Raw genomic sequence first — 61728 nt, forward strand, 5'->3', positions numbered from 1 at the left:
GGAGGGATGAAGATTTAAACAAGACAGGAGAAGATAGAATGAACGAAAAGGTGAAATAAAAGTCTAAAGTTAACAATTAAAGAACAAATGGAAAAAAATAACCACAACGCAAATAAGGAGGGGACAGAGGTAGGACAGGAGGAAGGAGAAATGGAGGAAGGGAAAGAGGGAAGGACACAATGGAGGAAGAAAGAAAGAGAATAAAAAAAATGAAGAAAAGAAGGACAGTGGTGGAAAGAAGGAAGGAAAGAAAGGAGTGATGAAGGAAGGAAGGAAGGAAGAAGGTCATAAGGATTTAAGAGGAAAACTTTGAGGCATTAAGGACATAAAGAGGCATCAAGAAAGGAAGGAAGAAAAAGAGACAAAGAAAGAACAAGAATGAGGAAAAAATGACAGAAATATCTTTCCATGCTTTTAAAACACAGAAATATTTGCATATTAATCAGATAAAAACTTGATTGAGTTCAGAAAGAATGGCAACTATAAAGCTTTCATCTTTACAACCAGCAGCAGCTAAAAGTTAAATTAAAATATTAAACACATTAAACAAAGCCGACGTCTTTCTAATCTTTCGTGAAAATATTAGAAATCGTCTCAATCGATCGTATTTCAGCCTCTGCGTGTTCGTCTCTCAGCGTCTATTTTTAGCTTTACTACAAAGAACCGGTGCAGCAGTGCTTCAAGATGCCAGCAGATAAAACCTGTCTGCAGTGGAGCACATGCAGCATACAGCATCAGAAAGCACACGCAGCATACAGCATGCAGCACACGCAGCATACAGCATGCAGCACACGCAGCATACAGCATGCAGCACACGCAGCATACAGCATGCAGCACACGCAGCATACAGCATGCAGCATACAGCATGCAGCACCAGCATGCAGCACCAGTATGCAGCTGGTTTCCAGCTCGGACCGCCGGCCGCCAGCGCATCCCGCTGCAGAGCTGCACTGACCTGGGATCAGTCTGACAGGACGCAACGGAAAGCGTCAGAAAACGTCCTGAACTGACGCAGCGTTTCACAGAAACAACAGAATCAACGTCTGATTTCAGGTTTTACAGATAATCCATGGTATGTTCGTCAAAATAAACACAAATAAAAGCCAAAAAATTAAAATTTTTCTCCATTTTAAAGAGTTAAACATGCAAACAAGACGAGAATTAATTTTAGGTGTAAACAGCAGAAATAAGAGAAATAAATAAACCTGTCACAATAACGCTAAACTGTCCCAGAAATTATTGTGATTAATTAATAATAATAATTTTGTTAATTAAAAAAATTTAATAATTTAAGTAATAAAATAATTTAATTAAACCAATTTAATTATTTATTAAGTAAATAATATTCATTTAAACAGAAAACATCATTTAATCTTCCATCTTTAAGTTTAAACCACTGATGATGATGTCACTGAGGACAGCCAATAGCAGCACAGCTGTTTATTTCAATACATAACACTAATCAATCCAATTGATCTGGAGATCAAAGACCAGAATATGAGGAGAAAATCTCCAAATGGCGACACATCTGTGAGGCTCGTTGGCGCCGCAGCGTCAGTGACAATCAGTATCAATATGTGATTTGATCTAACGAGGAGGATCAATTCATCAGCTTCAGCTCAGATCGGCTGGATTCTTAGAGGAAAAGCTCTGCATGTCAGATCATGAGTCATTTCCGAGGGTAAATTTTTAATCAGTGAGTGAATTCAATAATTAAGCAGTTTGAGACGACAGTTTAACTGTCGACCCAATCAGATTTTTCTGAATGTGAGAACAGGAAGTGAATTTTTCACTATTCCTGAGATTATGACTGGCTGTGGTGAGGAACTCACAGACTTTTCTAAACTCAAAATATCAGATATGAACACCATAATCGTTTGACCTCTTTGCACCATAATGTTGTTACAGATATTTGCTTTGTGGATTAAATGCAGAAATCAATCAGATTGCATTAAAATCTGAAAGTAGGGATATTAAAACTGGCACTGACATAAAAATGACATCCGATATTAATACTGCTTTCTAGGGCTGCAACAACTATTTTAGTTATCAATTAATCAATTATTCTGGCGATTAATCAATTAATCAGATAAAAAATTTACATTCTACAGATTTTTATGAACTGCTTAGGCCTTTTTTATACAATATTAGAAATACACTGCCTGGCCAAAAAAAAAGTCGCCACCTGGATTTAACTAAGCAAATAGGTACAAGCCTCCTATTGGATAAGTACTGCATAGGCGATTATCTTTCAGCTGGCAACAAGTTATTTAACCCCAGCTGATGCAATGAGTAACTCCTCATTTCTTAAACAACCATGGCAAAAGACACATCCTGTGGTCGTGGAAAAGACGTTAGTCTGTTTAAGAAGGGTCAAATCATTGGCATGCATCAAGCAGAGAAAACAGCTAAGGAGATTGCAGAAACTACTAGAATTGGGTTAAGAACTGTCCAATGCATCATTAAAAACTGGAAGGATGGTGGGGAACCATCGTCTTCCAGGAAGAAATGTGGTCTGAAAAAAATCCTGAATGATCGTGATCGGCGATTACTTAAACGTTTGGTCAAATCAAATCGAAGAAAAACAACATCTGAACTCAGGAGTATGTTTAATTGTGAACGCAAAAGCATTTCCACATGCACAATGCGATGGGAACTCAAGGGGTTGGGATTGAACAGCTGTGTAGCCGTAAGAAAACCTCTAATCAGTAAGGCTAACCAGAAAAAAAGGCTTCAGTTTGCTAGGGAGCATAAAGATTGGACTCTGGAGGAATGGAAGAGGGTCATGTGGTCTGATGAGTCCAGATTTACCCTGTTCCAGAGTGATGGGCGCATCAGGGTAAGAAGAGAGGCAGGTGAAGTGATGCACCCATCATGCCTAGTGCCTACTGTACAAGCCTGTGGGGGCAGTGCTATGATCTGGGGTTGCTGCAGTTGGTCAGGTCTAGGTTCAGCAACATTGTGTGCCCAAAGAATGAGGTCAGCTGACTACCTGAATATACTGAATGACCAGGTTATTCCATCAATGGATTTTGTCTTCCCAAATGGAACGGGCATATTCCAAGATGACAATGCCAGAATTCATGGGGCTCACATTGTGAAAGAGTGGTTCAGGGAGCAGGAGATCTTTTTCACACATGGATTGGCCACCACAGAGTCCAGACCTTAACCCCATTGAGAATCTTTGGGATGTGCTGGAGAAGGCTTTGCGCAGTGGTCAGACTCTCCCATCATCAATACAAGATCTTGGTGAAAGATTAATGCAACACTGGATGGAAATAAATCTTGTGACACTGCAGAAGCTTATTGAAACAATGCCACAGCGAATGCGGGCTGTAATCAAAGCTAAAGGCGGTCCAACAAAATATTAGAGAGTGTGACCATTTTTTGGTGGCGACTTTTTTTTTGGCCAGGCAGTGTACATGAAAATACAAGAATAAAAAATAATTCAATACCTATTTTTAAATAGAAAAATAAGCATTTTAATACCTAAATTTTAATAACATACCGTTCTGAACTGGGTGAAGCTAAAATTATGACATTTGAAGAGTTGCATCTTACATGCAAAATATTTTTGTACAGTTTTGGTTTAATTACTGCTCAAAATATGTTGGTGCCTTTTTTGAGTCTGTATTCTCCAGTTTATGATTGACCGATTACTAAATAAGTTGACGATTATTTGAATAATCGATTAATCACGATTAATCCAGTTAGTAGTTTCAGCTCTTCTGCTTTTCTTTCCTGATATCATATATGTTATATTTTCTTACAATTTCAACTCCTTGTACAAGCTTTAACTGTTCATGCTAATTTATTGTGCATCACTGCGTAAAAACTAATTTTTTTTCATTTTTTAGTTTTTTAAATTATTATTATTATTTTTCTCCTGGTAGAACTGTTTTTAGTCAATTCCCACCAAGAACTTTTTTTCTTTTTTTGAACGTATTGTATTTTGTAAAGTTTAAAGTCCAAGTTGCTGCAGCAAAAACATAGCTAAGAGGGTTGATATGGAAACTTAGCGACCTTCAAATCTGCCTCCTTTTGCTGCGGTTCTAATAAGATAGAATATTTACCATCTTTCATCAAATGATTCTCTTTCCTCCTCTTTTTCAGGGAAAGATTGACGAACCTCACTAACCCACTCCAGCTGCCACCATCCTCCTCATCCTCTCCAGCTTCTCTCCTCCGATGAAGAAAAAAACAACAAAGCTTGGATTAAATACAAAAACAAAACTTCACGAGAAACTCGGCTTACTCTCGGATTTTTACAGAGCACAGACTCTGAGGTACGAATCAAATGTTACTTGAATCATCAGCTATGTCCTGCGTATACTTAGATGTTGTTTGGGAGGTTTCTCCTGTTGCTGTAGAGAACAAGAACTTGTTGTTGCTGTCTGTATGTCGCATATCATATCCAAACCAAATCACTGCATGCTTGGAAAGTAGAGCATGTAAACAGAAGAAACGTGGGAACAACATCGACAGCTCGCAGATACGGAGAAGTTATCCTGTCAGACAGATGACTTTAGTTTTTTAAAGTATCATACTATATATGTTTTATACTGGGAGGTTGACATGGTGAATTATTTTGTAGATTTTTAACTTTTTTTTTTTTTTTTTGCCTTGGTGAAAACAAAGCAGCTCCAGCAGGCAGCTCTGATGAACATGTCTGCACCAGTGGGAGGAAAAATGGGGGTAAAAGTGTGAAAATGCATTAAATCCAGACATCCGTTTATATCTGAATGTTTCTGTTTGGATCTCTGATCAGAATGCTGTATTCCTGATTTATCACTACCTCAGTGTCATCTCACTGAAAAAATAAGCTTTAACACCTGAAGGACTGATTATTGTCACGAACACCGCTCAAGTTATCTAAAATGTTCTCAATTTAACCTCTAAAATATACAAAGAACTAAACTATAAAGATGTTTTCACCTTGATATCAGGTAGAAAAGCACATTTAGAGAAACTTAATGAGCCTCAGATGTCCAGCCTGGGTGAGAAAAGTAGCTTTTTTGCACATTGTTTTGTTTTTGCATTTTCTATTATGTTAAAAGGCAATAAGGTCCTGCAGAGTGGCTCTGCCTGTCTTCAACATTTAACAAGGAATCAGTCCAGCACAAATTTGAATTTTAAATAGATCTGAAATTTGGGAAGACAAATAAACTGGGGAACTGTAGCACTTTTTAATATTGCTCAAATTTCTCTCAAATTATCTAAAAGATGCACATTTATTTGGAGCACGATGAGCTGCAGGTGGAAACAAACCCCCAAGATGGCAGTGTTTTTCTTTGTGGTTCATTTTTAGCTTCTTAACTTTTATTTCAAAATATTTGAGATTTAAAAATATAAAAACAAAACGACTGACACATTTATGACTGACACATTTATGTGTCAGTCATAAATGTTAACTACTTTCGGTTTCCCTCTGGAACGAAGCTGAAAATAAATAAAAACTCATTTGAGAAATATTGGATCTAAAACGCTGGGAGAATTTTAAGCCTTTGTTAATTAAATCACTGTTTCTCAGCATAATACTGAAAATCAGATTGTTACCAGGGATTGGACGTCGCTGCTAACCCATCACAGTGATGCCAACATTTTGTTTTGGGTAAAAATCCCACCCAGAAACTGCTGACACTCAAGAATCACAGAGTTACTAAATTGTGACGTTGCTGATATATATCAGTGTATCATCAGCGTAGAAAATGTTTTGGTTTTACAAAATCAACATTAAGGGTTCCTATTTTAAAGAGCTTGGGATATTGCAACACATGAGGAGTTGCTATGGTAACTTTAACACAGAATAATGTCCATACTTTGACACCAAAGATAAGCTGCACCATGGGGGGTCCTTGTAGGTTGTTGGAAATCCAGTGGGATTTATTAAGAAACACTTTCACAGTTTAAATTTTATTATCATATTGGTAACCTATTTCTGAAGATGGGCATCTGAAACAGGGCGGGCCATGATGGCCTCATGCCTCGGCTGTGACCCAATCATGGCCGTAGCTCAGCTTGGCATGTTCTGACATGTAGCTGCATCTTGACACAGTTTAGGACAGTTGTGTTAGCTTGTGGTGCCAACATGAGGATATGTGGTAAAATCAATGTGGAACAATGATGCTGATGGTTAGCCGAAGATCTTGGTAGAACATGAGTGGTTCTGATCATCGTCTTGGTGAGGTCACACTTTGGGGATGCAGTGTGAAGCATTACATCTTCGTTTGTAGATGTTTTAAGCATCTACAAACTTTTTCTGCAAGGCTGTGATGGTTTATTGTCGTGATGTCAGTGTATCCTTGAAGTCCAAGCATGGCTTGGCTATTGTCACATGAAACAGAACTGGCCACGATGGCTTCATGCTAGGCTACAACCAAAATTACAGCGATGTAACAGTGGTGAAGTGTGAATGGGAATCTGAGAAAGTTGTACAAAGTCACAGCCCAGAATGTGTAGCAATCATCAAGGTTTCCCCCAGAAAACCTGGTAAGCCCGGTTGTTGTGGCGTTGGCAGTCATAGTCAAGTTAGGCTAGGTTATGGCTGACAAGATAATGAAGACCATATTAAGATCTTCGTCCAGAGCAAAGTAGCCCTAAGGGAAGTGAGCCAGCATCTTCATTGACCAAACACGTTTAGACACTGATTAATGTCAAAGTTTGGTTGAAAAGTTGTTGGGATGAACAAATAGTTTTCCAGATTTTCTAAATTTGAGTTGAAGGAACGATAATTATACAACCATAAAAGTTGCCCAAAGACAGCAGCTTCCCTCCAGAGAATCAAAGATTGTACAGAAAAATTGTAAACTTTATTGCATCTTTTTCTGTCAAAAATATGAGCAATTGTCACGCAAAGTTTCAAAACCGTGCAGAAATGTTATCACAAAGTTTTAATGGTAAATGTTGATTTATGTTAGCATGTTGTCTTTAGTTCTGGATGTAGGAATAGCGCCACCTGCAGCTCATCAGCTCAACTTTTCAAACTGCTAAAACCAAACAAATTCAGGAGTTTCTTATATATACAGCTGTGGAAAAAATTAAGAAATCACTTAAAATGATCAGTTTGTCTGATGTTGCTATTTATAGGTATATATTTGAGTAAAATGAACATTGCTCTTTTATTCTGTAAACTACTGACAACACGTCTCCAAAATTCAAAGCAAAAATTTTATATTTTCTTGCAAAAAATGAGAAATAGTCAAAATAATGAAAAATATGCAGTGCTTTCAGACCTCAAATACTGCAAAGAAAACAAGTTCATATTCATTTAGAAACAAGAATACTAATGTTTTAACTCAGGAAGAGTTCAGAAATCAGTATTTGGTGCACTGGGCTCTTAATTCTTCCAGAGCTGGATATTTGCTGAACTTTTTGGATTCATTTGGACTGAAAGGCAGGTGGTGTGGGTTGAGACAGCGGACTGAATCCAAGCTCTCGCTCTCTTGTTGAAGGTTTGGTGTATCCACAAACCTGCGTCACTGCAGCCCACATAAACACAGAAGTTCATCCACTCTGCAGCGTTCGTCTGGCCGTCACTGCTTTTCTGATGCATAAAAACAGCCGAGGGAGATTTCAGTTGGACTGAAGCTCTGACTGATGATTAATGTGTTCTGCATACTGTAAGTGCAATAAAAATGCGACGTTCCCCCTGTGCGTGCGGCAGCGTACCGATTATGACAGACGGCCGTGGCTGCGGTCAGACTGTTCATCCTGTAAAACAGCTGCTGTTTCGTTTTTCAGCTGAAAACTTCAGGTTCATCACCGAGTCATTCTCATCCTCCAACAGGAAGCAGCAATAGATTCCTGCAATGTGGGAACTTTGAAGTGGAAGGAGTGTTTGCAAAATGCGTTACTATGATTTCTTCAGTTTTTTTTTAATTCCATTTGTTGATGTTTATTTTTGTGATCTATGTTTGATAAAAATAAATCCTTAATTCTGATAAATCTCCATGTGTTTCACATGACAACACATGAACTTTCCGTTTTGTGTGTGCATTTTCTTTTGGCGTTGATGTGTAAATGAGTACGGCTGGATTTAAAATGGTTTGAATCTCAGTTAGATTCATTCGTTCTGCGGTTAGAAGAGTTTCACATTTGGCTGGAAACAAGGCAGAGTAATAGAAAGCAATTTATTCCCTTTAAAGGGGAAACTTCTTTTCACCAACTATTAAAAACTTTAAAATATTATAATTATGGAAGAAAATGTAACTGAACCAACACAAGAGATTAAGTCATATTAATACAATAAATCAGCTCTTTTTCTTTAATTACATAGACGGACTAATTGGAGAAAATGGTCAATCGATTTAGTTTTTAAATTATCTGATCAATACTACTTAGAAGTAGTTTTGCAAATAGGAAAAAAAACTATAAAAACCAACCAGGCTCTATGTGGAAAAGAAACTGTCCTCTAAACCCATTACCATAAACTACCACCAAGAATTTGTGACTTTTACATTTCTGAAGAGGAATCCTGGTTTTAATTCAGCCACAATTCAAAAGGCAGCAGTTTATTTAAGTTTATTCTCCAGTTCCACCAAACTTTTCAACCACATTGAATTTGACATCTCAGTTTCCCAGGTTAACTTTTTTTTTAATCAATGTCCATTAAGGCAATGCTGATTTGTAAATAATTTAATTAACAATCTAGTAAACAGAAAAATCTTTATCTGAAGCAGAACTGAAATTGAAAAAGTGTTTAAAGTGCTTCAATGAGCTGAAATTGAAACTTAAAAACATTCCAAAATAAGATAAATGAATGAAATAGATACAAATTTAATTATAAGAAGTAATATTTTATGGATTAAGCATCTCAAATTTAACATTTCATTTAAGAATAAATATTTAATTTCAGCACCGGTAATGATTTTCAGACAGTTTAGGGCTTAAAATGATGAAAAAGTTTTCAATTCTTCTTTTAAATTTCTCTTCTCTTCTGTGCTACATCTACTCTGATTATCTGACTAGCATAGCCTAGCCTAGCTAGCATGGCCTAGCCTACCCTAGGCTAGCTAGCACAGCATATCATAGCCTAGCCTAGCCTGTCACATACAGTAATATCTAAACCATTCCCAGGCAGATCTCCACCATCTCTGACTGGTTTAGACCATAAAATGGATCTGGTGTGTGTTTGTTGTTCATCTCCATTTATCAGTGACTTTTTTTGGCTTTCGATCTTTTGATCGCAGCGGTGCAACCTCTGATTGTTTTAGCCACAACTTTGAGAAATTAGGTTGCAACTCCAACAAAATTGGTTGCACTCTAGAGCCTTGACAGTATATAAATTGACATTACGTCAGAACTTTGACTAGACCACTTCAGGATCTCAACTGACTGCCTGTTTAGTCTGCAGAGTATTTTAGCAAAGTGTTGAGGATCATCAACATGTTTTCTGGTAAATGTCACAAAGTTTTTTGTTTTCTATGGTGCCTCCAAAGCAAAATGGACGACTTTAAACTTCTTATTTAAACTGAGATGTTCATTAAGTGGCCATTAATGCATAAGGTAAGTTAGGTTTGTACATTTATTGTGTGGTTATGGAAAAGACGCCCCTGATAAGAAACCAGCAGTGCTCCATCTATATGCAATAACACATAATGAAAATATCATCAGTAAATTTGTCTGGTTGTTTTTAACTGTGCATAAAACCTTTATAGTGCCTTAATCAGAATCTGTTATGAATATTTTTAATTTATCTCAAGTACTATCAATAATAAAAGTGCATCATGTTAGCACTACAGTGATGCAACCAACTGGTTGAACATAGAAATAATGTATCGTCGATAAATGTTTGAATGTACAGTATTCAGTCTTCCTGTGTGACAAAGTAAAGAAAAATTAACCGCAAATACTGACAGAAAATGACAGTTTAGGATAATTTTCAGGATATCTGATTATTCTAATTATACGTAACTTTTTATGTTTAATTGACCTGAATAAAAAAATAATTAAAAACTGCCCATATTTTGGTTTTTAACAACATTGTTCTATTGCTTCAAGAAAAACAATGTTAGACCCATGCAGGCATGAGTGTAACAACTTCAGTGTAGTTTCATGTATTTAATGATGTTCTCATGCTTTGGTCCAATTAATGCAACAGAAAAAACCATACATATTAAAATGCATATACATAACATATAACCTGTCTGCAAAATCTCAAATTGCATCCTCTGTGTTTTGCTCTAATTATAAATATTTTTGTTAACCTGAGTGTCTGTGTATGTTTCTGTATGACAGCTATAATATAATAAAAAAAAAAAAACGGAGCGTTTCAAAAATGTAATAAATGCAAACGGCTTCAAACAAACTGTATTATGCACAACAGAGTCATTCTGAATCCTAGTTGTGACTATGTTCAATGTGGCCTTTACTTTCTCTTTCATGTAATGCAATGTTGTAAAGGGTTTGTATAATATGATGTTTATCAAAGTTACCAAGGCTTTATGTTTTTAAAAAATATGTTTAATAAATAAAACAACTGTGATAAACTGTAAAGCATCTAAGAGTTTATTTTCACTAAACAGTTTGCTACAGTGCCTTCAGGGTTTTTTAAAATTATGTAACTTTACAAGTTAATTGTGTTAAACGCAAAATTTTGTTTAAAAAGTACAAAGTATCATGTAGAAATGCAATTAGACATCATATGTAGCAATATCACACACATCTGTTATGATCCATTAACCTATAAGCTATTGGTCCTACTTAGCACCTTTTAGCATGTGCTACCTTACAAACTATTAGTACCACTTGTTAGCTTGTTAGTACCCATTTGCTTTATCGCTCTTTTTATCATGTGCTCTTGCTAATTATTAGTGTTAGCTTGTTAGCATTTATTGACATGTAGCACCTGCTAGCTTGTTAGCAATTAGTGACATGTAGCACCTGTTTGCCTGCACTAGTTTACAAGCTACTTACACCACTTAACACTTGTTAAGATCGTTTAGCTGATTAGCTTTTTAGAGCCATTTTCTCCATGTTAACACTCATTAGCATGTTAACTATTGGTGCTAAGTAGCACTTTTTATCATGTTCTACTTGGATAATTATTAGTGCTATCTAGTACCTGTTAACATCTGCTAGCTTGTTAGTTAACATAGCACCTGCTACCATTCATTAGCTTATTAATTATTGGTAAGTAACATTTTGTATAATGTGCTACTTTGCTAATTTTTAGTGACACCTAGCACTTGTTAGCATCTGTTAGCTTGTTAGGTAATAGTGACATTTAGCACCTGCTAGTACCATTAGTTAATTATCTCTTGGTGCTATGTAGCACTGTTTGATCATGTGGTGCCTTGTTAGTTACTAGATCCACTTAGCATCCGTTAATTTAACAATTAGTGACAGTAGCACCTATTTTCCCCCTCTAGATTATTAGCTGCTTATGCCGCTTAACACCTGCTAGCTTGTGAACTATAAATCTACTGATTCCACTGCTTTTATTCTAATATTGTGAAATAAAATCAAATACATTTGATTATTAAAAGAATATATAATCTAATCCAACCAAAATATGAGTGGGATATTGAGATTAGTTTGACCAGAAGAGGTGGACAATGTTACAGTAAATAAGTGAAATTACATTTCCACATTTTTAACATCCTACCAGACAAAATGTTTTATCTATAAACCCACCTAAATGTATCTGTTTATTAGCTGCATTTGTGGACAGCTCTGCAGTCCTGTGGCAATGAAGTCATTTTGTATTCTAACTGCTTGACTCGTGTTTTCAGAGTCAAGTAGATCAAGCTGATAACCTGCTTCCCTGCAACCGCTGTCGTCCCTGTCCTCATTCAAAAATAATGACTCCGCTGCAGGGAAACTGATCCATTACGTAACAAACGGGCGCCGAGGGACTCTGAAGATGGCAAGTGAAAGGAAAAAACTCTGCACAGCTGAGGCTGAAAAAGAACCAGGACTACTGACCAAACATGGAAGGAGGACTTAAAAGTACTGAGCAGTTTTCATAAAATATTGAGTCTTTTTTGTAAAAAATAAAAATATTTTCAGTTGGATGTTCAGATTTTATGTTACATTTAGTTTTTTTTCCATTATTCTTCCATTGAAATAGAAAAACAAACAATGAAAATAGATCTCTGATGAGTAAATTTATAAAATACAACTAGTCAGGTTTCTTGAACACAACACTGAGATTAGAGGATTTAACTGCCACCACAGTCACCAAATCCAAATCCACTAATAATGGTTCTGGATGTTGTGGAACGGGGTGAAAATCTAAAGCAACTTGTGAAAATATGATGTTAATATGGACCAAAATCTCTGAAGAATGTTTTCAACAATTTGTTTACTATATCCTAAGAAGAATGCAAAGGTGGATTTGAAATGAAAATGGCATCCAGTGAGTGAAAAGAACATGGAAATGGCTACAAGGGAGAATAATTGAGAATAATTAATTCAAAATAATGAGGGTGTTAATTCTTAGTTATTATTTAAAATATTGGTTACTAAGAGTATGTTTACGCTGCAGGTCTTGATGCTTAATTCCGACTTTTTGCTGAATTCCAATTTTTTTGACGAAGTCGTTCATACTACTAATTAAATGCGACTGAAACCAGATCCAAAAACGAACCGCATGTCACAATAACAAATTTTGCTCAATAAATTGTCATAAAAGTTGTAGCAATAAACTACATTGAAAATAACCATTTTCAAATAATATAATGGTTTCAAAGGCATAAAAATGCAAGAACACCTTCCCAAATATCAATAAACTTTAAATTCTAATCAACATTTAGCACTAAAACTGGAAGATATTTTAAATATCCAAAATAAATAACAATCCAACAGAAACAACAAATACATGGATTGTTTCTTAGTTGAGACCAAAACACCAGGCTGAATCTTCAATCATCCAGTTTTTGGGAGACAGAGAGAAAACAGAAAAACAATAAATCATGCAAATTGAAATCGTTGAGGTTGTTTTAATTGATTAATAAATTGATTAATTGCTTATTGAACAATGACAGAATATTTATCTAATGCTACTGCAGCTTATGATTCTATGTTTTTAGAGAAAATAAGCAAGTCTCATCACCAGCATCTGTGCTGAGACTTTTCTGCTTTTCGATGAGAAGCAAATTGAAACTTTTTGACTTCATGATGTTAAAAAAATCTGTGAATTTCTCTAATAGAGAAGCTGATAACCTGCTAATCTCTAATAGATAAGCTGATAATCTCTAATAGAGAAGCTGATAATCTCTAATACAGAAATTCACAGATTTCTCTATTATTTATGTTTTAATAATCTGTATTTTGCTGTTTACCAGCCTGCAGGAGGAATTCGTTTCCCTGTTCTCCTCCTGTTTAATTCATTACTTTTCTTTCCTTCAGGTGTTTCTGTGATCGGACCCGGCTGGAAAACAGAGGCTGGCCGTGTTAAACAGGGAAAAGCTTCATCCTCCTGCTGCATGACTTCATGTACCTCACATGTTTTATTCATGCAACAAACTCACAATCTGCACAGCGCGCTCACTCCTGCTGCTGCTCTGCCTCAACTTAGGCAAAGAAAAATCAGAATATCGATATCTGACACAAACATAATTAGTCCAGAAGAAGAATCCAGGTGTCTGACAATAAATAAAGAGAAATCAAACTAGAGGTCAGTTGGGATTACTGAAATAATTCTGGATTTGTTCAACATAAACAAAAATATGTTTTGTTATTACTTTTTAAAAATTATGATGTTAAATACATCAAGATTACTAACACTATCATACAGAAATGTGTGAAGATGCTGGATTAAACTGAAAAGAGTCTTTATTCACAGGAAAACAAGTCCTGTAACACTAAATATGAAACTAGTAATCAATTATTCAGACGATTAATCAATTAATTGTATAGAAAAATTGGCAGATTTGGCAGCATGTAGCCATTTAAGCATTTTCTTATACATCAGAAATACATTAAAAGATGCAAACGACGTTCCTATCGGCATCGTGAATGCTCATCTGAAGCTTATCGCTAACGCTGCGATAACCGTTATCCCCAGCCGGGGCCCGAACGCCAAAGACTTTAATTCCTGTATGTCAATAAACTCTTCTAATTGTCGTCTTTTCTCTGTCTGAGTCTCTCCAGATTGAATTGACTATTTCATTTTCTATACTGCAGTTAATGATTAATCGATGATTAAATTAGTTGACAATTATTTCAATGATTGATTAATCACGATTAATCACAATGAAACTGATTAATCTTGAGAGAATTTCATTTAAATTAACAGCTGCAGCTGCAGCATGTGTGTTATCCGGTTGCTGCTGGGTGATTCGTGGTCTGACTATCATCAGCTGTTCCAGATGTACCATTTCTCTGCCCGTCTTCCCCACGGTTGGCGTTGTTTAGCTTTTTTTTATAAGCGCTGATCAGCTGTCAAACCTGCCAGGACGCCTCTCCTTCATCTTCATCCTGCTCGGCTCCTGCAGGAGCCTCCTGCGGCGGCGTTATGTCACCCTGACATCTAAAGTGCCTGGATCGATCCGCCCGCTGACACCCAGCCCCATTCAGGTCAGCGTTATGGTGATCAAAGTGTCGTTTCACCACCGATGTGGCCATTTTATGGTTTCTTTATTTACTCAGAGCTGTGAGGGTGTTAATTTACGCCCTGCTGATGGGCTGTAAATTATTTTTAACCCAACAAGCCGTGCGGCTCTCTGGGGGACACATTGTTTGGCACATAATGGCAGGATAAATGGATTTACTGTCTGTGGGGTTCTGATAGTTTGGGATTTTTTATTTCAATTTGACATTTTGACTAATTTAATCAGTTTTAATTTAGGTGTAGAGTAGGTTAGCTAGCTATTATTAGTTAAATATTGTTAAATTAGTTAAATTCAGTTTTTTATACCTTGGTTAATTTTTAGGTGCAAAGTTCAAAAAGATCAAAGTTTTGTGATTATTTATACATTGATTGGGTGTTCAATAATCAACAGAAGACCAAATTTTATAAAAAATGTATTTAATCATTGTTGAACCAACTGACTGGTTTTTTTCTCATAATTTTTACTGTCGCCTTTTCGAGGACTAGCGTAAGAGCGACCTGACAGACACTGACGTAAACTGTGTTTAGTTTTATTTCATTTTTACATTTTCTTTGTCTAATTTAGTCAGTTTTAGTTAGTGTTTAGAGTTGATTTGCTAGTTTTATTAGGTAATATTAACTTAATATTGTACACTTTTTTAGTTATCGTAGAAGTTTTAGTTTTTTATACTTTGGTTAATTTTTAGGTGCAAAATTGAAAAATGTCAAAGTTTGTGATTATTTATACATAATAATCGGTGCTGATTAATCAACAAAATATAAATATATTATAAAAATGTATTTAATTATTGTTGAACAGCCAACTGATTCTGGTGTTTTATCCCAACTTTTGCTGTCGCCATTTTGCGGCCTAGCAGAGGTACCGCCATAATTTGCAGACAGTTGACCTAAACTCCTTGTCTGAGGAAAAAAAAAAAAATTTCATATTAGTACCAAAGGCTAATAAATACATTAATAAACACAAAAGCAAAGAATATCATCTATAATTCGAGTGCGCTTTTATAAACACATTTTATTTGAACCATAATAAATGATAGTGACCAACATTTTGATGTGTAATGACAAAACTTGGCAAAATGTAATGTCTAAATTTTTCACTACCATATGACTTTGTATTTTTATGTTTTTATTATTTAAATCACTTTGAACTGCCTTGTTGCTGAAATATGGGGAATTAACTTGATTGATTGATATAGTTCCAGCTTTAGTTTTTACCCATTAATTACCATTTTTATTTATTTCAGTTAACAAAGATGTCTTCTCAATTTCAGCTTTCATTATTTCTTCATTTTTAGAGCCTGCATTTTCCAGAATGTCAAGGCGTCTTTTAAATGTTGCGTTTATGATGAAACATAGTGACCCCTGCAGAAACAGCTGAAGTTAAACCTCAGAAACACAAACCTCCATCATTAGCAGCTCAGCTCGGTTAATGTCCCCATCCCCCCCATCTGTCACTTCGCCTGCCTCTCCCTCTTCGCTGGCTCTTCCGTGACGTGACTCTAATTATAGCTCCCTGAAGTCGGGCCCCGGCGGTCCCTCCAAGGGCCGTGTGTTGGTCTTGAAGGGCGTTGTGTGAATTGGCCTCGCTCTTTACCCGCTGCTTGCTACGGGGCCTATAAATAGTGCAGAGAGGGCAACTCTGCATAGGTGTTATATAAGCATCCAGCGTGTTTATGAAAGAAGACAGGGCTTGCTTGGTACATTCATAAGTCTTGCTGCAGCTGCTGCTTTGTTCACTCACCCATGTGTGAAGGGAATAAAACTTTGCATGAATAAGAGTTTGGCCAATAGTCAGATATTATTTAAAGGGGATGCATCACCTACGGAAGCCCTGAAAGGCAAATTAAAATGTTTTTTAAAGGCACATTTTCTGTTATCTAGAAGCAAAAAAAATCTAAAATACTTTTAATATTCTTGTTTATTCTTTTCCTCACTGAATCTTTTTTCTGAAAGGCAAATCAAAGTTTTTTCTAATTTAATGACATACAGCATAAAGGTACAAAAAAAAAATTAATAACTCTCCTAGTTATCCTAGGACTAGGATTCTAGTCCTGAATCAATTCAAAATTCTCAAAGTTTGATTTTAAGCCCTATATATGGTTCCCACAAGTCTGAACTGGAAGTGATCGGCGCCATCTTGGTAGGCAACTGAAGCACAAAGCATAAATGAAGCATCATGGCTTCCAGACCAACAAAAAGAAAACATATTGACCCTCTTGATCAATGTGCAAGAGAAATATATATAAACACAATGGCTGCTCTGAAGATCAGCCCGTATGAGACGGATAATGGAAACATGTCAGATGATGCTGCCTCTGATTTCCTACTATCCATGTTGTACTTGTGTGTACACCATGCAGGAACTTCGCAGCCTGAAATCCGTGGACGCATACAATGAATGTTTAAACGGATTAGTCAAGGATGTACGAACTCTTTGTGGGAATAACAAGGTTCTGGTAACTGGCAAAGAAAGTAGATGTAGTAACAAAGAAGTCGGCTACTTGGCTGTCTTAGCTAGCAGATAAAAGCTACATCAGCTAAGCTAATTTTGCTAGTTTGGCTGTAAGTACTATAGTAAACACCACAGATATTTATCTTAGTATTACATAGAGGTGGGTGGAGTACTAAAAAAATTGTAACCAAGTAATACATTGTTTACAAGTTAAATAGGAACGAGGTGAGAGCTAGTTCTAAGCTTGTAACTTGTTTATTGTTAACATAGCAACTCCATGGCAACTGCCATGACAGTTAGTTACAATACCTACCAAAGTGGCTGTGAGCTATACACCTCCCGGAAGTGTGACGTCACATGAGAGCTACATATTCACATGGAATTAGTTTTACCTGGGAATCACATGCTGCGCTGCGTTTGCCTACCAAGATGGCGGCTCAGTGGTGCAAATCACTTCCTGTTCAGACTTGTGGGAGATCTATATATTTGTAATAATCGCAAAGAATGTTTTCGTTGGTAATTCCATCCGAATTGGAAATGTCAGTAAATGACCCACCTACTAGATTTAATTAAAAACTTACTAAGTAAACTTACTTAATAAAAAAATTATGGGATTCAATTTTTTGCAGCTTTGAAACACACTGATCTGGTTTCTCTTCGCCTGTCCTGTGGTCATGTTTGGTCTCACTGGAGTGGATTTTTAACTCCACCTCTCTTAGCTGCTTTCCGTCTTCTGAATCAACATCTGCTCTTCAGCATCTTCATCAGATTAATATTTAACAAACCGCCATCTGATTTTTCTCCCGTCACCTTCTGCACGCCTCCCCGCTCGGCCTCCTGGGGTTTTCCTGAGCAGAGCCGCGAGCGAGGAGATGACGGTGTAAGGAGGACGAGATGATGGCAGCAGAGAGGAAGAGGAGGGTGATGAAGAGGGGAAAAAAGGGCTTAATGAGTGTGTCGCCCCTCATTCAGTGATCCAGGCACGAGGCAGGAGATGACAGGGCTGCGTGTTGCCACGGGGGATGCCTCGCCGGTTTGCATGAAGCAGAAGCAGCCCCTCTTCCTCCTCCTCTTCCTCCGCTCTGCTGCTCATCTGAAGGAGAACAGCCCAAACCATTAAAACATGACACTGGAAACACTGGAATCTAATCCAGAAACAATTATGTAATTATGCGTTAATGATTAATGCAGCAGGAGAATAAGAAGTCAGAAAGCAACATGAAGGCCTGTCACCATAACAAAGCTTACCAAACACTAAACTGTCCCTGAAGTTATTGTGATAAACAATAATATGGTTAATTTGAGACCATTTTAAGTAACATAATGCTAATAGCATAACAATGCAAAATCAATAAACTGTAAATTCTAAAAAACATTTAACACTGGAACTGGAAGACATTTTAAATACCCCAAATAAATAAACAAAACAACAAAAATAAATAAAATAAATTATAAAGGCTCTGTAAACAAGATAGTTCTTCAAAGTAAAGATCTAGTAGAGTAAATTCACCAGACTTTAGACTTTTATCATCTGGTTTTTGGTAGAAAGAGAGAAACTATAAATCATGCAAATGGAAATTATTGAGCTCCTTGTAATTTATCATTCGATTAATTGATTTATTGCGACACATAAATAAGCAGTACAAACTAAAATAAATAATAAATTGTTGCTGTACTTAATGACAAGTGACAATTTGTCAGCTGAAAATGGAACAAATGTTTACATTTTGGTTCTGGTTCTGGGGATGCAAAACCAGAATACCTGAGTGGTCTGGAAGGTTTATACAACAACAGCAAATCTTTAATGTATTTTGGTCCTAAGCCGTTCTTTTAAAGTCTATTCTCTGACATCAGGGATATTTTAGAACTGCTCTATCTTCCAGGTTTTATGTGACGATGCTTTACAACCTTAGAGTTTCTATTTGTTTTCAGGGATTTCAGGCGTCCATCTTTAGTTTCAGCAGCTGTAACCCGACACTCGGCCGGTTAAAGCAGAGTAAACCTCTCTTTTGTAGAGCAGCGAACCGACCGGATCATCTGACTGGAGATGAAGTCATGGTGTGTGTCTGTGCGACGCGTGAATATGTGTGTTCAGCACATTGTCGGGTTGCGACGCTCAGATGTTCCCTTCCACCACCTTGTCAAGTTTTCACATGTCGTCATGCTTCCCTTCACAGCTGAGTGTGAGCAGGTGCTGTCCAGCTGCTCTGATCCCCGGTGTTTAGAAACTATCGTCATCAGCTGTGACTCCCCTCCAACCAAAAGCTTCAGAACCAGGAGAGCTCAGCAAAAACACTAATTATGATAAATACAGACACTGGGAGCAAGACAAAAAATGCAAAATAGCAAAAAAATAATGAAGCAAAGACCAACTAAACATGTGCCTCGATTATAGTAGGCAGGGCAGGATTTAGACGGATGTGGGCCCCCAGGCTGGAGCCAGTTTTGGTCCCATATCCACCATAAATATATTTCACACATGCAAATTGCAATACATGAATAAGTGCACCAACACGTTAATAAACGAAGTAATGAATTGTTGGTACCAAATGTCTGGCAGATGGCTTCATGCTAAAGAATGTATTATGACTTCATAATCTTGGGTCTATGAGTTTCCTATGAGTTTGCTTGCAAAATATGCATTCGTAAAAAAATAAAAAAATCTTAGGGTCCCTTGGAGCCACTTGGGGTCCTGTAGCCCCTTTTGAAAGTCTGGCCCAGATGTTGGAGCCCAGTAGAGTCAATTTGATTGGGGACACAAATAGAAACATTTGTTTCATTTCGGTTCGGTTTCACACTCCACTGAGTCAAATGAAGCAAACTATTTGAGAAATCTATTCCCCTCCTTGCCTGTGAGGGCGCTGCACCAAGAACAACTCAAGGAAACGACACAAAAAACACTAAGAGCAACTTCCTTCTTTACAAAATGTAAACAAGAATGGAGTGGATTTTAGCCGTTGTAGGATTTCTCTTTTGTCTTTGATAAAAGATCACGGGTCATTTCTCATGTGCTAGCACAAGGCTAGCACATTTGTTTTGGTTGTATTTACCCAGAATACCCTGCGGTGCAGTCCGCTTCCTGCTGTTGGAGCAGTCTCCGGTTCGCTTGGTGTTCACATATGCATTCAAACCGCAAGAGTTATTTTTAACTGAACTGACACTGAGGTATGTAGGTGGACCAGAGTTCATTTTTTGTTTGATTAGCATTCAGATCTTCTTAAACGACGAATGGAACTTTCTAGACAAAAACTGGAGTTCTATTAAAGCGAACTAAATAGTTCTGGTGTGAACGCACCTTGTTACATGTTTGTCCTGTTACACCTGGCTTAAAACCAACACTGCATGTCAGAATTACAATATACTGACAGCCAAATACAGCAGTGGTAGCATGATGGTGTTGGGTTGCTTGCTTTAATTGACGGATCCATGAATTCTCCATCCAGCTGACATTAACCTGAACATTAATGTCACACCTCAATGTTGTGACATTAAGGTCACAACTTACGTTTGTGACATTAAGATCAAGCTCACTGAGGTATCCACAAGGAAATGATTCCAAATAATAAACAAAATGGAGGCAGCCTAGTCAAAGTCAGGACATAATTCTGATTTATATTTTTAAATAGATCATTTGACACTGAAAACCCTCCATGGTGGTTGAATTCAACAATTCTGCAAATGAATAGTGGACAAAAGATTTACTATAAATTTGAAAATTAGTCATAGATACTTCCACTTTTGTCCCACCGGAACGCTGTGAATTCAGTTTTGAGGAATGTTGTGGGTGCAGCCGCATGGCAGAAGCTCAGCCAGCTGTCGGACACTCGGAGTGACGAACGCTGGAAGACCAAATATAGAGCGGTCACCTTTCATCCCCGGACAAGGACGTGCTGAACATTCCCCTCGATCAGTCAGGCAGTTGATTCGACAGATATTTTGTTACACTCAGTGTAAACGCTTTTTAATTTTCACTTCCACAGAAATCTGACAAACATTTTATTCAAGGAAACATCCGCGCTTTGCTCAAATAACACAAAAAATCGTATGGGTGTTTGTAACCAAAATCTTTACACTATCAACAAAGGAACAGTAAAAGACGGTGGTGGCAGCATTATACTGGATAATGTGGATGGAAGAAGGGTTTTTTTTTTTTTAGCACCACAGTGACTCTGAGCATCACATCAATACAAAATATGCATAAAGTCTCAGCTTTCTGTGCCACTACATCTTTTCTCATGTTAATTTTAAACTGTTAAATGCAAGAGGTTTAATTTATTGAGACTGGGCTGAATTATTAATCCATGTTAAAGCTCCAACATGCAGAGAAGTTCATCTCTTGGTTTGCAAAAACGAGATAAGGCTGCAGCTTCCCAGAATAAGCCTCAACAGGTTTAACTTCAGCTCAGAGTATTTCCAAACTGCAGGTTTGTCATCCAAAGCTTATATCAGAATATACAAAGCAGTTTCTGGATATCTGAAAGTGTACCAAGGCAGAAACTTCATTTAAAAATTATTTCTACATGTTTACAAAATTATATACCCTTAAAAGATGTTTTAAAATCTTATGGTTTTACAAAAAAGTCACCTTTCTAAAATTAAATTACTCTATATTAATATTTTTCAAATTGACATAAATATTTATATAAAATATTACCTATATTTTGGGCGTTTTCACTCTTTAAAAGTGTAAAAAAAACAAAAAAAAATCATTTCAGTTTTTATTAAGCCCAGAAATGGGCCAATGAAGGATCAAAAATAGCTGCGATGCATTATCCGGCATCCTCATATAAAGTATTTGTCATTTTTGATGATTTATTTAATTTACAGTTTAAATGAACATGCAACATGTTGATATTAACAAAAGTTTTGAATTAAAAAAAGTAGTTGGAAGAAAAAAAATCTCAAAAATCAATTTGCTATAGCATAAGCAATTAATCATCAACTGACTGTTCATATAGATACAGTACATATGCAATGTATTTAAAAAATACACAAGACAATGTATATAAAAATTTTTGTCATGTATAAAATCCCCAAATCACTGCATATATTTGAATTATCTTTTTAGTTTTCATGCAGTTTTTCTAAATTTTTGAAGTTTTTTCTAATTCTATATATTTTAATATATAAAGGACTGAGAAATGGGCTGGACCTCCTGCATTACGGCTTCCTATCAGCGCCTCTGTTTGGAACCACAACAGCAGATTTTATACCTGACTCCACTATTTAATTGTTAAAACACAGAACCTGGGTTTCATTAATATTTTTCTATATAAATGTTGTTTTTGTGCTGGTTCTGACAGGCTCGTGGGTCAGTTCTGATTGGGCTGATTTTCCATGTCAGATCTGGACTGTTTGACACCTGCAGGAGAATTACGTTGAGCACAAAGCGTCCCTCAGTGTTTTCCTCACCGGGAAGTCTATCCCTTCGGCTCCCGGCAGGAAAACTTTCCCCGGCGGGAGTCGTGCGGCTGTTTCTGCTGACACGCAGCCGCTACTGTAGCTCTCTCTCTGTGCTGTACAGTGTGTCTGCATTGCGTCGAATCCTCCCCCCACTCCCCTCCCTGTTTTCTCTCGCTCCCTCCTTTCCTGCTTCACTCACTTCTCTTTCCTCTCCTCATGAAATCCTGCAATATGCTTCCAAATTAACGGACACATATCGGGTCTCCGCAGCAGGATCCTCTGCTTCATTTTCCCTCCTCTTCCTCACCAGGTTTTTTTTTAAGTGGTTTTCTCTTGATGCAGCAAAGTCCGGTCCTTCCCGTCAGAATGTGAGCTTCGTCCAGCTCATTATTCCTCCTCTCCCTCCTCCTCCTCCTTGTTTTCCAGTATGATTTTAAGAAATAGTCAGTCGGGATTTTTGCTGCTGCGTTCAGAGCCATCAAAAACCTCCTCCTTTTCCTCCTCCTCCTCCTCCTGCGGGCTGCACCGACTGGCGCTGAAAATCAACACCAAGAGGATACGGATGTTGACCAAGACAACATAGTCTATTAATATTTCAGAGACACTGTAAAGAGATATCTGCTGGTATTAAAGCCAGAGTTGAGGTGGGTGGCTGGAGAGGACGACCAGTTCCATCTGCTGCGCTCCAAACTCAGGTACGTCTCATCTCTGATGTCCATCACTCAGAGGAGATTTTATTGTTCTGTTTGTTGTGTGGATGCGTAAACGCTTGTTTGAGTGGGAAGCTGTTGGATGAGTGAGAACTGTGGGTGCAGAGAGAGGCAGTGCAGCAGGGCTGCAAACTTGAATACTGATGTATGCGGTAAAATCCAGCAGATGCAGCACACGCTTTTGGAGGTGCTGCATCCTTTCTGGATAGACGTTCGCGTTGAGAAATGTCTCCAGGCGAGTTTTAATGTCTTTTCTGAGGACATTGGGTGTTATTTTCCACTCTGTTCCAGGTGTGAGACGAGGGACTGCTGAGGGAACGTTCAGTTCAGAGACGATGGCGATGATGAGGATGATGATGGTGATAGGGAGGGAGGCTCTGCGCATCTCCTGGCATTTGTAGGAGCCTCTCCACTTCAACCTGCCCCCACCACCTACGCGCCGCTTCCCCTTCCTGCCCATCATCCCCCAGGAAGGATGACTGTGGTGTCCACGGAAAACATGGACGACACCTCCACCCTGCCGGGCCACCCGCAGGACCCCTACCCGCTTGACGACGACCACAATGATCACGACTGCTGTGAGCGGGTGGTCATCAACATCTCTGGGCTGCGGTTTGAGACCCAGCTTAAGACTCTCGCCCAGTTTCCTGAAACGCTGCTCGGGAACCCCAAGAAGAGGATGCGCTACTTCGACCCCTTAAGAAACGAATATTTCTTCGATCGGAATCGTCCGAGCTTCGACGCTATCTTGTATTATTACCAGTCTGGAGGTCGGTTGAGGAGGCCGGTCAATGTCCCACTGGACATGTTCTCAGAGGAGATAAAGTTTTATGAACTTGGCGCAGAAGCTATGGAGAAATTTAGGGAGGACGAGGGATTTATCCGGGAAGAGGAGCGGCCTTTGCCAGAGAAGGAGTTCCAGCGGCAGATTTGGCTCCTCTTTGAGCATCCGGAGAGTTCGGGGCCTGCCCGGGGGATCGCCATAGTCTCAGTGATGGTAATTCTTATTTCAATCGTCATATTTTGTTTGGAGACTTTACCGGAGCTAAAGGAGGATCCCAATGACCGCATTCACCAAGTGGGCAACACCACCATGTATTACAAGGCAAGCGTCCTGACAGATCCTTTCTTTGTGGTGGAGACACTCTGTATCATCTGGTTTTCATTTGAACTGATCGTTCGCTTCTTTGCTTGCCCCAGCAAAGCAGCATTCTTCAAAAACATGATGAACACTATTGATATTGTGGCTATAATCCCATACTTCATCACTCTTGGCACAGAGCTAGCTGACGACCAAGGCAACAGGGAGGGGAGGGGAGGAGGGGAACAGGCCACATCTTTAGCCATTCTCAGGGTGATCCGTCTGGTGAGGGTATTCCGGATCTTTAAACTGTCCCGACACTCTAAAGGGCTCCAGATTCTGGGGCAAACTCTCAAGGCAAGCATGAGGGAGCTGGGGTTGCTCATTTTCTTCCTCTTCATTGGTGTGATTTTATTTTCCAGTGCCGTTTATTTTGCTGAAGCTGAGGAAAAGGAGTCATTTTTCACCAGCATCCCAGATGCCTTCTGGTGGGCTGTGGTGTCCATGACGACAGTGGGCTATGGGGACATGTACCCTGTGACCATCGGAGGTAAAATTGTTGGATCTCTTTGCGCCATCGCCGGTGTGTTGACCATCGCACTACCAGTACCGGTCATCGTGTCCAATTTCAACTACTTCTACCACCGGGAGACGGAGGGTGAGGAGCAAGCACAGCTCCTCAACATCAGCAACCAGAACTTGGCATCAGAAACCAACTCAAGCCGCCGCACTTCTTCTGTGGTCAGCAAGTCAGAGTACATGGAGATAGATGAGGACTTGAACAACAGCATTGATAACTTTAGGGAAGCAAACCTTAGGACTGCCAACTGCACCGCCCCCAGCCAGAACTGTGTGAACAGGGGGAAGCTGCTCACCGATGTGTAAGGCAGCGCCTGCACACTGCTGTAAATATTGTAGAAATATCTGGATGCTTTAAACTCAATAGGTGCATTTTATTCTCTTTTTTAAACATTATTCTTTCAAACGTATAAACAAACAAACACAGTGAGGCAATCTTGAGCAGATCTTGGCAAAAAGTTATGTTAAATATTCGTATCCATTCCAAAATATTTAACGTGTTTCACTGCCAGTTTTACATATCAAATTCAATTCTTTTGGACCAGAGACAGGATGCAGGTGTGTCTTTTATCCTGGACAAACCCCCAATAATCTGGCTCCTAGAGTAAAAAAATAAACTAAAAAGACCCTGAATTTTCTACATTGTACAATCTATAGGGGTTGCTCCATCAATTTAAGATGCTTAATCTGTTAGATTCAAGAGCAAACTTTAGATACAAGAGATTTTTGTTAGGTATACCAGACAATATTCAATTAATTATACTGCTTGAGATAAAAACCAATATAATGTTTTCTAGTTGAACTTTAAAGTGTGTGGTGTAACATAAAATAAAATAGGTTACCCTGCTCATGTTAGTTCAATTATTTTGGACCAGAGGTATGTTTCAGGTCAATTTTTGTCCCCTACAAACAAACATGAACGATGTCATGACCTGATTCCTGCACTACAGTTTATTAGACCTCTAGCTTCAGGATATTTTTTCAGGTACTCAAAGTCTTATTTTGAATTCCACTCAAACCCATGATCATTTTTTTTAAAACCTGAGCTCCAAGTTTAGTATTGAACTGTCAGGTTTTTCTTTTTTTGTTATGGGGTTATTCCACTACTTTTATATATACTGAACCCATATAAGTGAGAGCAAAAATTTGTCCCCAGATAAGTACTCTGAACATTGTACTATTATTAATTTAAGGATATTTCATTGCCAACTTCAAACATTAAATGTTTTTCTTTTTGCCTCAGGACATAACAGGTGAGCTAGAGGTTCTAAATTTGTATCCCGGACAAGCCCCCAATTATTTTAAAACTAGGCCATGCAAGACAACAGTAAATTTATCATAATTCATAGATTTTTTTTCATAAAATGATTGGTGTTAGTCCAACATCTTAACAACCTCAGTCCATTTTGTCCAGAGACAAGAACTAGGTTTAAATGGGTTAAATTTGAATCCTGGACGAAACTTCAAATAATACTAATCTTAAATTCTTGGATTTAAACCACCAAATGTACTTTATACAACTAAGGAGGTTACACTGCCAATTATTGACAGCTAGCTTTAATTCTTTTTGTCTGCAGGAATGTTTGGGGTGCTAGAAATCCTACTTTTGTATCCCTCACAAGCTGCCAAAGATTTTACAACCCAGCTCCAGGAGTTTGACATTTGGTGAATTTCCTAAATGTATCCCATTCATGGTCAGAGACCTACAGAAATAAATTACAGGGGTCATAGTTGTGGATGAAATGGGTCTTGGTTTTATTAATTAAAAAAACATGTCACCTATTACTTAATATTTGATCTTTAATATGTCAAATGTCACACTGCCAATCTCAAACATCCAGCTACTACATTTTGGCGCAGAAACATGTCTAAGGTACAAAAAGTCCTGGTTTTGTATTGTGGAAATGACCCCAATAATATTAAAATCCCATCCGAAAAGCTTAGAAACTGTTTTAGAAAAATATAAAAATATATCTCAAGTTTAAGAAATGCAGAATAAAAAAAATTATGAACAAAAACTAATGATCCTGCCACCACTTTACATGCATTACTTATAATCCACACCCTGACAGCCTTTCTGCCATGGTTTAAAACATGTATCTTATGGTAAAAATGTAATATTACAAATAGATGCATGTTTTTAAAGACCAAGTTGATCTCTGGGAAATGTAGTATTCTTATTACATGCCCATTAACTAGAAAAGGGGTTTTTCAGTCTGTGTCGACTTAGTGTTCACTAATCAATTGCTTTTTATTCCTAAATGTGCAATACTAAATCGATGGAGTGCCTCATTAATAACATGCAAAGATCTGCTATAATTGGAGTATAACTTTAAACCTATTTACTACAACATTTCACTGCCATCTCCTTTTGTTTTAGTATGTATTAATTTAGAACATTTTAAATGCTCCAGCTCTTAACAGCTGAGTAACACAAATCCAACATTTGTGAAAAGAATTCTGGTTTATTCAGATTATTAAAGCACTTTATATTGACTTAAAACACATTAAAACATTTAGGAAATTCATATTAAATATTAATAATAAGTGTTTTAAACTGAATACATAAAACAAGAAAGATGAGGACTTAATTGGAGGACAAACAACAAAACTGGACAAAACATTTTTGGTGAAAAGGGACAGCTGCCTGGTTTGGTGCAACAGACTCAACTTTGTGGATGAAAGCCCATCTGAGATTCACAAGAACAACTTTCTCCACGACGGTTGGATTACAGTTACAAACGTTTGTGCTTTCTGCAGCACATCCAGGAAAAATTGAGAAAAAACATTACATGGCGAATTTTTCAGGCACTTTAAGAGAAGCAAACAGGAAGTTTGTGGAGCCTTTGTGGAGGGACGATCTGCACCGATGCTGCTGCAGGTCAGCTGAAGGTTCCCTGTTTGATGCCATGCAACGCTCCTTTATATAAATGCATGTGGAGACTCTTCTCTTTTATATCAGCATGCACACAACGTTACCTCATTTTCTTTTTGTTGTTGTCTTCTTCAGCCCTCATCCTCTCCTCCTGGATTATGTTTTGTTTTCACCAGAAGTGCTCTGGCTGTTTATCGTCAAAGTTGTTTCAGAGCATTTCCGTCTTGAATGTTTAAGGAGAACAGCAACATTTCTTTCTTCGGAGATCACGGCATGTCAAAATACTTCAGCATTATGGCCTAAACAGCTATGATATAGCTACGTATACTCAATGCATGACGTCAGTATTAAATTGCTTGCAGTTTTCGGATGAAGCGCGGGAAAACGGAGGGGAGACGACGATTCCCGTTAAGTTATTCCGTGGAAAAATGCATGACGGTGGAAACTGTTAGAAGGAACTAATGTGCTTAAAACAGAAGAAATCTTAAAAACAATTACTTTGAAGTTTTTTCCTCCTTTTTGTATTTCCTTAAAGCTTTGACAATTGAGTGCATGGGAACGTTTAATTTAATTTGTGAGCCCATTTTTCTGTTATTTTGAAGAAGAAAAAGTATAATATTGAACAAAGCTCATAGAGTATATATCTAAAAATCAGTTTCCAGTGCCTTGAAGCCCGTCTCGTTATAGAATTGACTAAAGTGCCTCCTGTTATAAGAGCTTACGACGTGCAGCTTAACCTCTCCTGCTATAAAGATGCACTGATCCCACATATCTGCCACTGAAGGGACAGTTTACTCCATATTATCGGGCCAAATAAAACCCCTTTCCTATCCTGCTCGATGACACAAAGCTGCAGCAGTTAGCTGGTAATGTTAGCAACAAAAAGACAGCCTCATTTGGTCAAATCCAGGTCAAACACGCTTATGTGAACTGTATAAACAGAAACATTTAGACTAAACTACTTGTTTCAGATCGAGGATTATCAACATTAAAGCATTAGAGTTTTTCTTAGGTTTATTTTATTTAAACTCAGATGTTTACATACACTAAGATGTCTTTAAAGTATTTGGAAAAGCCCAGATGATGATGTCAGAACTTTGTACGCTTTTGAAAGGTTTAAATTAAGCATGTGGACATATTTTAAAGTCACTCCTCAAACATGTTGGTTCCTTGCATGTCATCATAGAAAGAAGACAACCAACCAGCCAAAAAGTCAACAAGTAAATAGTGAATTTGAAAGTTCTTCATTGGTCTGTTCAAACAATTGCCAGTATAAACACCATGAGAACGTTCAGGTGTCTTGTTGTTCTGGAAGGAGACGGGTTCTGCGTCATTATCCATAGTGATTCAAGTTCTTTACTAGTATTGGCTGATAAGTCACTTAGTGAGGAAGAAGCCACTGCAGTTTGCAAATGCACTTTTTTAGAGACGTCCCTGGACTTGATGGAACTAAAATTACAGTCCATCGTCCAAAGTGGAGGAAGAAGGAAGAAGGAAAAAGCCTACAAGCTCAAAAACACCACCCAACCACTAACTGGTAGTGGATCCATTGGGTTATGCAGGTATTTTGCTTCAAGAAGGACTGCTGCACTTTGCAAGATAGATGGCATTACTTTATCTGGTCTTCCAAAATGGACAATGACACACCAACCCTGTTTAGTTGGCTTTAATCAAACTCTAGTTTGTTTGTCTAGAAAGTCCAGTTTGTTGAACTCTGATGCGGACCAAAACAGCGACCTCTGGAGTGTTGTGAATGCTACAAGAGATGGAAGCGAACTATAGTGCAAGACTTTCTGGGTAAATACAACCAAAACTACTGCGTGTGTCTAGTGCTAGTGGGAGAAATGACTTGCGGTCTTTTACCAAAGACAAAACAGAAATCTTACAATCACTAAAATCTGATGCCACTCGATTTTTGTTTACATTTCATGAAGAAGGAAGCTGAGGTTTTTTCCTTCAGTAGTTCTTTTTTTTTTTAAGGTTTGGTCTGTTTGGCACCATGCAGTGTGAAAGTGAACCATAGCAACTTAAAATGCAACAAATGTTGCAATTTTGGTCTCAAATCGAACCAAAACTGCCAGACTGTCAGGTGTGAAAATAAGGTTAGCATACCACCACATGACTACAATGTGGCTTCAGGTCAATAAAGTTAATGTTTTGGAGCTTCCAATACAAATCTGTGATCTCAGTTGCATAGAAAGTATGTGGGCATATATGGAAAGGCGAGTCCAATCTAGTTACACCAGTACTGTCAGGAGGAATGGGCCAGAACTTTAGCAAACTATTGTGGGAAGATTGTGGAAAGTTTGACCCAAGTCAGATAGCTTAAAAGATGATTTTACCAAATACTGAAAAAAGTCTGATGTAAATGTCTGAATTTAAAAAAAAATTGGTAATTCTAATTGAGCTAAAGCAGGACTAGTTTAGTCTGACTTAATCTCAGATAGTAATAAGATGGCAACGCATGTTGTCATACAGTGTATAGAAACATCTGGGTTTAACTTTATATGCAGGCGATTAGTCTGGGAATCTCTTATTTCCACGCTGTTATTCCAGGACAGCGAGTAAAAGTTTCCACACGATCAGTAAGAGTCCAGATTACTGAACACCAACAGGCATCGCTTGAATCCGCTGCTCGGGGGGTTTAGGGTGGGCTATGTAACAACAGATTTAATTAGCCAACTCATTAAGCGCCTGTTCCGACGTCTTTGTGTCGTTGTTGAGCCTGAATCAAAGTAATGCACAAATTTCCCCTCTGGATGAACTGTTGTAGACAATTTATCTGCTGATTTATTGGTTACTGAGGCAAGTGACCCATTTAGAGATAAGTCAGGAGAATCGGATCCAATTGGGGAGAAAATACCAGAATTATACTTCAGAACAAGTCGGTTATCAAAATGATATGGGGTGAACTTTAAGCCTGGTTTTATTAGGAGTCTACTAAATTATTTTCATATAAATATAAAGTGGTGAGGTTTAGTTTTTGCTTCTAAATTGAGCCAAATAATGAGAGCGCAAACATGGCCACTTTTCAGCAGGACCAAAAATAGATTCTCTCCAGACTAAAACCAGAGAGAAATGAAAGCGAGCTTGTTTTATTTTGGCTATCGTCCCTCATCAGGCCCCTTCGCTTTCTCGTTCTGATGTTTTCAGTGAAGAGGATGGAGCAGGGAGACGATTCTGCTTCGTGTGCCTTGGAGCTGTGGGACGTTTCAGTTCAGGGAGGGCTGATGGATCTGCAGAGGCACTCAGTGTTTCCTCTGCAGAGCAGCATTAGTCATTCTGCATGCCAGTAAAATGGCGCTGCTGCTGCTGCTGTTGTTTCAGGACGGGGGAACAGAACCGGGGGAGCAACGGGTTTTTCTCCAGGACAGAAACAATCAACTGATGCAACAGCTCCAAATGAGACGTTATGTTATGAAGACTCAGTTTTTAGACCCAATCTTACAAGGCAGAACCAGGAGATTTGCTAAAACGCCACCTGGTGTTTAGATGAGCAAATGCTTCAGTAAATGTCATGAAACATGCATGAACTTATGCACATTTTTCAATGTATTTTAATGGGATTTTACATGTTTTCTTATTGTTTTCACAATTAAAAATCGGCACTTTTTAGAAACATGTTCCACTAAACTTGCAGGTGTCTGAACATCTACAGACTGGAACTTTATACAACGTTTTGTAAAATAACTCACGCTTAGATCGTCTGGTGAATATTGATTTTGAAGTTTTCCCACAGATTTTAAGCTGGAATCAAATTTGGACTTTGACTAGGCCATTCTAACTCTTCAATCTTTGCTCTGACAAAGATAACTTGTGAGGAATTAACCATGTTTTCACATGGGGATGCTGTGTGGTGCACAGTGTTTGGTGTGTTGGCCAGAAGGCTTAGTTTCTGTCTCGTCTGACCACAGCACCTTGAACTTCTTGGTTGCTTCTCTGATTAACGCTCTCCTTTAGATGGATGTCCATGTCTTGGTAGGTCTGCAGTCAGTCCAGAGCTTTGGGAAATGTCCAAAGCTTGGGATATCGGATTTCTCTGTAATTCTCCTATTTAAGAACTACCCACAAGTTGTCAGTCTTGTCCATCTCAAAAGTTTTCCATCTTTGATGCCTTTATTGGCTAGCATAAAGTTCATTGCCTCTTTGAAAGATTCAGACTTCTTCCTGTATCACTGCTTGAAGAAAATGTCTTCTACAAACTGGGAGAAGGCTCTGGAGTTGATTTGGAGCCCATCTTCAATCAGAAGAGGTCCAGTCAGTTGATCTTTCATAATACCAGCTCATACTTCTTGGCCCAGCTTAGATGCCTCAGCTGATGTGTCTGGTTCAGTGGTGGTTGGGTTTCAGTCTTCCTTACCTTGGCCATGTAAACCAGCGCTGAACTTCTTGTACTACAACTAGGTTGCAGTTCTGGAAGATGACAGAACCGGAAGATAATGGCTTCCTGGTAGCTTCTCGCTTGATTGTTCTCAAATCCTTTACAGTTTATCTGCGTTTTTTAATCTTAACCCGTTTCTGGTGACACTGTTGACTATTTGCAACAAAACATCAGATGGTTCTGTGATCACGCCGCAATATCTTTGCAATTTCAATAGCATCCTTCTGAGAAACTTTTGGTAATTCTTGACTTTTCATAGTTAGTTAAATATCTTTTTTTACCAATTTTGACGAAACAAAAGAACACTACCTGCTACGATTCATCCAGCTTGGAGTTAGAAAACATGCCTAAAAATGGTAATATGATAAAAAAAAACTCCCTTGGCTCATAATAGTGCACATTCTTTCCTGTCTTTATTATACATGTTGATCTATATCACATTAAATCCCAACAAAATACACTGAAAGTTATGGTTATAACATGAATCTATTTGCACTGGGTATTGCTGTAAGTGTGAAAGTAACCGAAAACTTAAAATGTTGCAAAAATGTTGTGAAATGGCAAAACTCGGCTATTTTTCACTTAATTATAGCATAAGAATCTCTTGTTTAGTAGAAAAAACCATCAGCAGGGGAAACTATCATTTTTCAATACTTGTTTTTAGACCATTTATTTAAAAATAGAAGGTAATTACTTAAGAAGGTAATTTACATAAAGATGTATAAGAATGACATCCCAGATTGACTTTTACATAAACAATTGGGGAAAAAAACGTAATTTGTTTGTATTTCCTGTTCTAATCCAGCATAAAGCTTCATGGCTTCACTGACTTTTCCGAGTTGCATGACCGTCTGGTGATGCGGTGTTATCAGACGAACACTTGATTCGGCATGATTGGGGTTTTATTGTGGCTGTACATCAAATCGGGTCGGATCATTTTCTTCTCAAAATGCAACCAGATGATACGGAGTGCCTGGGTGGCCCTAAAGCCTCAGAGACATCTGTACACCTATTGGCCTGTTAATGGATCCAATACCTCCGATTACTGCCCTCTGGTGGCCGTTTTAGACATTTCAACACTTCAGAAAGTCACCAAAATGAAATTTATTTTTCGAAAAGAATTCAAAACCAAACTCATTTTGACACAGGCAATTTTTTTTTTGGATTGATTATGGTTTATAGATCATGGAAAACCATAATTAAGTTATTCAGAAAATTAGATTATTGCAAAAAAAATGATCAAAAAAGTTACTTTTATGACAGAAATGAATGGCTTCAGTTGTTCACCCGACAGTCATGAAAAGTCTCCACAGGGTGGGTCAGTGATGCTGCTATATCCAGGAATATTAACTTAAGGTTTAGCGGAAGGAAAAAATGTGGTGCACAAAAGCTCAACTCCGACCAAAGGTTGAGGGAATATGAGGGGTGAAATTTCTAGATATAAATCCTTTTCTTCCCTACAGTTCTGATGCAAAATTCAAATATTTTAATAAAAAGAAAACCCTTTAAATATATTTGAAAAGGTTATCCAAGCCTAACGCTGCTGCAGCTGTGTGTCATCATCAAGTTTCTTAACCGGCGCTTTGAAATCCCTTTAATTAGTCTGGAAAAAATACATAAAAGTTACGAAGGTGCTAAGCGGTAAACATGCAGAAGGATTGAGAGAAAAATTTTAATATTTTACTTGTTTTTTAAGGTTGAATCATATCAATATTAGTTTATTTAAGATGGATTAAAAGCATAGATAAGAGTATTCGGTGTTTTTTAATTGGTTTGTGTTTATATTTGGAGGCCAAAGTTGGAGTTTTCCACAGCAGACGCCACTAAAGGGACCAAATGGTGTTTTGTAGGAGTTTCATATACACATTTTTAATGTTTTTACCATCTGATCAGCAGTAAACAAGACAGAACTGTTTCATTTCCAAAATAAAATCCAGTTTTTATCTCTCCAGTAAACACGATTTAATTACAAGCTTCCAACTGCCAGAACCGGATTGATTTCCAGTAGATAACAAGCCGTAAAATTAGTTTCTGATGGAAACTTCCTGCAACTGCCGATGTTTTCCAACCTGGATTTATCGATAAGCGTAATTTGATTTGTTGCTGCCTTGAGGCATCAGAACAGCCTGAAAAGTTGCCTGGTTTCAGCAATGAACTAAAATCAGCTCCGAAGTGTCTCATCGTTACATATTCCATGCAATGTTAAATAAATCAATCATTCAATGAAAGAAAAAAATCAGGATTTGCTGCAAATTTAAGTTGCTTTATGTCATTAAACTGCTGAAACTTCTTAAGCAAAAATACAGAATATTTTCTGCTAATATTTATATTTCGAGCTTTAAAAGCGAAATTGAAAACAAAATAATTGATGAAAATGCAATTATAAAATTAATTTCAGATCAAACAAGCAGGAATTAATCTCAGATGTTTTTTTGTTTAAGGGTTTAGGCAGTTTGAGGGTTCAGGTTTTTTTACTGAATCCTTCCAAAATGACACATTTTTATCATTTCAGTTTAAATGTTTAGCCTCAGATGGATTTTTTTTCAACTCTGTGAAAAATCGTGTTTTACTATTTTTTATGTCTATTTATTTTGAATGTATTTGACATTTATTTATTTATTTTATTCCAGTTTTTTTACAGCTTGACAACGCTGAGCTACTTATAAATAAGGTTTACGGTTCAGGTGATGATGGTGAGACGTTTGCAGAGTTTCAGGTGGATGTAGAGATTATTTAAATGTCCCAACATGCAGGGATGGCTGCAGCTGGTCAGACTTTCTGTTTCCTGTCAGAAGCCAAAGTGTCGTCTAGAACGAAAGTCTCAGTATGAATGGTTTTTCATACCAACTACAACGGTGAAGAACTGTGTTCGTTTTCGTTTTCTAAAAACTGGTTGGATGTTTCTGTTTGTTTTCTTTCTGATTGGCTGCTGCTTCCGTCTGCAGAGCTTTTCATTGGCCGCTGAGGCAGAGTCTGTAACCTATGCAAGGTTAGTCAGCAGTTTCTGTCCATTCTGATCTCATCATATAACAGCATCTTCAATAAACCCTGGAAAATAAACAGTAAATTCAACGTTTGCCAGATTTTTGGGTGTGATTTCACTTTAATTTGTACCAGGTGTTGCAGATCACTCTGAGGACTTTCTTATTGTTTTCACCTCTGGAGAATCCAGGTGTGCTAACACAACCACAAGGTGGAAAGACCTCAGCAATAGCCTGCTTCCTGTCAATCTAGCAAGGGTTAAAGGTCATTTTCTAATCAGTTTTTTAAAAATTTTATTTAAATGTTTCATCCAACATTTTTTTTAAGGGTCGAAAAATATTTTTACTTTAATTCTTTTCCAACACTCTAAAGTTTCTGTTTAAATTATGTGAATGAAAAGAGGAAAAGACCGTGGAAACAAATATACCATTTATTTAAAACAATTTTATACGGTTCAATTCTGTGTCAAATCTAAAAACAAAAATAGGTTTGTGCATAAAATTATGCTAATGTTGGGTTAGCTTAGATGTCTGGCTTTTTCTTAAATAAAAAAATCTAAAAGAATTGTTCAAAATATAATTTTACCAAAAAATTAAGCAGATTAAAGTCTTAATTGAGCATTTTGAATTGATTCAGAACTCCGAAGGCTATGAATTGCTACTCTCTAAAGAACCAATTTCTTTCTTTACCTCTAATTTTAATGTCACACAAAGAAAATCTGATTTAATACAATAAATGCCAGATCTGTTGAGTGATGGAAGCAGTCTAGCATCATAAATTACTCTAAAATCTCTCCAAAAAGCAACAAATCAGGACCCAAAATAAAGAAAATCGACATTGTGAAGCAAAGTCGGTCAACATTTATCAAAACGGTGAGCAGTGTTGAATGTTCCCAGTAGTTTCTGGCCTATTTAAATTCCAACAGTTCATAAACAAATCATTATAAAACCCTCCAGGCCTCACTCACTTGCCTCACCTAAGGTCAGAGTTCATTCAATTATAATAGTGGTGGAGAAAGCACTCAAAAAATGTACTTAAGTAAAAGTACAAATACACAGAAAAAATGTACTCTAGTAAAAGTAAAAGCTCTCAGTGAGGCTTTAGTCCCATAAGACTTAGTAAAGATCCGTCCAGAAGAATCGGATTGTTTGTGAATGTTATATCACTATACAGCAGACTTTGGTCACAGCGTTGGCCCATATAAGCGACACCTCAGTCAACACCTCCACACAATAATTCAGCGCATGAGTGACAACTTTTTTTCATCGCAGATGCAACATATGAGTCTCTGTACAGCTAGCTTTGCTAACATCACGTCAACAGAGCTTAACTTTCTTTAAGTTTCCTTTCCAAGTGACGCTAAACGTTGGACGAAGCTCTGCTGATTTTACATGTTGCCAAATCTTATGATTTATGTAGCGGGATTCTATTTCTGACGATTAGACAGACATCTTCTCCCGCTCAGAGGAAACCACTGCGCATGTCTTGGAGCGCCGCGTGCGAGTGAAAGGGGGAGGCGATGGGTGACAACAGACACACGTAATTAGTAAGCCACGTTATTGCTTGGATTTTACAGCGCCTTGTTAAGTCCCTGAAGTTAACATTTTAACGGGGAAAAAAAAGGCGCAATGCGACTTGGATGTAACGAGTAACGCGACGGTTTTGTAGAAATGTAGTGAAGTAGAAAGTACAGATACTTATTGTAAAATGTAGTGGAGTAAAAGTCGAAAGTATCCATTATTAAATCTACTTAAGTAAAGTACAGATACATAAAAATTGTACTTAAGTACAGTAACAAAGTACTTGTGCTTTGTTACTTCCCACCACTGAATTATAACATAGAAACTGGTAAAAAAAAAAAAAAAAGTGCCTCAATTGGAGAGTTTCAGATTTAGTATCTTTGGTAAAATATTTGGTGGACAGAAAACATGTAGTGGAAATTCATCAACAACATAACTTCAGTCAAACAAGATGTGGGTAATGGGCCTGTTGCAATAAGCAATAAATCCATTAATCGCATGATAAATTTAAACAAGCCCCAAATGATTTCCATTTGGAGTATTTATTGTTTTTCTCTGTTCTCTCTTTTCACCAAAACCTGGATGACAAAAGTCTTCAGTCTGGTGCTTTGGTCTCAACTTGATTACAGAGACGTCATAATTCATTTTGTTTGCTGTTTCCGTTGGTTTTTTTGTTGTTGTTGTTTATTTTGGAAATTGAATGTCTTCCAGTGTTAAATGTTCATTAGCATTTAAAGTTTATTGATCTTTGAGAATGTATTATTATGCAATTACCATTATATTACTTGAAAGTGGTCTTAAAACAACATTATCATTGATAGTAATGACTAATTTATATTTGTTATCGTTTGTGTTGATTAAGTCATAAATTCTGCCCTCTACCAAAGAAATCTTCATATGACGTTCACCACAATATAGTGAGAAAACATATTCAGAAAAAGAAGAATTTAAAAGTCACCAATATGCCAAGAAGAAAACCAAGATCTCACAGTCTACAGAGCAAAGTGTGTAACTTGGTCCAAACTGGGTCAATAACAGAACAATTATCCCAAAAAGAGTAACAAAATATGAAACAATGGCTGAAAAGGACAAGAATTAGTGGCCTACTCAAAGTCCAGTAAGTAGGCCAATTCTGACGATTAGACAGACATCCCTGTCTAATCGTCATGAGAGCTGTCCAGAAACTAATTTGTGCAAACTGAGTAAAGAGTGAACCAAAAAAAACAACTACTGGGAGCTTTTTCAGCTGAAGGTTTCATTACTAAAAACTGTCAACCACTTGGTGAAATTATTTTTAACCAAAACAGCTTAAAAAGTTAAAAATAATAACGCTAAACGTTTCCTATATGACACCGAACGACGAGCTCCTGCTTTTTATGATGTGATTTGACGAGATCAACGTGGGCAAAGTCAAAGTGCAGAACAAACGGTGAGCAACAACAACAGCTACAGCAGCACATGTTGATGTGACAAGGCTAAAATAATCCGGCATGTGAAGCAGCTCAGAGAGTCCGAACATGTTGATCCTGCCGGACATTAATGTCACTTGGAAAAGCAGGGTTAAAAGGTCAGAGAAAACTGCGAACAGGAGTTATTATGTAAAATTCATAAACCTTATTTATGTCGGAAAGAAAAGAAATGGCATGAACAATAAGCAGAAAATATTAAATTAAAGATGACAGAAGGAGGAATAGAGGTTGCTACAAAAAAATCAAAACAGAAAAAGGTGAAAGATGAGAATTTAAAAAAGCAAATTAAGGTTAAAATATGATGAAATCACTAACATGACCTTCAAAAACAAAAGTAGAAGAAAAAAGATAGAAATGAATAAAGAAATCTTAAAACTAATTGCAAAACGAAAGGTGGCAAAAACAAGATGGACAAACGAAGGATAAAAGAGAAAGGTAGAAGAAAATGGAAACAATTTTCCCACGACAAAAAAAAATGTCATGAGGATCTCAGAATGCTTAGAAAACATGAAGCAGAAGAAAAAACTAAGAAAAAGATGATAAATAAGGAGGAAAAATCATGGGTAAAAGGGAAGAAGCTGGAAAAATTGAAGGAATTTACAAAAAAAGAGAAAATAAGAACATCATCAAAAATACACAAAATAATGAAAGGAAGCTAATGCAAAATTTCCATCACACAAAAGCTTTTCTTTTTGTTGCTATTGTCTAATCTGAACATAGATTGTCTCTAATGCATCAAAGAAATGTAATAAAAACGACAAAAAAATCATAATCACTGCTAGTTTGAACCAAATTAGCATGCACGTGCTAATGTTAGCATAGTTACACTAGCCTCTATAAACAGTAATCATGATTTTCAGACTCAGGAAAATCGACCAAGCAAAGTTTTGTTCATTTTTATGTGCCTGAGAAGCTCTGGGAAGAAAAAATGACGCCACATCCTACTAAACGGTTTGTCAAGGTAAGTCAGGAAAACAAAAGAATTTGCTAACTGTAGTCTTGCTAATTATGATGTTGACAACGTTTATTATTTGCGGTATTCTATTAAACTGAAAACTACAACAACATTTATACTCACCGTGTTGGGGTGTTTAAATAAGTAACTGACCACTGAACAAACTCCGAATCAGACTTTACAAAGGGTTTAACGTGGCTTAACTTAAACTACACTCAAATATTTGAAAATTATCTCTTTGGGACCAACATGGTCCCACCTGCCAGACGTTACAAGCTAACAATTTGTACTCTGCAAATGTGTAGGCATACTTCTTACATACATACTTCTTACATACATACTTCTTACATACATACTCTGTAATTTGTCCGAGTAAAAGTTTTATTTTTTCTGAGGTAGGGCACCAAACCAGATCCAGCCCATGGGCCCTTACTTTTCTAAATCCACCTCTGCACCATGTTTTTACAGATCAGCTAAACCTTACTTCACATCCTTCTGATAAGAGTTACTATCATAGATTAATATTAAGGTTTAAGAGTCTGATATGTGAAAGGTCAAAGTTTTCTCCAGGGTTTATAAGCCTGGCGGGCCACCAGGCTTTATTTGCACCCCCACCAGGCTAAGCATTGTTTAATTATTTATACAGCAATAAAAGTGATAGGAAAAGATGGGTTAAACGATTGGCAACATTGTATGGTTAATATGTGAACACAGAGGGAGACTGAAATCTGGTGTTTTATTTATTTTTTTATTATTATTCACAAGAAATCTGTAATCACTTTCTGTCTCTACCTGTCTCCATGCTAGCAACTTCAGCTAAATAAAGTTACAAGTCAGGGGTAAAGGATCAGAAGATTTTGGACTTTTTATTTAGAATGGAACAGATGAAGTGATGAAAATAATTGATATTTTGAATGTTTTGGGGGGGGGGGGGGGGTGGCATTTTTTAAGACTTTATAGTTGGTGTTTATGTATTTTTAATAATGTCTTCCAATAAAAGACATTTTATTGGAAGATTTTTGGACATTTAAGTTGAAAAATGTCAACATTTTCCCACTTAAAAACATGGCAGGTCGCTGGATGTCAGCCTTAGCGCCTTTACCATCAGGCTTAGCAGGTTTTCTGGGGGAAACGATGGAAAGGCCAGAAGGATTTTTGAAAATTAGTGTGTGCTTTCTTTATAAGAGACATTTAGACTCCAGCATCATCTTGTTTTAATGTTATTATACTTTTATTCCTGTCATTCAAAGGGGATATTTTCCTGTCTGCCTTTTAGTGTTTGTGTTAATCCATCACATTCTGGGTTTGCACTACATGCATCATCTCAGCCTAAAAACACAGAAGTACACAACTGTAAAAATATCACCTTCAACCAGACGGTTGTCATATCTGCAGAAAGAAAGAAGGAAAGAAAGGGTGGACAGTGCAGATTCCTTTTACCCTAATACCTCCGCTCTTTTTAAATATGTAGATTTTCCCAGTTTTGCTCTGTGTGAATCACATTAAGGCTGGACTGTAAAGGAGTGTGTTGTAAACGAGAAGAGCTGCTCTGTGTTTGTGGAAAGGAGCGGCAGCCTGGAGCAGAGTGCATGTTGGGTTAGTGTGGGTGGATGCACAGGGAGATCCACAGGAGGACAGAGGAGGAGGTAGACAACCAAACATATGGAGGCTTTCTATTTAAGGAAAGAGGAAAAGTACAGAATCAGAGGAGAACAGGCTTGTTTACTGAGGATTTACTTTACAAGGTGGTGGTGAAAGCCAAACTAATATCTTAAGCGTTTCAAGTTTTCTTAGTCTGCTAATCTGCAGCAAGTAGGAGTATGAGAAAAGTGTTTAGATCATTGTGAAATTGTTTTTTTATTATTATTATGTCCCAAATTCCAATTAAATGTTTTCAAAATTCCACTTTTTAACCCAAAAAGTGGTAAATTATGGAGCGTCATTTCAGTTACCATTAAGTTTCCCAACTATAACAAAGTGAAGGATTTTATCAGGTATTTAAAGATCTAAAATAATGTTAAAATGTTCTAAAAAATGTTTTAGAGTTTAAATCAACACCAATATGTATAAAAAACACAAAAACAGCTAAATCATGTGTACACTTCCATATAAATCAGTCTTTTGGTGTTTGACCCTCACATTTTGGAATTGCTTTACCAAAAATTTGTTGTTGTGTTTTTTACTTTCTTTTCTAAAGAAATATGTTTATTGATACCTTGAAAGCGCCTAATTGAAATTCAAGCATTTTCAAGGATTTTAAGCACCCATACAAAGCCTGTAAAAAAAGACTAACATCAACCATGAGATTCATAACAATCTGAATGCAGAGCATGCAAGAACCTCATATCAGCTCTCAGGTATTGTGGTACGGGGCTAGTTGGGTTTGTTTTGCACCTGGAGAACTTACGCAACCATGAATCGTGTGTATATCAAAATATTCCAGTCAGATTTTATGCCAAATAATCCCAAGAACAAACAAAAATCTACAAGAGAAAGGCTAAAAAAGGAAAAGCGTCTGCTTGATCCACATCCTATCAGAATCATCTGAATTTCCATCACAAGCATCAAGAAAGGTCATGTATCAAACTATATATGTATTATACACGAAACACATTTCCTAAAAGGGCCTCAAAAACCCATTCAGCTCTGACCCGACATTGACTCCAAGCTGTTGTCCTTTCTGCTCGTCTTCCTGCCACCTTTAGCTCCTGACATCCTCTCATGCAGCGTCTCGGGTGTCTAAATCAGCTGTCTGGTTTTGCACCTTGTAACCCAAGAGTTCGTGCCGATCCTTCTGTCTGTGTTGGCTGCACCTCACGATCATCCATCATTTAAAGGGCTGCTTTAGAGAGCTTTGTTTGGTATCAATCATTTAGCCCTGCTGTCCTCGCGCCAGCAGACTGACCGGGTGCTTCTCTGCAGGACTGGAAGATCTTTAAACAAGTTTAAACTATGAGGTTCAGAGTAGAACAGGAAGTGACTGAGTCCCCACTTTTAATTAGACAGTTAACACTAATTAATCTGGATTATTTTATGTGTGCTGTGATAAAATTGACTAAATGAAATCTTCGACCAGTCGGGGCTGCTTGGCGGCAAAAAGGGGACAGTTCAGACATTTGGTCATAATGTTATGCCAGATTGGTGTTTATGTTTATACAGTTAAGACCAAATTTTTTAAAAACTGTTTTCTCAAAAAGTGGGGCAGAAAATTAAATGGGCACCTTTCAAGCCATTCTTATGATTTCTGAGAAGCTAATTGGCTGCTTCAGACTGGAAGGGCTCTGAGTCATCACACTAATCTTTAGCTTTCTCCATTGATTCTCCAATGAAAGAGGGAGGGAGGGGCGATGGACGGACAGATGCTTGCTTGCTTGGTTGCTTGCTTGGTTGGTTGGTTGGTTGGTTGGTTGGTTGGTTGGTTGGTTGGTTGGTTGGTTGCTTGGCTGATTGGTAGGTTGGTTGGACTCAAAAAGGTTGGTTGGTTGGATGGTTGGTTGGACTCAAAAAGGTTGGTTGGTTGGTTGGACTCATAGAGGTTGGCCGGTTGGTTAGTTGGTTGCTTGGTTATTTGTTGGTTGGTTTGTTGGTTGGTTGGACTCATAGAAGGTTGGTTGGATGGTTGGTTGGACTCAAAAAGGTTGGTTGGTTGGTTGGACTCATAGAAGGTTGGTTGGTTGGTTGGATGGTTGATTGGTTGGTTGGTTGGTTGCTTGGCTGATTGGTAGGTTGGTTGGACTCATAGAGGTTGGCCGGTTGGTAAGTTGGTTACTTGGTTATTTGTTGGTTGGTTTGTTGGCTCGTTGGACTCAGAGGTTGGCTGGTAGGTTTGTTGGTTGGTTGCTTGGCTGATTGGGAGGTTGGTTGGACTCATAGAGGTTGGTCGGTTAGTTAGTTGGTTGCTTGGTTGGTTGCTTGATTTTTCGTTGGTTGGTTGGTTGTTTGGCTGATTGGTAGGTTGGTTGGACTCATAAAGGTTGTCGGCTGGTTAGTTGGTTGCTTGGTTGCTTGGTTATTCGTTGGTTGGTTTGTTGGCTGATTGGACTCAGGTTGACTGGTTGGTTTGTTGGTTGGTTGGTTGGTTGGTTGGACTCATAGAGGTAGGTAGGTTGGTTGCTTGGTTACTTGGCTGATTGGTAGGTTGGTTGGTTGCTTGGCTGATTGGTAGGTTGGTTGGTTGCTTGACTGATTGGTAGGTTGGTTGGACTCACAGAGGTTGGTCGGTTGGTTAGTTGGTTGCTTGCTTATTCGTTGGTTGGTTTGTTGGCTGGTTGGACTAGGAGGTTGGCTGGTTTGTTTGTTTGTTTGTTTGTTTGTTTGTTTGTTTGTTTGTTTGTTTGTTTGTTTGTTTGTTTGTTTGTTTGTTTGTTTGGTTGGTTGGTTGGTTTGTTAGTTGGTTATTCATTGGTTGGTTGGTTGGTTGGTTGGTTGGTTGGTTGGTTGGCTGGTTTGTTTGTTAGTTGATTATTCGTTGGTTGGTTGGTTGGTTTGTTTGTTAGTTGGTTATTCGTTGGTTGGTTGGTTGGTTGGTTGGTTGGTTGGTTGGTTGGTTGGTTGGTTGGCTGGTTTGTTTGTTAGTTGGTTATTCGTTGCTTGGTTGGTTGGTTGGTTGGTTGGTTGGTTGGTTGGACTCATAGAGGTAGGTAGGTTGGTTGCTTGGTTACTTGGCTGATTGGTAGGTTGGTTGGTTGCTTGGCTGATTGGTAGGTTGGTTGGTTGCTTGACTGATTGGTAGGTTGGTTGGACTCACAGAGGTTGGTCGGTTGGTTAGTTGGTTGCTTGCTTATTCGTTGGTTGGTTTGTTGGCTGGTTGGACTAGGAGGTTGGCTGGTTTGTTTGTTTGTTTGTTTGTGTGTTTGGTTGGTTGGATGGTTGGTTGGTTGGTTGGTTGGCTGGTTTGTTTGTTAGTTGGTTATTCGTTGGTTGGTTGGTTGGTTGGTTGGTTGGTTGGTTGGTTGGTTTGTTTGTTAGTTGGTTATTCGTTGGTTGGTTGGTTGGTTGGTTGGTTGGTTGGTTGGTTGGTTGGTTGGCTGGTTTGTTTGTTAGTTGGTTATTCGTTGGTTGGTTGGTTGGTTTGTTTGTTAGTTGGTTATTCGTTGGTTGGTTGGTTGGTTGGTTGGTTGGTTGGTTGGTTGGTTGGTTGGTTGGTTGGCTGGTTTGTTTGTTAGTTGGTTATTCGTTGCTTGGTTGGTTGGTTGGTTGGTTGGTTGGTTGGTTGGTTGGTTGGTTGGTTGGACTCATAGAGGTAGGTAGGTTGGTTGCTTGGTTACTTGGCTGATTGGTAGGTTGGTTGGTTGCTTGGCTGATTGGTAGGTTGGTTGGTTGCTTGACTGATTGGTAGGTTGGTTGGACTCACAGAGGTTAGTCGGTTGGTTAGTTGGTTGCTTGCTTATTCGTTGGTTGGTTTGTTGGCTTGTTGGACTAGGAGGTTGGCTGGTTTGTTTGTTTGTTTGTTTGTTTGTTTGTTTGTTTGTTTGTTTGTTTGTTTGGTTGGTTGGTTATTCGTTGCTTGGTTGGACTCATAGAGGTTGGTTGGTTGGATGACCAGTAGAGGTCAGAATGACGCATTCAGGGTAAGTTAATCAGATCAATAAATAGGTGAATTATTGTTTGGAAATCGGAATATTCTGCTTCTCTTCTGAATAAGTTGTGATAATTCCCTCCTTTATTTCATCTGAATCCCTTCTTTCTCTTCCTCCATCCCTCTGTGGATCAATCCTGCGTCTCTCTCTCTGTCCATCTCCTCTAACAGCCACTTTCATTCTCCCCTCTCAAGGTTTCAAGCAGCTTTTTCAAAGTGAGCCGGCTCCACTCTCTCCTTTTTCTCTCCTGCTTCTGGATAAATAAGCTGATTTTCTGGCCTTAAAATAGAATCCGCATGACATATTTTTACATTACTGCTGGTGATGAGCATGATGGGCTGTCGATGGGTCGCCTTAACGAAATGTAGCCTCCCAAATCCCCTCTCTGCTGCACTTAATCTACTGTGAGAAGAGGGAGGGGGGCTATGAACCAAAAGACTGACAGAGGAGGTGACTCCGCTTACGTAACGTCACGGAGGAGGGTGGAGCGCCGTTCAGGACAACACACACATTTTAGCTTTTAATGTCCGTCTACAACCACGTTTGCTGAAAAATATGAACCAAAAACAACAATAGCATCTACAACTTCATCAGAAGCAGCTGAAAGACAAGTGTGGAAATCACCAAAATTAGCAAATCCATTGCCTTCAACTGGGCAATAAGTTCATTTTGTTAATTTGGTTTTTGAAGATTGAATTTTTGGAAAATCTGGAGGTTTTTCAACAATGCACTCCTTCGCCTATTACCAATCTTTAAAAGCCTGAAATGCCAATTCTGATTTTGGCCGATACCATTTTTTTGTTTGTCTGAAATGTTGCTAAATGTAGAAAGGAAGTTGCTGAGTTGGTAACAGTGGGTGACTGTAAACATTCAGACATGACCAGGTGGAGATCCCCTGATCACATGTACGACCAATCATCAATCTCCCAAAATTAAGGAAATCAGCACAGATAAGTTACCTGGCCAATAAATCAGTGCACCCTGGTGATGTCACCACGCCCAGGGCGACCATCTTGTTTTACACCTTCTATTTATTTGGACATTAAATTCAGTTCAATTTTACAATAAATATAAGAGTAAGGCTAAGATTTTTTTTATTACGAGAATAAAGTCGTACAATTTAATGATAACTTGAACACAAAAAATTAAATGAGTAATGTTGAGCATCTTGTTAAGGTATACTTTATCAGTTTTACAAGTAAGGAAATATTAAATATTTTAAGCCATCAACATCAAATTATTATCACTAGCAGGATTATGAAACTATTGAGTCTATTTTGTCAAAGACCATAAAGTAGCCCATTGAACCGCACCGGCCCGTGACATCCTGCCACTCTGCTCTGGAAAGTCCTCAAAGTCACCAAAAACAAAAAAACTAAGGTCAGAACAAAGCAAACATGTCTAACATAAAACTTTAAAGAAAGAATATCTGCAAAGATTTTTATTCAGGAATATTTCCCAAAACATTTGTGCATTTTTTAATTTAATAAATCCAAAGATTTGTAATTTGTTCTGTATAAGATCTTCACGAATGGACCTTCTTCTCAAACATGCAAAATAAAATAAATACCAGAGATTCACAAAGGAGAGACAAAAGCAAATGAGGTGGATACGCAGTGCTTGCTAAGAGACAGAAACTTTTAAACTACATTGAATAATTAACTAAACTTGTAGGATCAGTTCAAATGTATGTAGGATGGATTGTCATATTTCAAGAGTCTTCAGTCAGAAGCCTCCTCAGATTGTTGCAACACTAACTGCCACTGACTGCTAAGTTTTATTAGGTAAATGTCTTGTAAATGCACATAATAATTATGAGCATTTTGTCTTTTTTTCCCCAGAATCTATAAATAAAGGATGAGAAGTTTATAACTGTGAAAGCATAAAGAGTTCAGGATGAAGATGTTTTGAGGGGGAGGAGGACGGTCCTAACATGACCATCAGGGGACAGGTGGCGCGTTGAGATGTGGCCAGAGCAGCAGACATGTGAAAATCACATGCAGGGACAAAAGATAAGCTGCTGCTGGCAGACATGCTAATTATAGACAGATTAAAACACCAACAAACAGCTCTCCATTACACTTTAATTAGGCTGGTTTTGTTGTCCTTCCTCCTTTTTTTTACTCTCACATTAACTGTAAGAGTCATCACTCTCATGTACTGATCCCTGTTTTATTTTTACTTTATGAGCTGAAGATTCATTTGGTGATTTATACTAAAAGGTAACCTAGTAAACTGGCATTCTACAAGGATGTCTAAAAGTGCTCCCTCGGTTTTGTCGGGATAAATTTTGCTGGACGATAAATTGCCCCAATTGAGACCATTTTCAAGTAAAATAATGCAAGAACACATTCTTCAACTTTAAATTCTAATGTACGTTTAACACTGGAAGTGCAAGGCATTAAATAAATATCCAAAATAAATAAACAAAACAACAGCAACAACAAATAAAATGAATTATGAAGTTTCTGTAAACAAAACTGTCCATAAAAAATTAGACCAGAACACCAGACTTAAGACTTTTATCATCCAGTTTTTGGTGAAAAGAGAAAAATAATAAATCATGCAGATGGAAATTATTGAGTTGGTTTTAATTTATCATGTGATTAATTAATTTATTGATTATTGTGACAGACTTAGTGCTTCCCATCTTGCGACTGCTTGTAACAAAGACAGTAATTTGAGAAAAATTCAGACAGAATTCAAATAGACGTTGCTTTTTCCCCAGAATACCCTACTGTGTCTGAACAGGCCATGCAGGGATTATTTAAGTCTCACTTTTGCTTTCTATAGTTTCACTGAACAGCAATGTAAAATCAAAATCCCAAGGACAGTCTGTAAGTTCACATAAGCTAAACAAGTTTAAATATGTGTTTTTTTTGGCCCAAAGAGCTGCAGTCATTTGGCTCAGACACTGAGGAAAAAACAGCTAAAGCTAATTACAGCGTGTAAAACAGAGAAAACTAACTGAGATTAGATCAACCAGCTATTGATTGACATTAGCAGTTGTTTTCTACTGACGGAGAACAGAAAAAAAGATTTTCTTACCAGATTAACTTTATGCTCACAAACAACAGGTGCTGTCGCTTTGGCTGCCAACTTCCTGTTCGAGCTGTGTAGTGTTTTCCTTTCCCCGCTTTGGGTTCCTTAAATCCAAAGAACAGATCAGATTATTCTATAATTCAAAGGGCAAAAGTTGTTTTCTACAACACACAACAGAATTTCCTGCAGAGACGTAGAAGAAGTGATAACTTCATTATTTTTCTGTCACCTATTAGCATAAACAAATCAATTTCAATTGTAAAACTTTTTTTTAAAATTAAGAATATTTTGGAGCAGAATTGCTTAACATGGACGCCTTTGGGTGGAGCTGAGTAATAAGGATAACATTTGTTTTCGAATTGAACCATTTCGATAATTATCGCAAAATGGGTTCAAAGTAAAAGTTTAGTGTCAAAGAAATCATCGGTTTAAATACAGAATTGAAGAACCAATGAAATAAGCAGTAACACATAAATGTATTTTCAGATATATTCCTAATCTACACTAAATCCTAAAAAACAATTACAGGACTTTATGGATTAATAATGACACTTTCTCATATGTTGTGTCATGCAGTCAAAGCCATACAGTTACCTAAAAAAGGAATAAATAGTTCTTATCGTCACTTTTATCGTTATCACAATAGTGCCACAAAATATTGTGATAAAATTTTAAGTCTATGTCGTCCACCCCTACCTTAAGTGAAGATATAAAAATCAGATCTTGTTTAAATTGCATAACTCTTCGTTAGAGCACATCATGACGTTTTAATGATCAGAGAAATAACTCCGCTCCGCTGGAAAGATTTCCCCTCCCTGTTTTCGCTCTGCTTTGGTCTCCATCGGCTACCTGAGGCTCTTTAGCGGCTGATATTTTGATAACAGCACTCCGTCTCCCTTTACAGACTCTTATACAGTCGACTGTCTGCTCAGGAAAGTGGGGATGTTAAAAATGCATAAGATCATGCGATACATAAGAGGAACAAAGCAGAGTCTGGGAGGAGCTCCTGACTTCAAATTAAATACTTAGAGCTTCTTTTGTGTCCAAATGTCATCATTTTTAAAACTGATAATGAGTTTATGTTTGGTCAGTAAGAAGCTAATAAAGAGGAGGCAGCCCAAAGAGGAGAAATAAAGCTTTCTGCTCCTCTGGGAGCCACCTGGGCTTCCTGCTGGGAGTCCATATGGCTGCAGATTCAGGAAGACGTGAAACCCAATCGGGTTGACCGCTTGTTGCTTTGCTGTCTGGTGTTTTGTGTTGGAGGAACCCGTCTGGCTCGGTTCATCCTCTCTTCGCCTGAATGCGTCGACGTAAGAGTTGGAACACTCCAGTGGAAAATGAAACTCAAGGAGGCAGGTGAGCCATTTCTGGATGAAGCGGCATGGGTTTCTGCAGCTTGGAGGTCAGGAATTTCACACCAAATTTTAAAAAATCTGAAACTAGACAACTTTCACTTTGACTTTAAATATACCTAAAATTTCCCAAATGTTAACTCATACTGATAAAAAAAATACTCAACTTGGGATAACAAAAATTAAAAAAGATAATTGTATAAAACTTTAAAAATAAAGCAAATTAAACACATTAGTCCTGCTTTTATTATTATGGCCAACAGGGGGCAGTTTATACAAACTGTACACAAGAAAATGCACTTTTGTTTATATTGTGCCATGGAAGAATAAGAAAAATAGCCAACTTAGTTCCGTTTACTACATTTAATAAAGTTCAGTATAATTTCAGTTCAGTCCAATCAGGTGTAGCAAAACAAAAAGTGTAGAAGTCACTTAATTAAATCAAGTTTATCTTCTAAATCCCAGTTTTCATTTAATTTAAGTACCATTGGAATGATTTTTTGTGTCCTGAACTATAATTCAGGAATGATACAAGCCCCAGGCAGAGGAGAGAGGCTGTTTATTTTTAATTAGGCCAAAAACATTACAGACAACTTAAAATCTTCCTACAGTGGATAAGAAAAAGTATTTATTGTAATTAATTGGATTTAGTTACATAAAACACATGTTTTCAAATAGACCTGTTGTTACAGCGGAGAATAGGACAAATAGATACATTTTTAAAATATTTTTATTTATGAAACAGAAGATAAAAGCTTCTAGGACAGTAAACACTGTGGGATGAAAACTAATGGTTGTTCAAAATTATATGTCAAAATTACATTTGTAAGAATGGTTTCATATTGTGAAAAAGGGGGTAGGGATTTGTGGGAATATGCAGCAAAGATATTTTTGAACTCAATTTCAAAGTCTTTTTTAATCAGTAGCAGCATTAATAAAATAATCAATATGCTGAGATTGAATAGTGAACACTAATGGTGAGTGGAATGCTCAATTTAATCCTGTCTAATTAAATTAGCGTCTGATTAATAGCAAAAACAACAGTAATATTTTTCTGTACAGTTAAATTCTGGCTTATTGATTTTTATAAATTTTCACCCCATCACTACATTTCTTTACAATAAAGCTTCTGTTTATGTATTAAACCACCAAAAAGTGTTTATACAAAAACAAAAAAAGTACCTAGAATTGTTTTGTGGTGTGAAATTTGTATTTTAAATTAATAATAAATAAAGTTACAAAATAAATGTAGTAATTTTTGTTGAATCTGACTTTGTTTATTTAACACATAATCTCCGTTAGCATTAGCATGGCGTAGCACACAGAAAATCTCGCTACTCTCTTCATAAACCGTTTCATTTTGCGCATTGTTCAACCAATGACTGAATAACAGTTTTATCTTTCAAAATATATCAATGTTTAAGTTTTTGAAGAGTTTGTACTGACCAGAATAGGTGAAAACACGTAGCGCTTCCGTTAGCATTTCAGAATGAAGCGAACTGTACTCCACAGGCGCGGTCGGCGCCCTCTAGTGACTGCATGTGGAATTACGCCAAAGGAATACACAAGTAAAACCGCTAAGTGACCAAGATGAAGCATAAATATACATTTTAAATATAGAAAATATATATTTCTGTGCCTGTTCCACAGTTTTACATGCTTTTTTTTCTTATACATTGATCACTTTATTTCCCAAGTCACCCCTGTGATCAAAATACATTGGAGGGAAAATAGATCAGCATTTCTTGCCTCAAGAAGAAATATTTTAACAACAGAAAACTAAATATGCAGTCATATATATTTTTTTTAGTTTAGTCATCCCCCATATGTACATGTTTTTTTTCTTCCTTTGGTTCCTTAAGTTTTGGCTGTTATTTCCACACTAATTAGAGTTTAGACATCTTTACCTGCCTGCCAGCCTCACTTGGCTGCATGTCAATCCTCCTTCCACCCCAAAAATTGCAATATCTGATGATCAAAACCTGCAAAGAGTACATAAAAATAAAGGATGTTTTTACAGTTATGAAATAGATACACAGAATAAATTAATACAGTGAATAAACTATTTCCCGTTTTAGCTAAAAATAAAACAAACTGGACCAAAACCTATTTCTGTCAAATCTGAGGCCATAAAGACCCCCTGATAACGTGGTGAGAGGCAGGAGCGTCACCCTGGATGATGCTCACAGTGATTCAACACTCTGCTAATACAAGTTATTTCTATCAAACTGGCATGAAGAAAAGGTGAAGTCACTGAGAGGAATTCAGGAGCAGACTGGTGCTGTTGATGCCTCAAGCTGCAGCGGTGACTCTCTGGTAAAGACCACGTTATGAAGTCGTGTATTTAAAGTGTGCTCAGATGGATGAACGTGCATCTCGTCCTCTGGGCCTGTGCATCTTTACATAAGCCTGCCCTTTGTTTTTTGTTTTTTCTTTCCCCCTGTGTTTGTTTTTTTGGTGCTTTCGTCACACTGAGGCTCACTGCCCCGCGGCGAGGCCGACCACAGGACGGGACGGCGTGTCTTTAATCCACACTGACAGTGGATACTGGCTCTCTGCTTGTGTGAGTGCACATACTGTAAGGACTCGGCTGCCTTTTAAGGCCAGAGACCCAACCCTAAAAATAGGAGCTGTGAATAATACGTCAAAACAATCGTCTTCAGGACAAAGGCACATTTTGTAGACGCGTCTTTGGAGTACGACAGAGTTGATTGGGCTTATGTCAGATCAGAGACGGTCAAAGAGAACGTAGATGCTCAGAGGTCATTATGAAGAGAAACAAAACTACAGTTAGAAAAATGAAACACTTTCCCATGGATCATTTCGTAAAATTTGGTTTAGCATTAGTTTGAGGTCTGACCTTTAACCCCGAAGAATTAAAAATACCCCTGACAGTTGAAATAATCAATGCAACTAAACAGAAACATGGATTAGTTTCTCAAGATCTTTTTGGGATTTTTTTATTCTTTTAATCCTAGAAATGTTCTTCAGGTGACAGAAGGCCGACTTTGCAATCGTCTTTATGTGTCTCTGACATTCAGATGCGAGTCCATCACTACATCCTGGTTTCAGCCTGTAATAACTGAACTCTAGGTCGTTTCTCTTTGGGTCCAAATAATTATTACTTTAGTTATGTCTGTGTTCAGGTGAAAAAAGTAATGGCACTTCCTCGCATTGGTTCATGGTCTTCTGGTGACACTGTAATGCAGACAGCATTTAGCTAAACTAAAAATTTAATTTGCAAGTTAAATATAAAAATATTTCAATATTTTGCTTGCAAATTAAATATGTAGTTTGGAGCTATGACATTTATAAACGTATAAACAACATGGTGAATACATGACTTTGAAAAATGAACACATTTGTTTCTTCTAAGGACTAAATAAACCAAATTTTGCTGTAAATTTTTTACTGTGTAACTTTACAAACTGCAGTCCATAGATTCTGCCATAATTCATGTTAATGTACCCACCTACATAAAGTCAGGTAGATTTATTGTAGTTATTCTGCTTAAGGATTCCAAACTGTATGTAAAAGTATATTATTACCAAATGATAATAATATTATTATTATGATATTATTATGATCATAATGTTGTGTGACATATTACAGTCACAACAAGACTGTAATATGTTGTGTATTTCAGCTTTCTGCTAGATGGCACAGAATTATATATTTCAGTCAGAAATTGAAGTAACAAAAACTTATTTATAATGTGACAAGTTCTCTGTGTTATGCAAAATATCAGTTGGTTTATTGCAGTGGCATTAATAGTGAAATAATGAAGCAATTTATTATTTGCATTGAATGTTTCATGCAATACTACCATCTTTCATTCTTATATATATATATATAGTGTGTGTGTGTGTGTGTGTAGAGAGAGCTAGCTAAATGAAATATGATGGCTAGATCTAGCTACACACACACATCACTAGGTAGAATCTGAAAAAGACTGATGAATCCTGGTCTAAAAGGTTTTTTTAGGGACAAACCATTGCACATGGTGAAAACCCAAAGAAAACAAGTATTAGTTTGACAGTTAAGATTGGTACATTGGTAGTACCTCATAGGGGAAAAGCTTTAAATGTGACCTGTTATGCTAATTTGAACAGGTTAGGGTAGGTTTACAGTTTATACAAAACATGTTTGTTACTTTTTACATAATGACATTTCAGTCTGGTCAGTTCTGATGTGCAATTGTACAACTGTACATCTTTGAAAAGCAGAAGTGGAGCCTCCTGCACTACCAAGAAGAAAGCAGCAACCAGTTTCTGGATGGTAAGTCGACAACAAAACACTTGTCATTTCCAGCAGCCATTGTACAGAGCATACTTATATATATAAGCATGCTGGAGCCCACCTTGGGTTGCCAGGTATTGGTTAGTAGGTAATGCCACAGTGTCTGTCGATTGTGACTCACCAATCGGGAGGTTTTTGGGTTTACATTAAGAACATTAACTTAATGTCAAAAAAACAGATAGGTGTGTTTTTTAATTCTTCTGATGTTTTAAAAGCAAATGGAAGAACAAAAATGTGCTAAACATCAATTTTGCATAATGAGCTCCCTTTAAATGGAACTTAATGACCAATTCCATGTGATCAGTTTTGTCAAATCAAATGAATCTGGTCTGAAGTGTGTTATGTATAATTTAGATCTGAATTATCTTCTCATTGTTCATCTTATGTTTAATTCAAATAGATCTCATTCATCTCATCTGTCTGAGGCACAGAGATCAGTTCTTCTTTTTGTGGCCTTTATGGTTGCATCCACAGGTGCAGCTTTTCCCTGAGTGAGCCTCTGAAGGGATCTTCACAGATGCTCTCAGTGACGACGTCCTACTCCTGTCCTCTGGCTGCTTTTTCAGGGGCTTTTTCTCAGCTTTCTTTAGGAACAAATTGCACATCTGTACCCAAACGCCCTTCATCGTCGTCTCTTTTTCCTGATTCGTTCTCATCTCTCCTGTTTTTCTTTCAAACGAACCTTCTGCTTCACACCTCGGCTTTCCAGCGGAATAAGAGAAGCCTTCTTTGTTGCTTTTCTTTTTCATCTGGACTGAACTTTTTTCTACAGGCGTTGGGATTTTTCTCTCCCGTTCAGTTTCTTTCCTCTTCTCCAGATCAACCATCAAGTTCTGCAATGCTTCCATGATTCCCTGGAGGACAGTAGAGCTTTCTTTCCACTCCTCTTGATATTTTCTTTCAAAATCTACAAACATGTGCTCTTGCTCTGGCGTTCTAATCTGCGCCTTCGATTCTTTTTTGTCTTTCTCCAGTTGAGTCACTTGTTCCATTTCCCACTGATCCTGTTGCTTAAAAATAGCCTCTAGATTTTGGGTTTTACTCCATTCGCCTCTTTTTTCTTTCTTCAGAAGTTTTTGCTCCATCTTTAGGACATTTTTGGACTTTGTGAGTTTTTTCTTCTTCTTCCTCGCGTGCTTCTCCTTCTCCCGCAGATTTCTCCACTCATCGACTGACAATCTACACTCCAGTTGGAAACTTTCTTTTTCTCTCGCCAGCTTCTCTTTTTCTTCCTTGATCTTTTTCTGCATTTGTTGTATTATCTCTTGCCGCTCGTCCAGTTTCATCGTAATTTTATGCAGGTTTTGGGATACGTTATAGAAAGTTGCTATCTCTTCATGTATTTCTTGTTTCTCTATCTCCACTTCCACCTTTGACTTTGTTAGTTTGATTTCTTCGGCCAACAGTTTTATGTCCCACTTCTTTAAGCGCTCCCACTCCTTTGCAAGTGCTTTCACTTGCAAAAGAATAATTTCTGTGTCGTTATCTAAATTTGGTATCAGTTCCTTTATGTCGCGCTCCATTTTGTAGATATTTTGCTCTTTCTCGTTTTGCTTTTCCTTTATCTTCTTAAGGAAGTCATACTTCTTCTTAAGTCTTTTCCTCTCATTTTCCAGTTCTTCCATCGCTGCAATAAATTCAAATTGTTCTTGAACTTCCTGGCATTCTTTTGTCTTGGCTTTTTCCATTTCCTCTTTCTCTTGACTCAGATTTTTCCTCGTTTCCAAGGCTTTCTGATCTGAATGTTCCTCTTGAAGAGCCACCATTTTTTCCTGAATCTCTGGATTTAGCTCTGTGTCAAACATTTCTTCCTTCTTTTCAAAATCTCTTTCCAGATCTGTCATATCTCTGGACGCGTCTAAAATATTTTTATCAACTTGATCTCTTGATACTGACTGGGTTTTCCCCTGAATCTTCCAGTCAGACGAAGTCTTTTAAGACCATACTCTGTTCACTCTAGTGATGATTGTTCATCAAAGTTTACATGGAAACTCTGATCACAGGTAACTGATGGCTTTGTGACATCACTGGAGACACTTATGACATCATAACGGAGGATTCAGCAGCTGCAAACAGTCTCCGCCTATCAGGAACTTTCAGACTCAGTTTATATTTACGTAAAACAAAAATCACTTGTAAAACTTCTAAAAGATATGATGGTATTTTCTTCTATGGTATTTTATTTTACATTATGTATACAGTGGGCCCACTATCCAAATTATTTGAAGAAAATTTACTTAGTCACAGATTTTTTTCATTTAATCTATTTAAAATATTTGAAAGTAAAAGCTGGAAATGCACCTCACACCCTACTGACTGGCGTTTGCAAAACAGCCAATACAGAAGCACCATTTATTTTCCTTGATGCTGATTGGCTGAACCTCCAAAAGCGGAGACAAGACTGCGGATGTTAGTTTCTGCAGTAGAGCTAAGATGGTTTCCATTGTGTGTATTAATGCATATTAAGGCATATTTGGTGTTTATGCTATTAAAATAGACGGTTTTTACCAGGAGCGCACAGTACATTACATTTTTAAAAGCGTTTCTATCATAAAAAAATATAAATATTTTTTTGTTCTTCATTTCAGAAAGTGAAAATGATTATCAAATAGATGAACTACATATAAGGTCAACTATTAAACCCCTTTATTTATTTCAATTTGGATTATTATAGCTTACAGATAATGAAAACTGAGATTTCACATTCTATCCAGTTAATTTATCCCAATCATAAAGTAGTAATAGATTTAATTTATAATGATCTTTAGCTCTCAAAGGGCAAAATGCAGAGGTAGGAGAAAGTCGTTCAAATCATCTCTTTCATCAATCATAAGGATCATATCCCCAACTCCAACATCTCTCCGCCCGACTACAGGCTCATCACATATTTCATTAAACTGATGAATGAAAGTAAGAAAAAAAGAAAGAAGTAACATAACTAAAAATAATTGTGTTACATATTTTAATAAGTTTATGCTTAGATAACCTGAATAAAACATTTTTTCTCTGTTTATGTCATTACAGCTACCTGTGTTTGTTTCAGCTCTTCTGCATTCAGCTGCAGATTGCTGTCTTCATCCCCTAGAAGGACTCCGGCTCCACCTGGTGGCACATGAGCAACACTGCAGGTCAGTTTTTCGATGTAAAAAAAAAAAAAAGCAACAAAAGGCAACACAAATCCCCGCTTCCAGAACACAATCCATCACATCGCAGTGGGAGGGAGGCTGCGCTCGCGTGGAGACTCGCCTTGGCAACTGGTGAGTACTACCCTGGAGTCGCCATGGCAACCTGTGAAGAGAGGAGGAGATGTCAAAAACTGAGGGTGGAAAATGGAGGGAGAGCAGACACAAAGTAACAAATAGCTGATATGACATGATGCAAGAATGAAAATCCCCCCTCAGGTTGTGGTTCCTGCTAAGCATAAATAAATCTTCAAACCCAGCAAAAGCCTCCAGGAAGGATTCAGTTTTTCCCTAAATTACAGTTTTCCCTCATGTACTGTTGTTTTATTGCTCTGTCGGAGTCGGGTCCCTGATGTGCGACCTGTTTTAATCGGAGATAAAGTAGGACAGCCTCTTCCTGCCAGGCACTTCTCAAACAAACGCAGCTCCCTCCCACAACGCAGCGAAAACACGACCGAATGGAGGAGCAGCAGAGGCTCTGCTGCAGAAACCAACAGCAGACTGAGCTGCATCTCTTCCAACACAGAGCCAGACGCTGCACTGACGGCCTGGTTAGCTTCATAACTGAAGAAGTTACACTTTACATGCATTGGGAAATAAAACGTTTAGTTGTTCCCTCTCAATCAGTAAGCAGATCATAACTCCTCAGCTGTATGTTTCTGGCTGGATGAGGTCAAGTGTCTTGGTGTCCTTGAGTGACGGATAGACAGATCAGAGCTTAATGTGCAGTAATGAGGGTGATGCTTCAGTCTGACTGAAAGATGAATCCCTGGTTGTTTTTGCGTGGTAGTTCATACTCCCACTACATGGTTCCCAGAAGTCCGAACTAGGGATGGGCAAAATGGCATAAAATTAATATCACGATATATGAGGATTGTGATATACTGTATATCACAATATGATTTGTATAAAATTTACAATAGAATCGAAATAAATCACACACTAATTGAGTGAAATGCATCTTTATGTATTAAAACTCATTTAACACTAGTTTGTTTTTAGGTGGTGAAACAAAATGCTTGTATTTCCTAACTTCCACACACTTTGCAGATTACATTTCTCTGCTCCTGGTCTGAGTGTTTAACCCTTTTGCAGTCCTAAGAGACCGTGACATCTGCCGCGCTCGTCCTGAGCGTCGCGCAAAGACCGCAGAAGTTAAACCCAAAACAGGTCGAGATAATTGATGTTTTTTGAACCGGCCTTTTTGCTCTCTGCCACGTTGGTTCTCGCTTACTGTGTTCTGAAGCCAGCCGGTTACGTCATCAACAAGCATCACCGCGGTTAGCCTGTAGATATATATCTAACAGATGTGTAGCTTATATTCTTATAAAAAAACACAAATTTGATGGGGTTTTTGGGTCGTTTGTACAGTTTGACGTCCCTTATTTATTTAGTATATCTTGATATGTTTGTTTAGCAATGTGTCTATATACCAATAATTTTCCTATTTGTTTTTTTCTATTTTTGGAAACATTTTCCTGCCTTATAGGCCAAATTTCTACCGTTTCTACCGCATATATTGCGCATTCCTAGTGTGAACTGGAAGAAATCCGCGCCATCTTGTTAGGCAAGTGCAGCGCAAAGCGAACAAGAAATATATTGACACTCTTGACCAATGTGGAAGAGAAAATTTACATCAACAGAATCACTGCTGATTCGACCCATATGAGATATGGGTGGAGCCATAATGTAAACATGTCAGACAATGTGGACAAGCTGCCTCCGACCTCCTACCTTGACGTAGTTCACTACTTAGTGAACATGAAGAGTGGGTACAACCTGGAGGAGCTTTGCGACCTGCATGAGCAGTAGAAGAATGTAGACGTCACACAGCAGCGAACTGTTCACGGATGTATTAATGGACGCCACCAACAACCTGGAGGAGTTGTGCCCAACTCCTCCAGGTTGTACCCAACTCTTCATGGATTGATTTCAAAGCTTATTCACAATTCGCTTTGATGTTGGAACAATCAGTGTTTGTAATATGTAGTAACAAGCATGTAGGCTACATCTCCATCTTAGCTAGCTGATAAAAGCTACTTTAGCTAAGCTAATCTCCAGCACTTGTGCACATTTTGTTTTCACTTAAATCAATAAATATTTCTGGATTTTTTTCCCAGAATCTGTCAAAATCACCTTTTTGAGTTAAATTAAAAACATAAACAGATCCCACTTCGATAAATTGATGTTAAATGTGAGTTTTGCGTTTGCGCTTGTTCAGTGGGAGAAGACTCATAAATCCTCACTCTTTCTAATGCCTTTCACTCTTAATACCCTCAGCGGGGGGCCACGGGTGACCTCACAGTGAGTGATGGGGGAGGATTGAAAGTGTTGTCTATTAAAATCTTTGCTTAACGGTACTACTGACACAACACCAGAGACCTCCTATCCCCCATGCATCTGACATGCATCTATGTGTGCGCACGTGTCTGCAGAGAGCAAGCTGAGGCCGCTGTTATTATTTCTCCCAGGCTGTAATCCCTCCCCACCTCCTCCTCTTCCTCCCCCACTCCTGCAGCTCTTGTTGAGTTATTGTTGCTGTCATGCACGTGCATGTATGCATGCGTGCGTGTGCACCAGTGTTGTTAATATCCTGCGTAGGCTGCTGTGAACAAGCAGAGATTTTCTTTGTGTATCTGGTGATCTGGGATCCTGAGGGCTTTCGAACACATGCAGACGCTCCGAGGTCGGAGGAGGAGGGAGTGAGGTCAGAGTGGGAGGAAGGAAGGGATGTAGAAGCTGGAGGTGAGTTTCATGTCCATCATGGACTGATGACTGGCCAGCGGTTCTTCCTGTTATTTTCCAGTTCAGTGAACACAAACAATCTCATTTCTATTCTTCTGAGGGAATTCTCTTCTTCTAATCCTTTTATTTATTTTTCCCCAATAAAAACTGATTTTCAGCTAGAAACATCAGATTAATTTACCCACGTAGTTGGTCAGAGTTGGGGGATGTATCTGACCATCCTAAAGCGGGCAGTGATAATATACAGATTAAAATGAAACAAAAGCAATATACTCTATATTGTACCAGAAAAATGTTTCATGAAAGTCACATTTGACTCTATTGCTTTGGTACTGACCGTTTGTAACTACGTCAGTTTCTGGAGGCGCCATGACGGACATTGGAAATAAGGGGCAAGCGTACTGAACTGAGCAACTGAAGTTGTTTTCCAAAGTTGTTTTTGTCAGTTTATTCATGCTTTTACTTGTTCGAGTCGAGCTAATTTATCTGTGAACGTAACACACCTGGTTGGGGGTCACAGACCGCGATATTTACAAAAGTTTGAAATAGCTAGCTTAGAAACCGACCCGTACCTCCTCCCTCCTGATGTGTTGGTCAAATTACAGACTTTGCATACTGACACCATCTCCCACTACAAAGACAGAAGTGCAGAGCCAAACAAGATGGCTGTTAATGTTAATTCAATATTTGGAAACGTGACCAACACGGACTGAACGGCTTTGTTCACTTCCTACAGGTAAACTATAATTCTAAAACAGAGCAGAAAATTGACATCATTCACAACTTCTTCTGTTTTCTGATTGAAATTCTACTGGAGACAATCCACTTCAATGGGAGAAATCCCAGATGGAGCACTGAAGAAAGATGAGAATCAAGTGGAACGGTGTACAGTGGCAATGGTCAGGCTACAATATTGCGCTACTCTGTGCCGTTTCACAAATGAAATAAAACTGTGGTAAACTTCGAAGTTTGTGGTTCAGGCCATATTTTGAAATAAAATAGCAAAAAAAAGTACCATTATTCAGTTTGATCCAAATAAATTTATAAACTCAAGACAAATTAGTAGTTCACTTTAGTATATTTTTTCAGTAAATCTGTATACACCTGCATTAAATTCATATAAAATCATATTTATTTGCATATTTATATGCTGACTCTGTGTACGTATTTTTACTCAACAGACAAAACAAGCAAAGCTTCTGCATGGAGCTTGTTTGCGCTCGTCCTGCAGAACCTCAGAGAATAAGAGCTGAGACAACAACAGTGAGGAAGTGTAAACAGCATCGTTCAGCGTCTGCAGCTTCACTGAGGTAAATACCACCACTGAGCGCGCAGCAGAGCACGCCACGGCCTTATTTCCCAGAGTCAACACATGTTAGAGGTGCAGAAATGCAGCTGCAAAATAATCCCCACTTCCAAGTCCTGAGCAGGTCAGAAGCTCATGCGCAGGGCGAGCTCTCTCTTTTCCTCTAACTATGATCACCACCTTTATTTTTTGGATTCTGACTCAGAAATATGAATTTTAACGAGCCTCTGCAGCGTGCTCAGAGCTGAACTTGGCCTCCTCCTACACATCAGCATTTGCTCATCCAGAACTCTACCTAGCAACACCGCCTCGGCCTCATCCAGGCGCGCAGAGAGTGTTTTAAATCCCTCCTCAGATTTATAAATCCATTTAACAGCATCTGCAGCCTTTTCTGCACATAATCTGTGTTTTAAGCTGCGAGAGGAAACTGTTACTTTAAGTGACTGGCACGCATGACGTGCTGTCCTTGATTTTCTTGCTTGCACATGTCCGCTCTGTGTGTTATTATGCAGACATCTGCTGTCAAGACTTCTTAAACTCATCGCAGCGTTTCCTCATGCATCCGCCCTGAGCCCAGAAACACTCACACACACCGGGCGGGGAGAGCGCGGGGTCGGATGGCGGTGTGAGGCACACGCAGATTTAGTGATGGAGGATGCTCCCGCAGGTGTTGCACAGTCTGAGTCAGACTGTGCAACGTTTTGGCCGCCACAGTCCCGTCTAACGTCTGGGAACATATCGACGTTTTATTTACCTCTACTGGGACTTTAAATCCACTTTGACCTTTAGGATCTGCAGCTCTGGGTTTAGCTAAACAGGTTCTGTTGGGATCCTCCCTCCAGTTCCTAAAGCAGAGGAGCACTGACAGACTTGGGCTGTCCTCTGCAGTACTCAGTCTGGTCTGAGCAGCTGGCAGTTGTCCAGGGCGGCATTAGAAAGGGGTGGGGGGAAAGTAACAAATAAATCTGAAATATTTTGATTTCCTGGATTCTGACTGATTGTTCAAAGTCATATTTTCACCATGTTATTCATTCATTTATGTCAGTTTCAAATAAAATATTTAACTAGTAAGCTAAAAAATGACTGTACAAAATAAACATTTGGAGTTAAATATTTAGTTTGAGCCTCAATACATGGTCGGCTTCAAACTAAGTATTTAGTTCGCCAACAAAATATTTACCTTCAAACTAGATATTTAGCTCCAGGTTAAACAATTAGCTTTGAGCTAAATATTTAGCTTGCTCATTAAATATTTAGTTTAG

At 37.9% G+C, this 61728-nt stretch overlaps 3 protein-coding genes and 1 long non-coding RNA gene across 4 annotated transcripts in view; 3 read left to right on the forward strand and 1 right to left on the reverse strand.

Annotated features, from left to right (window-relative positions):
- Positions 1–10494, forward strand: part of LOC116737170 (shaker-related potassium channel tsha2) — an 18742-nt gene extending 8248 nt beyond the window's left edge. Inside the window, exon 3 of the mRNA XM_032590190.1 lies at positions 4114–10494. The gene's annotated coding sequence lies outside the window, so the exon portion shown is untranslated. The remainder of the gene's footprint in view (positions 1–4113) is intronic.
- Positions 10495–21655: 11161 nt separating this feature from the next.
- On the forward strand, positions 21656–25557 carry kcna1b (potassium voltage-gated channel, shaker-related subfamily, member 1b). The gene is made up of 2 exons (XM_032590189.1): positions 21656–23104; positions 23411–25557. The coding sequence occupies exon 2, from the start codon at positions 23595–23597 to the stop codon at positions 25083–25085; it is 1491 nt and encodes a 496-aa protein (XP_032446080.1). The 5' UTR covers positions 21656–23104; positions 23411–23594; the 3' UTR covers positions 25086–25557.
- Positions 25558–29613: 4056 nt separating this feature from the next.
- Positions 29614–35112, forward strand: LOC116737179 (uncharacterized). Its single transcript, XR_004342745.1, has 2 exons — positions 29614–30046; positions 30082–35112. It is a non-coding gene; the product is annotated as an uncharacterized LOC116737179 (long non-coding RNA).
- Positions 35113–53588: 18476 nt separating this feature from the next.
- Positions 53589–55741, reverse strand: LOC116737172 (golgin subfamily A member 6-like protein 2). The gene has a single exon (XM_032590198.1). It carries the CDS (start codon positions 55075–55077, stop codon positions 53668–53670), a length of 1410 nt encoding a protein of 469 aa, XP_032446089.1. The 5' UTR covers positions 55078–55741; the 3' UTR covers positions 53589–53667.
- Between the last annotated feature and the right edge of the window lie 5987 nt (positions 55742–61728).

This window comes from Xiphophorus hellerii, chromosome 17 (genome assembly GCF_003331165.1).
Source record: "Xiphophorus hellerii strain 12219 chromosome 17, Xiphophorus_hellerii-4.1, whole genome shotgun sequence".
In the NCBI taxonomy this organism is placed as follows: domain Eukaryota; kingdom Metazoa; phylum Chordata; class Actinopteri; order Cyprinodontiformes; family Poeciliidae; genus Xiphophorus; species Xiphophorus hellerii.

Coding starts and splice junctions, on each gene's coding strand:
- kcna1b (XM_032590189.1), top strand. CDS start 23,595: ATGACTGTGGTGTCCACGGAAAACATGGACGACACCTCCACCCTGCCG.
- LOC116737172 (XM_032590198.1), bottom strand. CDS start 55,077: ATGACAGATCTGGAAAGAGATTTTGAAAAGAAGGAAGAAATGTTTGAC.